This window comes from Capsicum annuum, chromosome 6 (genome assembly GCF_002878395.1).
Source record: "Capsicum annuum cultivar UCD-10X-F1 chromosome 6, UCD10Xv1.1, whole genome shotgun sequence".
In the NCBI taxonomy this organism is placed as follows: Eukaryota; Viridiplantae; Streptophyta; class Magnoliopsida; order Solanales; family Solanaceae; genus Capsicum; species Capsicum annuum.
The window spans coordinates 111,880,406-111,952,494 of NC_061116.1; positions in this window are offsets into that span (position 1 = coordinate 111,880,406).

Genomic DNA, 72,089 nt, shown 5'->3' on the forward strand with positions numbered 1-72,089 from the left:
CTAGTTACTGATGCTCGGCTTTCACCAGCTGACATTTAGGCAACGAGCTTAAGGGCTGCCATATTTCTCTTCATACCGCTCCACTAATAATGCTATCTTAAATATCTATACATCTTAGTTGTTCTGGGATGAATGGATTATCTAGAGATGTGAGCCTTATAAAAAATTAACTAAATCAAGTCATCAATACTCGAAACACAAATACGGCCATTAAATATCAAAACACCCACAGAATCAATGGTGTTACTCTCGGACTCACCACTCAACACTTGATCATGAAGGAAACAAAGCTTTCTATCCTCAAAATAAGGATCTCAAATCTACTCAAGTAATGAAGACCTTGCCTCAATACTAGCAAGAATCTTCCTAGGTTATGAAATATCAAGGTGAATCATCAAGATGGCTCAGTACTGAATGTGTCGTGCCGTCCTTTGATTAACTGAAATACAAAACAAGCTACCCAAACTCACTGCCTTCCTACTCAAGGTATCTGCTACCATATTTACCTTGCCCAGATAATGCAAGATGAAAATAGAATCCTTAAGCAACTCCATCTATCTATGCTGCCTAGCATTAAGCTCTCTCTAGGTCATAACACGCTGAAGACTGTGATTGTAACATCTTGGGTTTTTGGTCATTAAAATTTCTAAAATTTTATCCTCACTATCTTAAATAGGACTCCCCTGACGAGTCGTAGGGACTCGGTCGCAACTTAATTAGAATAAGTAGCTAGTATTCTGCTCTGAGTACGAGTGGCTCTGAACTAGTCATAAGATGTCTAGAAAGTTTAGTCTAAGACACTATCTTTATTACTACTTGAGGCCATGAGTCATAAAGACTGTCTTAATCATAGGGTGTCCAGTGTGTCATCCCAAATTGTTGTTGTCTTGAGTACGAGAAATTATTATGAGACATAAAGCATGGTTACAATTTGGTAGTATGAATTATAGCCAAACCAGTATAGTGACTTGGTGGTTCTGTTTTGACTATGACTTCTTGTGATGAGTCTTAATGTATCTATATGAGTCATTTGGTGACCCATAGTCAGGTTTTAAATTAAGGGTACTTTGGATGATTCTCTTCTTACCCAATTAAAACCCCACGGCCATAAAACACTTATGTTACAACCCAATTTTTGAGTTATTATGGCACCTACTATAACCCACCAGTAGGTAAGCCAACACTGTAACCTATACTTAATGCATTGGGTTACCTTCATAGGAACATCCAACATGGACCCTATATGGGAACATAATATAACAATGACATTCCACAATAAACAACTCACATTCGAATACCAATCCCATGAACTGATAGTATTAGTATAAGAGCATCTCTACATTCGACAATAGAAATTACAACTCAATGTGTAATAGCCTTAAAAAGGCTTATACATTCATCTCGAATACAAAAGACAAAATAAAGATAGAAGTGAAAAAGGTCAACTTAAACTCCAAGAGCATACCTTGTCTCCTGATGATCAAGACCACACAATCTCGACTCAACGGCGATAACTAGAACTCGGGTCTGCACCAAAAAAGTACAAAAGTATAGCATGAGTACCAAAACATGGGTACTCAGTAGGCATCATCAGCTGACTAAACTAAATTATAATATAAGGACAATATAGAGTAAAACAATAACTTAAAGCCAAGGTACAAAATCAAAACTGAATCTTCTCTGATATGACTATATAATATAACTAATCAACTAGAACAATAGTACGACATTCCATATCCACATATACCATAAATTTCATACAACAATAGTGATCATTTTGGAAGAATAAAGCCATATATACAATAACCATCATGTAATTACCATAATCTACATGACTACCATCATTAAAGTATAAAGAAAAAGAACATACCACGACGTCCCATACCGCCGGAAAGTACACTCAAGGAAAACAAACAGAGAACCCGTCATGGCATCCCATACCACTAGAGAGTACACTAAAATATCAATCCATCAACATATCAAGGCACAACTACACAAGCAACTCACAAAAGCCATGGGTTGTACATTCCCGCTATGGCCTCTTACCAAGGTCTAAAATCATCATCAATACCGCATGACTGATACTATTCTATAACTGACACTAGCTCTAGGTAAATAATTAAATTATCGGGTATAAAATACCCCCAGGACTTGATAGCATGAAAACTACAGCAAAGCATAATCTTGAATAATATAATGATGTTCACTTGGTCATAATTCATACATAGAGACATTTCATAAAACAAATGTAATGCATTAACTTGTACATGAACGGGATCACATAATAACATGTCATGCCTTCACTAGTCAACTCACATAAGCATTTTATCAAACACTCGTAGGGCATAAGCTTGTAGATGATTAAGATCTCATGATAACATCTCATGATTCCTTATCTACTTCACATAGGCATTTTACCAAATACTTGGGAAGCATGAGTATTTCACATAATAATGGTCATCACATAAACATCATGAATACAATACTTAATTTCAAATTCAAGGGTTTAGTATATAATTCATATAATTCCCCCTAAGTACTATTCTATTTTTCATGAATCTTATCATAATCATGGATGGAAAACCAAATCAACATCATAGATGCATTAATCACTTAATAAATTTAAGGGTTTGTTAAGATAATCACATATTTGTTATACATGCTATTTAATTTCATGAAACTTACATTTAAATCATGGATTAGAACCCAACTAATATTATAAACATGAATTCAATCTAATTTAAACATAGAAATCATAAATACATCATCTTTGTACTTTGAAAAAGGATTCTTGGACTTCATGGGTGAAAAGAACCCATGAATCAACATCTAACATACCTTGGAAGATTTTTTCTTGAAGGTTCTTAGAGAAAATCCTTAGGTTTGTTCTCGATTTCTTGAACTAGGGTTCAGCCCTTTTTGAGAGAGAATGTTTTAATTCTTAAGGAAAAGTGAGAAATAATAAGATAATGGGGTATTTAGGGTTTAAATTTCGTGTTTAGACTTACTAGGGCTGTGGAAAAATACCAAACTACCCCTGGGAAGTGTATTAAAAATCATTACTGGAAACCCAATTTTGCATGCCAGCACGATGCTGTGAAATTACGCCAGCTTACTGGAAACTAGAAAACTGGGAGCTGTTGGTTTGGCACGACTCCGTGCCATCATGCCGACTCACTGCATGAGAATTTAACCCTTGGCGCAATGTGCCATTATTGCAGAGTCACATTGAAAAGTGACAATTGGGAAAATGGCTGATAGCACGATGCAGTGGTATCGCATCAGCTCACTAGAGAATAATAATTTTTATTTGGACGGCCTCCATAATTCACTGAAGTGCCAGTTGGCACACTGTCTTACTAAAATGGCTCTAAATCTTTTCCTGGGTGTCGGATTTAGGGGACTTTGGTATCGATGGAAAACTTATTCAATTTTCCATGCCTTGAAAATTCCACATGTATAAAGGTGTATTCATCTTTAAATCAAGTGTTTGACTTTTTTGGACAAATTTAAGCTAGGTAAAAGTATGGGGTGTTACAATATCTCCCTCTTGGGAACATTCATCCTTGAATGAGACCGTTGAAGCTGAGAAACACTGGTAGATTATGTTTATGAATTGAACATACACGTTTGAAGCATGACTACATGACTGAAACTACTGATACACTGAGTTTACATACTGACCATGCATATTTGATGCATGAATTACATGGCTGAATGGATTAATGAATGCATGACTCAATGTGTAACGGTAAGGAATACCAAGTTTATAATTATATATTGGGCATGGAACTGGGTAAAGATAAGTAAGACTGTTATCCTAGGCTGAGAATACTGAAAAACCTAAGATTATTTGTTGAACATAAATGAACGGGGTGTGAGAACATGACTGAGTCAAAATCATGATACATGAACCGAATACATGAACTGAATAAATTTCTTAGATATGCATCATGACATGGGGATGGTCATACGACTGATATTTGAACAAAAAAGTCAACTTATGAGTATCCATTACTCCAACTGGTTTCATAATGTGAAGAAAGAATGGAAGGTTTAGATCATGATAGCTCGGAGTTATAGTGCATCTCCTCTTTGAGGCACTATGTCCGTAAAAAAATGTTGACTTGATTGAGATACTGAGGAAAAGTTGAGACGATGTATGGGGCACTTACAAAATGAATCGTAATTGAATATCTGGGATCTAAAACCGATACATGATACATGAACTAGGCTGAAATCATTACTACTAGGATGCTCTATCTTAGAATTGTCATATTCATGAAACTTTAAATAGTACAGCTAGATGGAAAGATGGGAAACCATACGAACTTGTCCGCCTAATTGCTAACCTGTAGTACTGGCTTTACAGACTAACTCATGTTAAAAAATTATACTCAACTGGAGCATTTCTTGATACTCTTTCTATAGAGTTCTACTGCCTTTAGGGAGCAACGAAATATTGGCATGGTCTGAATAAGACATCTGAATAAGAAATCATAACATGGCTCTAATTTTGTAACATAGAATAAGTCCTACAAAACACCTTATAAGATAGAGTTGCTAAGCCTTATGCGCTGCAGCTACAAATTTTAAAGTTTAGAAATATTTTTCGAATACTTTCTCAACTATACTCTCTACCTTAGTACATCACTTAACTTGAAACTACTGAAAATATTTACATGAGCACTGAGCAAGAATGCAAAAACATACTAGCTTACCTAATTAACTAAATAATTGATAGTTGAATATTGGTCATGTAAGATTGAACTATTTTTAGCCTAAATAAGTGGATTGAAACTGTAGAGTACTATGCATATGAGGTAAGGACTGACTGAGGAACGTAAGGTAACTAAACATAAATCTTGGAAATAGTTCTTATTTGAGAATGCAAGACTGAGTGCATAACCTGATTCTAAAATGGTCTCTAAGCCGAAGTATTAAAACGCTACTTATTGAATAACTGGTGACTGTACGCTAGGGTCAAACAAACCTAAAACTGAACTGAGCCATTGAGCTGATTGTTGAACTAAGACTGTGACTGAGATTCATACCGGAACTGAATACTGGGATATGATAAAACATGGATACTGTGTGAATATTGGGTCTGAAACTACGTGAGGGAGACTGACATAAATTGAGGATTTAAATATACAACCACACTCTGCCTTCTCTTATCTTCTCTTCTCCCTTCAACAACTAAATGCAACCTTCTGCTAGCCATTCACTTACACACCAACATCACATTCCAGTCTATTTTCATAACTACAGCCTCATTTAAAACAAGCATGCACTAATCTTACCTAACACAAAACATTTACCCTATTCTCTCCCTTTTAAGTAATCGCTCATCACTACATCATCTCATAAGAGGAGTTCACTAAAAGGCTAAAATGAGGACCTAAAGAATGAATGGACACTACCCAAAACTTGATACTTAACTGAGGCCTGATAAATAGAATATCAACATTATGGATTTATCGAGTTGTCAAACTGAGGGTATACATAACATAATCTGAATTTAGAAGATTATTAGGAGAGTGGCATGAGTACTGGAATTGAACATACTATAAAGCATGAGTACATGAGTCATGAGCGACATGACCTGAGTTTGGAGTTTATGTATTCATGGAACATGATTCGTAACACTAAGTTATCTGGAATTCCTTATACTAGGAATTGTAAGCATACATAATTTTCATTAATGTACAAGGATATGAAATATGATCATAGAGCTAACATGTAAGGCATGAGTACAGACATTACTGACATTTTTATTCGAATCTGAAGCCTGACTTGGTTACTTGTTCTACCATCTACCCCTTATCTTAAAGCCATCATTCTAAGTCTGTGAATAACTTAATAAACTCTAAATCAAACTGAAATCACTTTACTCTAGCGTCTGAGATACAAAAATACTCATAAATGCTGAACTCATCTTGAAGGGCTACACCTGATAATATAAGGTCAACCGCTAGTACTTTCTTCTGACACAAAATTCTTAGTTTTCTATTGCCCCAATAATCATTATATAGCAGCCTCAAAACTAACTGGACATAGGGTGTCCAGTGTGTCATCCTAAATTGTTGCTGTCTTGAGTACTAGAAGTGGTTAAGAGTCATTAAGTGTGGTTATGAGTCAGTGGTACGAATCATATCTAGACTAGTATGGGTTCTTTGTGGTTCTGTTTTAACTACGAATCCTTGTGATGAGTTGTAATGTATCTATAAGAGTCGTTTGGTGACCAATAGTCACTAGCGACTAAATTTTAGATTTTAAATTGAGGGAACTTTGGACAATTGTATCCTTACCCAGTTAAAACCCCACATCCATAAAGCACTTAAGGGGGTTATATTCCATCCTTAATGTACTAAAACACTTCAAAAATCTCTCTCAAATTTTCTCAAGCGGCCATACTTAGGGTTTCCAAGAAGTAGGTTATCCAAGGGCTCAAGGGTTGAATTCCTTCTGTGATACTTGGTATTCAGGCATGTTACTCTTCCCTTATTGTTAATGTGTTAAAAGCATAGAATGCTTGAGGTTGAAAAATGTTTTCCCACGGTTTACATATGATTATTCATGTTTTAACTATTATTTTGAACTTCTTGGTGAATGGGTACAAGAATGAACTAGAGAATTGTAATTTTCCCAAACTTGTGACTTTTGAAGTGGTTATGACCCCAACCCCATATTATGAAATTGGTTTTTAATTATGAGAAATGTACGAATTGAACTATTCTTGAACTATTGCATTATGATTTTGAATTGATACTTATATGGTTATGGAATTCCCAAAGCTAATGTAAAATTGAACCAAGGGGTTTGTGAATTCCCCAAGTGAAGATAATTAGTGTGGCATATTGATGTTACCTTGCAAGTGAAGTTGGCATAATGGTACCAACAATATATTCCTAAATGTGTATTGTGGTTTAATAAATGGATCGTTTGATAATTGCTTTAATTGGGATTTAATGAGGGTTGTGTAGATGAGTCATGAAATTGGACGTTCGAGAGACCAATTCTGGAAACCATGGTTTTCAATGCAGGGGTCGATATAACTGGATGGTTCTAGTCCCCCTTATTGTTATTACCATATTATTGGGAAGTTCCAGTCCCCTACATTATATTACATGATTTGGTGCTCATGTCAACTTGATATGCTGGGAGGTTTGAGTCCCCCATTGTACATATATGTACCCTCTAGTTTGTATGGACACATGCACTAGGTCCCTAACAGCTGGGGGAGAGCTAGGCCCATATAGCCCATGGGTGCCTTCTTATATTATGACAGTTAAGCTACACAATCTAGGCTAAATTTTAAATTTCATGATCAGACTTGTTCCCTATAACAGCATATGATCTCTCTCTCTCTCTCTCTCTCTATATATATATATATATATATATGTATATGTATTTTATTATGTGCATTGGTTTTAAATGATTTTGAACTGTTGAATGTGGCATTATGTTATCCTTATCCCTGAGTTACATGCTAGTTTTTGCCCCACTAACTGTCTCCGAATGTTGTATCCTCACACGATGCATGCACTTGAACAATACTTTTCCCGTGTAAAGTTAGGTCAGTCGGCTCGATTCGTCGGTTCATTGAGTTGTGATGAAGTGGTGAGCTACTATTCCCCGAAAGGCTTAGGCATTTCACCAGCTTTCTTTCATAGATTTGAGTTGATAGTTACATTCATTCTCATTGTCATCTGTCAGAGTTGGGGACATGTCTCGACCAAGACTGGTTTTTTGTTCTTATGTTAGCAGGCTTTGTTGGATTATTATGGATATTGGGTGATGTTGTTTTATAGTCATATTTTGAATTTCCTTAAGCTTATTGCATGCTATCTTTTTATATATTCGGAATTCATCCGACCTTGAGGGATATTGTGTTTGGTTTGGCTAGGTGCTGGGGTGATCTCCTGTCCACGTGGGACTTGAGATACCTGTCACAGCCAGACCCTGGTTTGGGTCGTGATAGTGATGATTGGTGAAAATATCAAATGCACACCATAAAGAAATGTCTCTAAATCCTAGGAGCGTAAACTACCATTGACAACTCAAAACCATGAGTGGGGTAGTTGTGCTCATGCACCTTAATCTATCTAGAAGCATAAGAAATGACACGACTCTACTGTATCAATATACAACACAAACCGACACCATAAGAATCACTAAAAATGGTGAATCCCTCACCCTCAACAAAAAGATCCAAAATAAGAGCAGAAGTGAGAAAATCCTTGAGCTTCCCAAAGCTCGACTCACACTTCTTGAACCATTGGAAACCTTCTGAGTCAATATGGTCCTACGAGCTAAAATAGTAGCAAAAACCTCGACAAAGAATCTATACTGGCCAAACTAGTAAAGGTGGGAACTTTCATCGGAGATGTAGGTCTATCCCAATCACGAATCGCCTCAATATTGGTTGGGTCTACCATAATCCCATTTTTAGACACCACATGTCCAAGAAATGTGACCCACTTAAGTCAAAACTCACACTTGTAGAACTTGGAAAAAAACACATGAACTCAAAATCTGGAGCACGATCCTCAATTATTGCGCATGCTCCTCACTACTCCTCGAATACACAAGGATGTCGCCGATGAACATAATCATGAAGGAATCCAAATAAGGTCTGAATACTTGGTTAATCAAATCTATGAATGTGGCTGGGGAATTACTCAACCCAAAAGACATCACAAGGAACTCATAATGACCATCACGGGTCTTAAAGGTTATCTTCGGGATATCCTTAGCTCAAATCCTCTACTGATGGTAACCAGATCTTAAGTGAATCTAAGAAAACATTGCCGCACCTTGAAGCTTATCAAACAAATCATCAATATGAGGCATAGGATAATGGTTCTTTACCGTCACTTTATTAAGTTTCCTATAATCAATACACATATGCATGGAGCCATCTTTATTCTTCATAAACAATATAGGAGCTCCCCATGGGGGCACACTTGGTCTAATAAAGACCTTACCAAGAAAATCATGAAGCTGAGAATTCAGATCCTTAAGCTTAGCAGGAGCCATAGAATTAGGTCGGGTGCTGGGCTCTAGATCAATAGAAAAATCAATCTCAAGAATAAAGGGAATACTAGACAAGTTGGTAGGGAACACATTAGAAAACTCAAAAACAATAGGAAATGATTCAAGCGATAGACTATCCACACTAGTATCACAAATATAAGCAAGGTAGGACACGCAACCCCATGAAATAAGACTCTTAGCACAAATATAAGAAATAATCCCTATCAGCTTGCTGATAACCACTCCCTTCCACACGATAGGGGGTACACCGGGCATGACTAAGGTAATAGTCTTGGCAAAATAATCCATGATCGTATGATAGTGGGATAATCAGTCTATGCCTAGAATCACATCAAAATCCACCATATCCAGAATAATAAGATCAACATAAGTATAAACATCTCTAATAGTCATAACACAGGATCTAAAAACTCAATCCACTACTAAAGAATCGCCTACCGGAGTAGATACGTGCAATGTCACAAATAATAAGTCATAAGACAACTCCAACTATGGCTCATAATAAACATATATATAAGAATACGTGGATCTTGGATCAAATAAAGCAAGGGCTGACTGGTGGAACACCAAAATCATACCTATAACTATAGCCTTGGGTCTAGCAGGTACTACATATAACTTACCACGTCCACTACCTGGCTGGCCACCTTATTGACCTCCTATCCTACCAGCCTACAAACCTCCTCGAGTATCTTGAAAACCATCTTGCAACCATGAGAACCACCTCTAGATGAGGGATGAACTTTTGTAATAGGGGAAACAGCTCGAGCTGAAACAAAAATCACCCCACGACTAGGGCAATCCTACAAATAGTGACCAAGAAGTCCACAAGTAAAATAAAAAACATGAGCTGAACCAGACTAATAGATCCAGCTAACCAAAAATAACCACCACAACTAGAACATTTGTGCTATGGTGTCTTATACCATAGGTTTAGAAGCCTAAGCTCTAGAGCACCAGTAGCATTCCAGATCAACAGTCAGAGATAGCTATGAGTACCATCCTTCGAGGATATGATGATTACATTACTATTCTAGTTTTCAATTTATTTCAGTAGTCAGATTTAGTTAGGGACATATCCCATCAACTCTTTATTTAGATAGTTTAGTTTAGAGGCTTTCAGACTACAGTATGTTCAGATAGTTATCTTAATTATTATTGGTACTGCTATGCTATTTTTCAGACATTATATTATGAGATATTTATTTAGTATTGAACCTTGTGGCCTTACAACTTATATTCCACATTCATACAGTGTATATATATAATACTGTATATTATGCAGTTTATAGGTATAGGTATTAGTCATGGGTTAGCTTATGGTACTTCGGGGTCATGAGCACCGTATAGTGTTTCGGGTACTAAATTTGGGGCATTACAATCTTATTATCACAGCCTAAGGTTCAATAGTGTCCTAGGAAATCTAAATTTTGCATCTAATAGAGTATTGTACAAGCGCGTATTATGCACCACACTTATGTGTAGGAGGATATGAGATGTTTTAGAAACAATTTCCCTTCTTTTATGTCTCAGATCATGCTATAGAAAGGTTCTTTAAGAAACTCTTGTAGATTCTCATCATGCTTCATGCATGTTAACTTTACCTTACTTTCAAGGTAACATAAGCAGTGAAGCTCGAGTCCTAGAGATCGGGCTTTCTCATATAGACCCTACAGTCAGTTATGGGATTACCCACAAGCCCAAATGTATCCCATCAGTTCATTTATCATCCAGAGTTGTACAGCACTTATTCATGATCATGAGAACTCATATGTCATCAGATCCCTTCTCCGAATTCTATGATAGCATATGACCTAGAGTTAAGAGCATGAACTCAAGATTTTAGCAGTAGTAGAGTTGGGATAACATGATCCAGGTTGAATAAAGTATGTATACATGGAGATAGTTGTATGAAAGTGTATCAGTAGGCTTCAACAGTGCGAGCAAGAATTTAAGTATATTGACATGACATTAGGCCTGAAGGTGTGGATGGAATATTAGTAGTATATGAAGAAATAGAACCAGATGATGCATTTAGTAAGGAAAGCATGTGTCGAACAGAGTGTAAGTATGTGATGATGATCGCAGTTCAGTTTAAAGTTTAGTAAAGTATTTATAGACTTATGATGATGGCTTAAAGCTAAGGTGAGATGATAGATCAAGTGACCCATTTCTGGATCCCAAATTCCAGTAGTAGTGCCAGTATGCATAGAAAGTAGTAATTAAAGATGACTCTCGACCCATCCTTATCTCAGTACAGAGTTTTGCACTTCAGCTATCATAAAATCTACTCAAGCCTTGCATGTTAACTCTATAGTCACGAATCATGCATATGCATTTTGCATAAATCATGTACGGTTTCCATTCCTAGTATAAGGGGTCCCAGTTCATGAACTTTCCATGTATTGTGTACGCTTTTAGTTCCCACCTTAAGGAGTTCAGTTCTAGATCCGTCAGTGTTACAAATCATGTCTCACAAATTTAAAAATTTCAAACTCAGGTCATGCATCTCGTGACCTGCATACTTATTTCATGCTTTATAGTATGCTCAGTCCACATGACTCATACTCCAATTCTAGTAAGAAGCCAAAATTAGATATGTCATGTATATCCTCAGTTCAAACCATTTTGTTTAATCTATGTTATTGATATTCTATTTCTCAGGTTTCAGTTTCAAGTTTCAAGTTTAGTTAGTATCCATTTATTCTTCAAGTCCTCCTGATTTAACCCTTCAATGAGCTCTCTATGTGAAAATAGTAAAGTAACTTGAAGTTGCTTAGAAGATAGAGAGTAAATGATTTATGTTAAGAGGATATTGTTGCATGCTTGATTTACATGAAAGTGCAGTTATGATGATAGGCTTGAATGCTTTAGTAGCATGCAAGTAAGTGGCTAGTAAGAGGTTGCATTTATATGTTGGGGAAAAGTATAGAGTGCAAGTATATGTTTAGATCCTTGATCTATATTAGTTCTCATCATTAATCTATCTAAATTCAGTTACCATCTCATTTATAGATTCAGTGTTCAGTTTCAGTAATTAACATTCAGTCCCTGAATCAAATACTTCAACACAAGTGTAAACATCAATTATTAGAAATTCAGTTTAGTTTCTGGATAGCTTTACAATGTTATAGTTTTTGATTACTCAGTCAGTAGTACCTCAATACCTTAGTTTACAGAATATTTCAAATCATATTAAATGCTTAGCCTAGCATTCTTGAGGTAATACAGTTTTCATAAATCCATGCCCAGTTACCTCATGTTACTCAGCCAGTCCTTATCTTCTATGTATAATTCTCTAAAGTTAAAGTCCATTTATTCAAGACTAAGTAAAGTTCTATCCTGTAGACTCAGTATTCAGGTATCATTCCTTCAGTTAATTGGATAAGTTAGTACGGTTATGTATTCGTGCTCAGCACCCATGTGAATCTTTTTAGTAGTCTTAGTTGCAGTGAGGGAGGCTTAGTCATTTCATCTTAAATGGTGTTACTAGTCCTCAACTCATATTACTATATCTCAATCAAGTTATGATCTTTTTATTTAGCTATCTTATACAGACAAATTCGTACAGTTTGATTTCTATATCCCCAGCTATGTGCTCTAGCCAAAATATCATGAAAGGATGTAATCATTCTAAGATGAACAAATTAGATAGGTGCAAGCTCAACTCAGTTTATGTATCATGCCTCAGTCTTATATCTCAAATAATTAGTTATGACAAATTTCCTATATGCATTGTGCATCGCCTCAGTTTATCTCAGCAGCTCAGTCGAGCCAGTATTCCTCAAGGAACCTAGTGTCCCAAGTGGAAGATCCCCCTAAACTTTCATGACAAAAACATCTCTTTCATTCTTCTTAAAAAGAACCCAGTTTAGTGTAAAGGGCAATCATAAGTTGACCCTTAAAGTCCTTACCTCATCTTTGGGCTAAGTATTCAGAGGCTCATGTTCCTATTCATGCATATTTCTAGTATAATCTTGGGTTCATCAGTATTTCTCACTTTACACAATAGTTTTTCTTAAACTTACGCAGTTCTATGTTCAACCTACCATTACAAACTTGCTATTCAATTCATGAAATCCCCATTACAAACTTGGTACTAAGTACTCTTGCATATTTAGTCATGCATTCATATCTAGTTCAGTTATGTAATCATGAATCAGACATGTATTCTCACTGCGAGAAATTTAGTTCATCAGAATAGTCAGTCATGTACTCATAATTCAATTATTAGTCATGCATTAGATATTCATGAATTCAGCTTATTAGTCATGCATCAGATGTGCATGTTCAGTATGTTATATTCAGCCATCAGTCATGTCAATCATGAAATCATGTTCCATCCAGTCATGTTTAGTATGTACGTCAGTTTGTATTCTTTCCCTCTCACTCTATCTCATTTAAGGACAAATGTTCTCAAGGGGGAGATATTGTAATACCCATACTTTTTCTATCTTGAAATTTTTCCTGAAGAATGTTAGAAGCTTTCTTGGAGACGGCTTAAGCGATTGTTCATTGCTAGTCTGACGGTCCATCGGCCTGGGCCATCGATCTAGGACAAAAGTTAGTAATACTTACTCATTGCAGAGGTCGTGGGCAATGGTCCATCGCTAGTCTAACGGTCCATCAGCCTCACTATTGCACTTGGGTGGTTTTAATGCCTTCTATATTTTGGCCAAAGCTTCTCTTACGATGTCAGATTTTAATGAAATTGGTATTGATGGAAAGGTTATTTAATTTTTTTTGGTGATAAAAAATGAAAATAAAAATACCATATGTACAAAAATGGATTCATCTTTTAAAGAAAGCTTCTAACATTCTTGGTATAATTTCATGCTAGGAAAAGTATGGGGTATTACACATTTAGTTCGTAACATTGAATTTATTAGGCTAGTATACTTCATTTGTGTAAATGAGATTCCATATGAATCTTGAGAGTTATGGAGGTTTGGAAAAATTTCAAGTCTCAGCTGGTGCTGGTGCATCACATACGAGACCAGTTGGTCGCTTAAGCGACTTGGATTGGCCGATAGGTATCGCATAATTGAAGCGTCACATAAGCAAATGCCTATTAAGGTATACTAAGGTTTCGTATGCAACATGTGGTAAGATATCAAGTGTTGCTTATGCGATACCTGGTCTCTTAACCGACCCAATGTCCACTTAAGTGACATCTAAAGGACTCGAAATGGTATAACTACCCCACATAGCTTGATTTCCCCATATAGGATTTTTTGTATAATTTTTAATCTGAAGAACAATAGCACAATATGGTCATTAGTGTTGTAATTTTGATGAGTACATTGTCATTTTGATAGTGTGGTACCTTGGAGAAGCTACTCAAAATGGAAAATTAGTGGTTTAGCAGCTTCTTTGTGCTTTTGTTTGACATCTAGATAGGCTAGGTTCACCTTCTTAATAAATTGAGCTATTTTATAGTCTGTTTATGATATTATTCTAGATATGGGATGGTATTTAGGTATTGGATGTATGACTAAAAATATTTTGGTTAGTTTGACTATTTAGGCTATCTAGACACTATAATTTTAGGCATAATTGACTTAGTAGCTCATGTTTTAGGATAAATTACTATCTTAGTGATTATTTAATATCCAAAAAAAAATTTAGATACCATAGACTAGTCTAGTGTGAAACCTCATTGATGAATTTATTTTGACCCTGTCACATGTATAATGTCAATTTTTGACAAGAAATACGTTTAGAAATGTGAAATGGGTGTTTTGGGAAGGTTGCTTTTTTAAAGTGGTTCAAGGAAATTTTGGGACCTTCAGCTAGTTAGGCTAGACTTTATTGGTGTGCCACGGAGGTTAGCCTCTATGATATTGGTGTGGCATGGAGGCTACCTACCTAAAAAAGTCATGCCACGCTGATGGGTTAATTTCGTCCAGTTTTATTTTTTCTTCTTAGGGTGTGGGACTTTTTGTCTTTTAACCCTTTCCATGACTTACAAACATAAAAGTGACACTTTTACTTAATTTTTCACAGATCAAAATCTACTTTATTAATCTTTAACTCTCTACCCAAGAAAGCTCAAGGTTTTTTCAAGAAATCATTACTCCGGGTGCCAAACATAAAATTGACCTCAATTTGTTGTGTGTTTTAGGCATGTTTCTCTTTCCTAAACTTTAATATTAAATTTTGGCATTAATTGAAGGTATTTTCATGCGATTAAAGTTGTGGGTTTTGAATTAGGTTAAGGGGTTTTGATTGGTACTGATTGAATTACTTGTCCTGGGTTTTAAATTGATCATTTATGATTAATATTAATGTTTTTTGGATTGAAATGGTACATTGGTTGGAATGAGAGACATGGGTTTCACTAAATTGGATGAATCATCACTTTTCATTGGTATTAACCTCGAGCCAATTTATAATTTTTTATGGACAAATTGCATGATTTAACTTGCTTTTGAACTCAATGCATTGCATTAATGGATAAATGGATATAAAAATTAATTTGGATGGACTTGGTGGATATGGTTTGTATTTTAAATGGAACTTAGGAGTTAATGTAGTTATGTGGATTAGTTGTTATATTTAATTTAGCTTGCAAGCATATTGGTATGATATACAAAGTGGTAAAGGCCATAATGAATTATTCCTAGGTTAATGGTTGGAATTACGTGCAAAGTGATTTAATTTAGGATTAAAGGGGATTCTGTATCTCTTTGTAAAGGTGTAAGTTCTGAGGGGACAAAAACTAAAAATGACATTTGCCTGTGTTGGGGGTTTATATGACCGTAAGCTTGATTGTAATACCCCAAAACTTTTGCCTTTTAAAATGTTTAGTTTCTAGCTTCTTTCCCAAGGTATGACTCTCCTAACAAGTAGTAGTGCCATAATAGTAGGGTGACCAGTGTAGCTACCAAAGTTTCTGCCCTGGGTATGATTAAGACCATACAAGTTATGGTAAGACATTCTGAGTCTTAATGTAGGACTCGTAGTCTCAGTATTGTAGTGGTCCTTTATTTTTGTTCTGATTCCGACTGGACCCTATGAGTTATAAGATAGAACTTCGAGTCATATAGTACGATTTATAAGGTCAATAGTGAGGATGCATTGGGACACTAATTATACTATGACTCTAGGGGATAACTCATAGTCAGTCATTATGAGACGTAAGATGACCCATAACAACTGGGCAACAACTTCTTAGAGTTTCATTAAGAGTACTTTTGAGATTTCCCCTTTTTCCCAGTTGTGATCCACGACCTTAAACTTTTGAGGGACCTCACTATCATCCAAAATTCATAATCAAATGAACTCTTAAATTCCCTAAAATCTCTATGTCAAGAACAAGTTAGGGTTTCTCAAGGTTGATCATTAAGAGATTTAAGGTGGCGATTTCTCACAATAATTTTTTTACTCTCAGCATGTACCTCTCCTCTAAAACTTATTTTTATAAGTCAAGAGTTTAAATTGTTATTCATGTGGTTAAAGGTTTAGCTTTGGAATTTGGGTTGATGGTTTTAGATTATTATTGTTTAAATGATAAACTCATGATTTTTTATATGCATTATTTATACTTTATTAATGGTTTTGAACTAATGGAGTGAATTGGCATGGTAAGTGGAATGGGGGTTTAGGTATTCCCCTAATTTGATGAGTTTGGTTTTGAATTTGGTTTTGGAAATTGTGTTTCCTTAACCCACTTGCATAATTAGATTTGAAATATGGTTAATCACATGATTTGACATACTTCCCAAAGCTAAGGCATTGAAAAATGGTTAAATAGATGAAAAGTGTTTTAAATTCCTTGTTGGACATGTTTTCAATGTTAAACTTGATTTAATGAACAAAGGGTGTTGAGGCATTCCCCCAAATTGATTTAAAGAACAAAAGAGGTCGAGGTATTTCCCTAAGTTGATGAAATTGGTATGGCATAATTATAAGATTGAAAGCATAATGATATAGTAATACCCATTGTTGATGCCTTAACCGATAATACGTTGGGTTAAATTGATGGGTTATGTGAAACTTGTTTTAATTGGGCTTAAAGGGAGTTGCATAGCTCGCCGTCAAAGCTGGAGGTCCTAAAGGGACCGATACTGGAAACCACATTTGTCGGCATGGTAGTTTTTTATGGTTATGTGCATAGTTAACACTTATGTATATAGGATTGGATAGGGTCAAAGTAGTTCCTAGGTCATCCATGGATTTTCCTAGTTCGTGCGTCTACCACGAGTTGGGCACCCTTTTAGTAGGAGGAGCTGACTCCACATATCCTGTGGGTGCTCTTAAGACTGTTAATGCTTAACAATATAGGTTAATAATTTTAAATATCATATTAGACCTTGTTGCCTATCCTGACATCTTATATGTATCTATGTGTAAATGTGTATTAACATGTACATTGCGTTTGGACTGTATTTTGAATTCGTATTGTTTTATCCTTATCTTGAGTTATATGCTACCGTTCACTTCTCTCACCATCTTTGGAAGTTGTATCCCCATGTGATATAGAGAACGACGACACTTCTACTTTTACTACACAATGATTAGGTGATTTTTGGACTTATCAAAAGTCATCTTAAAGTGGCGAGCTTCCATACTTTGTGTAATACCCCAATGTTTTCTAACTAATTTTATCCTAAGAATGTCTAGTATTATCTTCTAAATTGAATGAAGTTTATTCCATGGGAAATTTTTAAGGTTTTTACTTTTTGTCATATGGAAAACTCAATAAGATTTCCAGCGATATAAGATTCGCGTAAATCTAATAACTGGGTAAGAAGTTATGACAATTAAAGTTCCCATCATAAAACAACACCATATTAGTCAGTGGCGCGCCACGCTATTAGAGAAAATGGAATTTGTCAAATTCAAGTAGGGGTCTGTGATAGTGGCGCATCGCCAAACTTCCAGGTTGCAAATGATGTGGCAACATGATGGCTCCACGTCGTTCCATCCCTCAATTTCCCAGTTATCAAATTACAGTGACCCGGTGCGATAGCACCTTGTCGCGCCAGGGGTCTAGTTCAGGAAATTTTTACCAATTTAAAAGACACGTCCAAGGTTAAAAATGTCAATTTCCTACCCCTATTTAAGCCCATTAACATGAGATTCGACTATTTGGAACCAAAAATAAACTAGTTTCTCTTAATTTTCGCTCAAGAACAAGCTCGAATTTCAATTAGGGATTCAATTTAAAGAAAGTATCTCCATCAATCTTCGCTAAACTAAGAACTTACATATGAATTGTGTTGATTTATGGATTCCTTTTATCCATAAAGATCAAGAACCCTATTTTAAATAATGAATCATGATATTTATTTTTGGGTTGATTGTAACCATGTTTTTCATGAAACTACATTAGCAAGTGAGTATAATCCATAAATTGATTTATTTATAATCTGTCAATTTGATGATTAAGCCTATGCCCTATGGGTGCATGCAAGGTGTTTGATATAATGCCTAGGAAGATAGAAATTATTCACTATAGCTAAATTGTGATCCAAAATGACTTCTATGTTATTCTTATGTATTGAAATTTGTTTGTTAGATTTCTCATGAGTTAGCCATATGAAATTATGCTATGTATACATTCTATCTTATTCACGTACCAAGCTAAAATAATCAAATGCCCATGACATATGTCCAATTATTGTATTATGGATTGTGGATGATTGGTCATGTATTCAAGAATGTCATGCCTTGTCAGTTTCCTTCTATCGAGTCCTGTTGGTAGTAGTACCAAAAAAATATAGCTGTGTGCCTAAGCTCAGTAACATGTTTTACGATATCCTCAGTCAAGACATGATCTATAGAAATTAGTCAATCATGTGACTCAGGAAATCTCAGTAATTCAGTAATCTCCATACTATTCCTTTGGTCAACAAAATTCAGTTAATTTAGTTCAGTAATTCATGTTCAGTGTCCATTCAGATGGGAGTAGGAGTTAGCACCGAGTAAACCCAAGGATGGGAACTCACCTGTTATATGAGGGTTTAATTCTTAGAAGCTACCCTTGTATTCCAGAACTACGCAGCCAGCGTAGGTTGAGAAATCATAGCCTGCTACATAAGAGTAGATGAGTTAGCTTAACCTATTATATGAGGGTTCACACTGTTCTCAGTAGAGCTACCTATCATATGAGGGTTACTCACAGATTGTCCTTAACAGTGGTGCAGTATTGACATCCTTTCAATTGTGGTTTATAGATTGGACCCCAACTCAGCCATAATTCTATATTAGGGGCATGTCGATTGGATAACTACTTCCCACAGTTTCATTTAAAGAATTTAGGACTGTCAAATACATCCCACTTAGATTAGTACAAAACTCAGCTATTTCCATCAGATTTAGGACTGTCAGATACAGTCACTCATGTTATTAGCTATATCAGTCATCAGAACTCAGTTATCAGTCATGTTAGTTATCAGTAAACTCAAGTTATCACGATCATATATATAGTTACTATGTGTTCATGCATGTATTCTCTCATTCATTAGTCAGTTAGCCAGTATTATTCATGCATATGAACCCCATGCATTTAGCCTACCACACATGTATATTAGTACATTCAACGTTTTAATATATTTGCACTATGGTGTCTTATACCATAGGTTTAGAGACACGAGCTCTAGAGTATCAGTAGCATTCCAGTCTCAGTAGTTAGAGTTAGTAGCAAGTCCTTATCTATCGAGGACATGATCATTGTTTATTATCTCATTAAGTAATTTATTAGTTGGAGTTTGTTGGGCACATGTCCTATCAACTTCTCATTCAGAAAGTTTAGTCAGTTAGAGGCTTTCCAGACTATCATGTTCAGACTATCATGTTATTTTAGTTTTATTTTTGGTATTTCATACCCCGTTCAGATGTTATATCTTTATCAGTTATATTACAGTATTGAACCTTATGGCCTTTCATTTCATGTTTTCACAATTATACAGTATATTATCTAGTATACAGGTACAAATATAAGTCATAGGTTAGCTTGTGGTCCTTCGGGGTCATGAGTACTGTGTAGCACTACGAGTACCAGATTTGCGGTGTTACAAGCTTGGTATCAGAGCCTAAGGTTCTATAGAGTCCTAGGAAGTCTGAAAGCCGCATCTACTAGAGTCTTGTGCATTGGTGTGTTGCTGTTCACATTTATGTACAAGAGGCTATGAGATGTTTTAGGAGCAGTTCCTCTTCTTTCAGTATTTATGTCATGCCAGTGAGCATAATCTCAAGTCAATCTCTCAGTCTAATCAGTTTCTCTCTTTCTTCTACAGAACATGCCTCCTAAAAGACGAATTGGGAACCAGTCAGCCCCTCATCCTAAAGAACTTTTAGGCGAATATGTTTTTTATTTAGACTTTAAAACTACATTTACTACTCTTTCTCAGTCAGTTACTGTTCAGAATAAATGACCAGTCATCGTTCCGGCCAACCCAATGGCCAATTCAGCTGCAGCCAAGATTCAAGAGTTAACCTGAATGAATCCTTCATCTTTTCTCGAGTCTAAGTCAGATGAAGACCCTCAGGAATTCATCGATCAGGTTTAAAAGGTTATAGAAATCCTGGAGGTTAATCCAAGTGGGAGTGCTGAGCTAGATGCATACCAGTTGTTGGATATTGCTCACACTTAGTAAAAGTAGTAGAATTCAAAAAGGCCAGATGATGCATGGCCTAATTAGTGGGAGGAGTTTATCACCTCATTCGTAGATAGATTCTTTCCCCAAGAGCTCAGAGAAGCTAAGGTGTTAGAATTCATCAACCTCAGGCAGGGAAAAATGACGGTGAAAGAGTATTCTCTTAAGTTTACTTAATTAGCCAGATATGCTCCTCATACGGTTGTAGATAGTAGGGCCAAGATGAGTAAGTTTGTTTCTGGGGTGAATGATAGTATGGTTAATGAGTGTAGGTCTGCAATGTTGAATAGTGAAATAAACATAGCCATGGTTATGACTCATGCTCAACAGATAGAAGAGCAAAAGATTAAGATAGGGGAGAAGCAAAATAAGAGAGCAAGGACAGGTAGTTTCAACTTTGCTCATGCAAAATAAGGAGGAAATCATTCTCAGTTTTATCCTAAGTCATCAGTTCCACCTTTTTTTCATATAGTGCTCTAGCTCCTAAATTTAGGGATGGTAATAAAGATAGAGCGCCAGGCTCTAAGTCTGAGGGCAGTGTTAGCAGTGCCCGCACCTATCCTTTTTACCAGACTTGAGGTAAGCACCATTAGGGTATTTGCAGAGTGGGTTGTGGTATTTGTTTTGGGTGTTGCAAGCAAGGCCATAAATTTAAAGACTGTCTTCAGCCAGGTCCTTAAGGTCAGCAAAATCGTTTCTCAGCTCAGTCCAGTTGCCCAAATTAGTAGGTTTCCACTTTCAATGCTACTAGTAGGCAATGCCTTAATCAAATCTATGCTCTCCAGTCCCAGGAAGATCAAAAAAATTATCCTGATGTGGTTACTGTTACATTACAGATCATTTATGTGCATGTTTATGATTTGTTAGATCCAGGAGCTTCTTTGTTTTTTGTTACTCCTTATATATCAGTTCATTTTTGAGTCAGTCCAGAAATTTTAGCAGATCTTTCTCAGTATCTACCCTAGTGGGTAAAACCATCATAGCCCAACGGGTATAAAGGAACTGCCTGATTATGAAATTTTAGAAAGTCACTTCAGAAGACTTAGTCGAATTAGAGATGAATGATATTGATGTTACTCTCGACATGGATTGGCTTCATTCCTACTATGCCATAATCGACTGTAAAAATAGAATAGTCCAGTTCCAGTTTCCGAATGAACCAATTCTAAAGTAGAAGGGTAGTATATCCACTTTCATAGGTCATCTTGTTTCCTTCCTTCGGGCATGGGAAATGATATCTAAGGGATATGCCTATTATCTTGTTCAAGTAAAGGACACTCCTAGTCTTGAATCAGTCCCAGTAGTAAATGAATATTCAGATGTCTTCCCGAAAGATCTTCCAAGAATTCCTCCCGAAAGGAAAATAGACTTCAGCACTGATCTTCTTCTAGATACTCAGCCTATATCTTCCCCACCTTATAGAGTGGAACCGGGAGAACTTAGAGAGATAAAAGAATAGTTGAATGATCTCATATATGAGGGATTCATCAGACCCAGTGTGTCCCCATAGGGTGCACTAGTCTTACTCGTGCAAAAGAAAGATGGTTCTCTTCAAATGTGCATAGACTACCGTCAACTCAATAAAGTCATGATCAAGAACAAGTATCCACTTCCCAGAATCGATGACTTGTTTTACCAACTTTAGGGTGCTAGTTATTTCTCTAAGATAGACCTCAGATCTAGCTTTCATTAGTTAAAATTCAGAGAATGTGACATTCCAAAAATAGCCTTCCATACTCGGTATGGTCATTTCAAATTCCTAGTCATGTCCTTTGGTCTTACCAATACCCCAAAAGGTTTTATGGACTTGATGAACCATGTGTTCATGTAGTAATTGGACATATTTCTCATAGTCTTTATAAATGATATTCTAGTCTATTCCCGCAATAAGTGTGATTATGCATACCATCTCAGAATCATACTTCAAACCCTCAGAGATCATCAGTTGTTCGCCAAATTTAGTAAGTGTGAATTTGGCTAAGATTAGTATCATTCCTTGGTCATATCATTTTTTGTGAGGGAATTAGAGTAGATCCTCGAAAGACTGAAGCAGTAAGAAAATGGCCCAGACATGTCTCTCCATCAAATATCAGGATTTTCTTAGGTTTGGCTGGCTATTAGAGATGATTTGTTGAGGAATTTTCTCCTAATGCATTCCCTATATCCAAATTGATTTAGAAGAAAAAAAGTTTTAGTGGTCAGAACCTTGTGAGAAGAGTTTTCAAAAGTTGAAGACTCGACTCACCTTAGCTCCAGTTTTGGTGCTTCCAGATGGTTTAGGTGGTTTTGTAGTGTATTGTGATGCATCCAGAGTAGGTTTAGGTTCTATCCTCATACAGCATGGTAAGGTCATATCCTACTCCCCCAGAAAACTTAAACCTATGAGAAGAATTATCCTACTCATGTTCTTGAGTTAGCAGCCGTAGTCTTTGCCTAGAAAATTTAGAGGCATTATCTATACGGTGTTCATGTAGATGTGTTCACTGGTCATAAGTGCCTTTAGTATGTCATTTCTCGGATAGATCTTTATTTTCATTAGAGAAGGTGGTTAGAGCTCTTGAAAGATTATGATATAAGTGGCCTTTATCATCCAGATAAGGCCAATGTAGTGGCCGACGCTCTTAGTAGATTGTCTATGGGTAGTGTTGCTTATGTTGAGGACAGTAAGAAAAAGTTAGCTCAGGAATTCCATTAGCTTTCTAGACTAGGTATCCACTTAGTTGATACAGAGAGGGTGATGTATGGGTTTAGAGTAGTTCAAAATCATCTCTAGTTTGTGAGGTAAAAGAAAAGCAAGATAGAGATCCCAGTCTAGTTAAGTTGAAAGAGGCAGTCAAGGATCAAAAAGTAGAGGTTTTCTCCCAAGGAGAAGATAGTGTATTGCGTTGTCAGGGTCGCTTGTGTGTTCCAGGTGTAGATTACTTGAGGCAGCTAATTCTTGCAGTGCATTCTACTCTATTCTTCCAGGGGCCACAAAGATGTACCGTGACCTGCGGGAAATCTATTGGAGGAGTGGGATGAAGAGAGATATTGCAAAATTTTTGGCTAAGTGCTCTACATATCAACAGGTTAAGATATAGCATCAGAAGCCTAGTGGGTCTATGCAGGAGTTCAGTATTCCTACTTGGAAGTGGGAAGAAGTGAACATAGTCTTTATGATGGGTTTGCCTCGAACTCTTCATCATCATGATTCAGTTTTGGTCATTGTAGATAGGATGACCAAATAAGCTTATTTTCTTCCAGTCCATACCTCTTATTCATCCAACGATTATGCCAAACTCTGCATCAGAGAGTTGGTCAGATTGCACGGTGTTCCATTATCTATTGTCTCAAATAGAGGTACCCAGTTCACCTTTCATTTCTGGAAAGCATTCCAAAAGGGTCTTGGTACCCAAGTTCATCTCAGTACAACCTTTCATCCTCAGGCAGATGGTCAAGTACAAAGGAGCATTCAGACTCTAGAAGATATACTACGAGTGTGTGCATTTAATTTCAAGGGTAGTTGGGATGACCATTTTCATTTGATTCAGTTTGCATAAAATAACAACTGCTATTCTAGTATTAATATGGCTCTGTTTGAAGCTCTCTATGGTAGGAGATGTAGATATCCAGTCGGTTGGTTCGAACTTAGTTAGGCCACAGTCATAGGGCTTGACTTAGTATTCAATGCTTTAGACAAAATCCAGTTGATCATGCAAAGACTCTGGGCTGCTCAGAGCCGACAAAAGTCTTATGCAAATGTGCATAGAAAGGATCTCGAGTTCGATATTGGTAACTATGTCTATCTAAAGATCTCTTCCATGAAAGAAGTGAAGAGGTTTGTTAAGAAGGGAAAGCTCAGTCCCCGATATGTCAGTCACTTTAAAATTCTCAATTGCTTTGGCAAGGTAGGTTATGAGCTCGAATTGCCTTTAGATCTAGCCTCAGTTCATCAATTCTTCCATGTCTCATTTGTCAAGAAATGCATAGGTGACCCAGCGGTTGTAGGCCCTATTCTGAGCATAGATATTCAGAACAACCTCTCTTATGAAGAGATTCCGGTAAAAATTCTAGACTACCAGACTCATAGACTGAGGAACAAAGAAGTCCCTCTAGTCAAAGTTCTTCGGTTGAATCGGCCAGTTGAGGGAGATAATTAGTAATCAGAAGCAGATATACACACCAAGTATCCTCACCTCTTTTCCCTAACTCAAATCTAGCTAAAGGTAACAGTTTTCGTTAAGCTTTTCAGTTTTCATGTCCAGATTTTAGTTATGACTTGGTATCAGTCCCATGTTCAGAGTTTCATTGAAAACTTGGCACTAAGTTCCATTTCATATCTAGTCATATGCTCATAAATCATATTAGTCATATGTTCATGCATCATACATGCATTCTCCGAGTGAGAAACTCAGTTACCAAAAATCTCAGTCACGTGTTCATGAGTCAGTTAAGTCATGAAATCATGCATCAGATATGCATGCTCAGTATAAATATCAGACATGTCAGTAATGCTTCAGTTATTAATCTTTGGTATGTAAGTCAGCTTATCTTCTCCCCTCTCACTCAGTCTCATTTGAGGAGGAATGTTCCCAAGGGGGAGATATTGTAATACCCTAAAGTTTTCAAACTAATTTCATCCCAAGAATGTCTAATAGTATTCTCTAAATTGAATGATGTTTATTCAATGGGGAATTTTTAAGATTTTCACCTTTTTTCATGTGGGAAACTCAATAAACTTTCCATCTATATAAGATTTGCCTAAATCCGATAACCTGGTAAGAAGTTATGACTATTTCAAGTTTCCATGGTAAAAAAACACTATATTAGTCAATGGCGCACCACACCACAAGAGAAAATGACATTTGTCAAATTCCAGTAGGGTTCCGCAATACTGGCGTATCACGTCAAACTTCCAGGTCATAAATGAATTGGGAATGAGATGGCTCCACGTCATGCCATCCCTCTATTTCCCAATTGTCAAAATCCAGTGACACGACCCAATAGCAGCGTCGCGTCAGAGGTCCAGTTCGGGAATTCTTTACCAATTTAAAAGACACATCCAGGGTTAAAAGGGTAAGTTTCCCACCCCTGTTTAAACCCTTTAACATGAGATTCAGCTATTTGGAACCCAAAATAAACTAGTTTTTCTCTATTTTCTCTCAAGAACAAGCTAGGGTTTCAGTTGGAATATTTATTTGTTTTTCATGAAACTACATTAGCAAGTAAGTGAAAGCCATAAATTTAGTTAATTATAATGTGTCAATTTGATGATTAAGCCTATTCCCTATAGGTGCAGGCAATGTTTTTGATAAAATGCCTAGGAAGATAGAAATTATGCACTATAGCTAAATTGTGATCCAAAATGACTTCCATGTTATTATTATGTATTGAAATTTGTTTTTTGGATTGCTCATGAGTTAGCCTTATGAAATTATGCTATGTATACATGCTATCTTATACACGTACCAAGGTATGATAGTAAAATGCCCAAGAAATATCTCCAATTATTGTATTATTGATTGTTGATGATTGGTCCTGCATTCAAGAATGTCATGCCATGTCAGTTTTCTTCCATAGAGTCCTGGGGGTACTTGTACCAAAAATTATAGCTGTGTGCCTAGATTTAGTTACATGTTTCAGAATATCCTCAGTCAAGCCATGATCTATAGAACTCAGTCAGTCGTGTGACTCAGGAAATCTCAGTAATTTAGTAATCTCAGTACTATTCCATCAGTCAACAAAATTCAGTTAATTTAGTTCAGTAATTCATGTTCAGTGTCCATTCAAATGGAAGTAGGAGTTAGCGCCGAGTGAACCCAAGGATTGGAACTCATCTGTTATATGAGGGTGTTATTCTTAGAAGTAATCCTTGTACTCCAGAACTATGTAGCCAGTGCAGGTTGAGACATCATAGCCTGCTATATGAGGGTAGATGAGGTGGCTTAACCTGTTATACGAGGGTTCCCACCATTCTTACTAGATTTACCTGTTATATGAGGGTTCCCACCATCCTTACCAGTGGCGCAGTACTGATATCCTTCCAATTGGGTTACAGATTGGACCCCAACTCAGCCATAATGATGTATTAGGGGCATGTCATTTAGATAACTATATCCACAATTTCAGTTACAGAATTTAGGACTGTCAGATACAACCAACTAAGAACAGTACAAAACTCATCTAGTTCAGTCAGATTTAGGACTTTCAGATACAGTCACTCATGTTATCAGTTAAATCATTCATCAGAACTTAGTTATCAGTCATGTTAGTTATCAGTAAACTCATGTTAGTTATCAGTAAACTCACGATCTAAGATATAGTTACCAGGTGTTCATGCATGTATTCTCACATTTATATTAGTCAGTTAGCCAGTATTGTTCATGCATATGAACCCAATGCATTTACCCTACCTCACATGAATACTAGTACATTAAAAGTACTAACGTATTTATGCTATGGTTTGTTATACCGTAGGTTCAGAGACACGAGTTCCAGAGCATCAGTATCATTCTAGTCTCAGCAGTTAGAGTTAGTAGTGAGTCCTCATCTCTCGTAGACATGATCATTATTTATTATCTCATTAAGGAATTTATTAGTTGGAGTTAATTGGGGATATGTCCCATCAACTCCTCAATCAGACACTTCAGTTAGTTTGAGGCTTTCTAGAATATTATGTTCAGACTATCATGTTATTTCAGTTTTGTTTTGGGTAATTCATACCCCATTCAGATGTTATATCTTTATCTGTTATGTTACTATCCTGAACCTTATGGCCTTTCAATTTATGTTTCTGTAATAATATAGTATATTATGCAGTATACAGGTACAAGTATCATTCATGATTTAGCTTTTGGTGCTTCGGGATCATAAGCACCGTATAGCATTCCGAGTACCAGATCAGGGTTGTTACACTTTGAAAGACCCTAATTTCATGTTCTTGTTTCATGTTGCCTTAGACTATACCTTTTGGACTCCTTTTGGCTATGGTCGAGGGCACGTCCCGAGTTAGGTGGTTCTTGGATTTTAGAGGCTTTGTGGATTACTGTTTAACTCATTAATTTCTTTATGAGTTAGTTAAGTTGACTATCTTGTTATGTGTTTAGAATTCATTCGCTGCTAGTTGTATTGTGTTCTATTTGGCTAGGAAAATGAGGTAGAAGCATAAGAAACTACCTTTCCTTGCTGCATCAACACACAACCTAGCCCTACATGGGATGCATCACAATAAACAAAATAATAATCAGTACCCTCAGCCAGGGTCAAAATCAAATCCGAAGTTAACTTATCTTTCATCTCCTCAAAATTACCTTCACAAGCATCGAACCATAAAAACTTCACCTTATTGTAAGTCAACCTAGTCAAAAGGGAAGCAATAGAAGTGAAACTTTCCACTAACCTCATATAGTAACTGGATAAACACAAGAATCTTCAAATATCAATTGGAGTCATGGGTCTAGACCACTTTTTAGCCACTACAACTTTCATTGGATCCACCATGATCCCTTCACTAGAAAAAATATGACCGAGAGAGGTTACAACATTTAACCAGAACTCACATTTGTAGAACTTTACACACAACTGCTGATCCTTCATTGTTTGCAACACTAGGTGGAGGTGATCACATGATCTGCCTCACTCTTAGAATACACCAAAATATCATCCATAAACAAAACGACAAAAAAATCTAAGAACTGACGAAATACCTAGTTCATATGATCAATGAATATTGTTGGGGCATTAGACAAACCTAGAGACATCACCAAAAACTGAAAATGACCATACCATGTTTATAAAGCAGTCTTAGGAATAACCACTTCCCTAATCCTTAACTTATGATAACTAAACCAATGATCAATAGTAGGAAAGTACTTAGCTCCCTAAAGCTGGTCAAATAGATCATTATTTTTAGGAATTGGATACTTATTCTTCACAGTCATCCTATTCAACTAGTGGTAGTCTATATAAATCCAAAGAGATTCATTTCTCTTATGCTCGAAAGTAGCTGGAGAACCACATGGAGAAATACTAAGGTAGATAAAACCCTTATTTGGAAAATCTTTCAACTTAGTTGGAGCCATTATATAAGGAGGGATGGAGATAGGATAAGTGTTCAAAAAAGATCAATCCCAAAATCAATTTCTCTATCCGGAGAAACACCAAAAAGATCATTAGGAAACACCCTGGGAATCTCATAGACTACAAGGACCAATTGCAAAGAAGAACCTTTGGATCTAGAATCCGTAATATGCACAAACTAGTAGAGACACCCCATGGAAACCAATTTTTAGGCTATAAGATAAGAAATAAACCTTTCCTTGGTCAGTAGGGAACTACGTTCCCACTCAACCACTGGCTTATTTGAGAATAAAAAACTGACCCTTAGGTTTTGACAGTCAAGAGACGTATAGCACGAGCGCAACCAATCCATCAAAAAAATCATTCCAATGTCTGACATGTCTTATAAAATCAGGTCTACAAATATCTCCCTACCACAAATAGATGTCGTACAACCCCTATAGAATCTTTTAGCTATAATAGAGTCGCCAACTAATGTATAAATAGAAAGAAGATCAGGAATACACTGACAATCAAAAAGCGAGATGACTATCCACATAAGGGGTTACATAAGAAAAAGTAATCACGGGATCAAGTAGGCAATATACATCACGAGAGAAGATTTTTAGCGTAAAAGTAACAATATCAGGAGATGCCTCAAAATTCTAATGAGTAGCAAGATAATATAGATAATTTTGACTAGGGTTGAAGCGAAAAGTAGCACCTTTTGGTCCAAAAGTAGATGAAATAGCAACCGAGACCTTATTAAACCCCATAGCAACATTGCCTGAAGGATAGTTCCTCTAAATATGGCTAAGATAAACATATCTAAAACACTTATTCCTCTCATCATCACAAAATCCATGATGCACCTGACCATAAAAATGACAAGGGGGATAAGATGGAGCTAATTGAGCCTCATTGGCCTGAGATTGGACACCCTGTTCCTTAAATACACTATTTCTCTAAGAATGAAAACCATCAGAGGGCTTAAAATATAGAGTACCAGTCATAGAATAGGAACCAGAATTTCTTCACTTCTTGTTAGACCATTTTCCACCATCTCTACTATTATGTTGCTAACCTCAACGTTAATCTGAATATGAAAATTTCTTATCTTCCTTTCACTAACCTCTACATGTGTCTTTTTTCACCCTCTATTTATTGCATATACACCACAAGCATAGTGATATCCATTTCACTATTTAATAAGGAGACCTTAAACTCAAACACTAAGTCTCAAGACAAACCCAAAGAAAATTTCCTCATCGTATCCCTCATATTCGATATTAGCTTAGAGAGATAATGGGACAGTGGTTAAAACTTCAAGGAATACTCCTATGTAGTCATCTTGCCTTGCTTCAAATTTATGAAATCCTCATCTTTCTCCTCCCTTAACTCCTGAGGAAAAAAGTGATCAAGAAAGGCACCTAATAAATCATCCTATATAGATGACTCAACATCATCACTCCTAGACTAATTACACTCCTCATACCACTGATACACCACATCCTTCAACTAGTATATAATGAACTTTACGCCTTTAGAGTCAAAAGCATGCATCACATGCAGAATCTTCTCTATCTTATCTATAAACCTTTGAGTTTCAACCTTAGAACTAATAAAGGTTCGAGGATAGATCCTTATATACTGGAAAACTCTCATGGCCCCAGAAGAACTCACAGTACCACCAATAGAACCCAACCGACATGACTGAGATGTCCCAAACTAAGTTAACAAATGAGTGGAATGACAAATTTCAGCATTGGTAATATCTCCTGGAGATGACTGAGTAGAAGTGTTTCAAGTAAGAGAAGAATCAAAAGGAACTGATGGAACTCCACTAGGGGAATCAAAAGTTGTGATCATATTATCTGAACTTCTTTTGTAGGATAAGCCTCATCTATATTGTCCTTAAATGGGATAGAAGAGTTCCCACGAGCATTAGATCTTCTTGGATATATGACCTAAAAAGAAAACATATGGGAATTAGGGGAGATTTTAAGATCTTAGACTCTATAGATGAAATTGAATAGTAAGAAAGCAAAATATTCCTAAATGCCTCATTGACCCCCCCTTATAAGTGTGGTATGCTACACACTAATAAAAGAGATTCTACTTGACATGACTTTGTGTAAACCAAATGACACCAAACCTAGCTCTAATACAAACTTTAACACAAATAGAACTAGGGCTTGGCCATGAAGGGTATCTCAAGTCTAATAAGGAACAGATACCACCATCTTCAGCTAACCAAACAGAGCACAATACCCCAAAAAATGGATAAATTCCAAAGGTGTAACAAGATAGCATAAGATAAGCTCAAGGCATTTAAGACACGTCTATAACTCACAACTGGTAATCAACCAAAACAACCAACCACCATCACCTAAGTCTACATAAATCAACAAAGCCTTCTAATAAAATCAAAATAAATAAATTATTGGTACATGCCCTCGATATCATAAAAAATCACCAATGGTTATATGGGTTCAGCTCTCCCGCTGAAAGGCCCCCAATGTGTGTTAGCCGCAGGAACAAAAGGTATGATGGAATAATAGATAATGCCCTGATCATATGTCTGTCAAAGAAATAAATATATTAATAGTGTAAATTATGCACACAAATCATCAAGAACAAACCTCATGTCGGCAAACACGAGTTTGTAGTACAAGTCATCTAAGACCCACACCTTCACGACTTCACTACACAACCCCCATTAAGACTAATTTAAAAAAAGTTTAACATGAATCATTTATTAACCAATGAACCAACCCTTAAGTTACACTATAGGTAATGTCATACCCTTACACTTGCAACCTTATCAATATGCCATAATAATCATATTAACTTAGTGCAATGCCTAGACCCTCTTTTTTAATAAAATAAAATCATATCCAACAAGGCTTTCAAAATCTATGTTCATTTTTAATCGTTAATGCAATGTGATATCATAGGTGATTAAGTCAAACCAACTGGCAATTTCACAATCCAAATTCATTTACATAAGTGGGATGAGGAAACACAATTATTCAAATCTAAATCTAATTTCAAAATATCAATTTTGGTGGAAATCATGACCCCTTAGTTTATAAAATATTTCCATGCACTCTGTAAGTTTAAAACCACCAATAAAGCATTAATAATGCATAATAAATCATGGAAAAATAATTTAAGAATCAACCATATCAAAACCCTTAACCACACAAAAACCACATTCAAATCCTGCCAATTAAACTAATTAATTACATGCTTTTAATCAAGTAAGAATGCCTAAAATATAAAGAGTTATGGGAAGAAATTTTCCCTCAAAAGCTGGAATTGAGGAACTTCTAAAGAGTTTGAGAGTATTTTTTATTGCGTTATGAATGAGAAATAACCACTTAAAGGTGATTTATAGTCATGGGGTCTAATTAAGAGAAATTGACATTGACTAGATTCCCTTAATAAAAGGACTAAAAAATCAGCGCCAGTCATTATGGGTGTTCTTATGACTTTTAGGGTCACCCTAGGACTTTTATCGTTTAGTCGTAGGATAGATAGTGTCTAGGACCCCCAACACTAACTTGGACATGAGTCATACCTTATGAACCATATGTAGTTATTATAACTTTCTTGGCCTAGTCATTGTCAAAGTAGAAACAATTTAGGCATCAGACTGGTTTAGTTATGAAAGACAACTTGTAAGGTCTAAGTTATATTCAGGAAAGAAACACCATTCCAACAAACTGGTCAGGCTACAATTGGGTCCATAAGACCCGTCAAGACTCCCTATGACTCATAAAGGGAGTCATAGTTGGGTAGTGAGGATAAAATTTTAGAAAGCTTTAAGGAACAAAAATTCAGGGTGTTAAACTATCGGTCCTCCTCAATCTTCTCAAGCTAATAATGTTCTTGCCTCGCTGCCCCAATAAGATATTTCTAATGCTGAATTTTGTCAATCTATTTATATGCAGACTCTCTTGGTGAATTTTAATTCTCATCATCATGAACATGTTAGTTTTATTTCTCTATCTTCTGAGGTTCCTAGATTTGGCCAGTTTATGAGGTTAAATATTTTGACCTTTATTGGTTTTAAGGTTTGAAAGGATCCTCAAGGGTTCATTAATGAGATGGAAAGGATATTTAGGGTAATGCATGCTACTGATGTGAAGGGCATAGAGTTTGTTGCATATCAGTAGAAGGATGTGGAATACCAGTGGTACAAAGAATACGAGTAGTCAATAGGTGATGATGTTGTGAAAGCTATATGGGAGGAATTTTCTGGTACTTTCCTTGATCATTTCTTTCCTTAAGAGTTGAGGGAGGGTAAATCTAAGGAATTTGTGAGCTTGAAGTACAGAAGAATGATTATAAAGAAGTATGCTTTGAAGTTTCATCAATAGTCTCATTATACTCCAAAGTTGGTTTCTAGCGTGAGGGTTAGGATGAGAAAGCTTGTTTTACATTTTTCTTGGGACCTGATACTAGAGAGTAAGGCAGTGATGTTGAATAATTACATAGAAATCTCTAGGATGATGGTATATTTGTAGCAAGTTTAGGATGAGAAGAAAAATCAAGCTGAAATAGGGGAAAGATAGAATAAGAAGTCTAGAGATTTGGAGTAGGGTATAGGCTAAAAGAATAGTGGTAGAGATGGTATGCCATGGGGCAAGAAGAAGGCTTGAGGAAATTTTAGATCCTATTCTATGGCTAGTGCTATGTATCCTAATCCTCTTGGAAATCAGTGCTTTCAGGTGCCCAATCTAAGGAAAGTAGAGCTTAGTTAGCTATATCATACCCTTCTTGCAGTTTTTGTAGGTAGTTGCACCATGGTTGTTTTGATGAGGGAAGGAATAAATATTTTGAATATTGCTTGGTTATTTTCATAGGAACTATCCAGCATCAAATGTTACTACTAGAGCTAATAAGGTTCTGAATTATACTTTTCAGCTCCTACGCTAAAGGATGCTACTTCTATTACCAGCACTAGTCAAAATCATCTTTACAATTTGAGGCATCTCCTAATGTTGTCACTAGTACATTAAAATTTTTCTCTCATGATGTGTACTTCTTACTTGATTTGGGGTCTACCCTTTCTTATATGACCCCTTATGTGACTGTTCATTTTGGTTTTAGTCCTAAGTGCATTCCTAATCCCTTTCCTTTGTCTATTAAATTGGTGATTTGTTGTGGCTAGAATGGTCTATAGGGGCTGTATGGTATCTATCTATGGTCGGGAGACATTATTGGATCTGATAGAGTTTGACATGTTAGATTTTAATGTGATATTTGGGGATGGATTAGCTTCACTCGTGCTAGTTTTCTCTAGATTATTTGACCCGAAGGGTCAATTTCCAATTCCCAAATGAACCATAATTGAGTGGAAAAAAGTTCCTTAGTTTCTATGGGAATATTTATTTCATACCTTAGAGCTCAAAAGTTGATTTCTAAAGGATGTCTATACCATCTATTTTGGGTTAAAGATTTTAATTTCAAGGTTCTATTTTTACAGTCTTTCCTTGTGGTTAATGAGTTTTTTGCAGTTTTTCTTTATGATCTTCCTAATATTCCTCCTAATAGGGAAATAGAATTTTGGATTGATCTTCTACCAGATAATAATTATATCTCTATTTCTCCTTATAGACTGGCTTCAACTGAGTCAAAAAATTAAGGAAAAGCTAAAGGATCTTCTTGATAAGTATTTCATATGTCCATGTATTTCTTTGTTGGGTGCCCCTAATCTCTAAATATGTAAGAAGGATGGTTTCATTAGAACGTGTATAGATTATTGCCAGCTAAATAAGGTGATGATGAAGAATAAGTACCCTTTTTCTAGGATGGATAATCTCTTTTAGCAACTTTAGGGTGCTAGATATTTTGTAATATTTATCTTTGATCGGGTTATCATCAGTTCAAGATTAGGGAGGTGAATATTTTTAAGACTACCTTCCAAATTCGATATGGTCATTATGAGTTTCTGATGATGTCATTCGGGTTGATTAATATTCTATGTTTATGCACTTGATGAACCAGGTGCTTAGGCAGTTCTTGGATTTATTTGTCATCTTATATAAATGTGACATCTTAGTATATTTTAAGAGTGAGAAGGATTATGCCAATCATATCTATATATGTTGTAGACTCTTAAGGATCAGTGTTTCTATGCCAAATTTTCAAAGTGTGAATTTTGGTTGAATGTGGTGGCATTTCTTGCTCATATTATTTTAGTAAGGGGATCATAGTGCATCCAAATAAAGTTGATGCATTAAGAAGTGGCCTAAAACCTAGACTACAACTGATATTCAGAGCTTCTTTGGTTTAGTTGGGTATTATAGGAGATTCATGGAAAGCTTTTTATGTATTTTTTCTTCATTGACTAAGTTAACTCAGAAAAAGGTAATGTTTTTGTGGTCTAATGCTTGGAAAGGTAGTTTTCAGTAGTTGATGGACAAGTTGACTTTTGCACCAGTTTTGACCCTACCGATAGTACCAATGCTTGTGTTGTGTATTGTGTGTGCCTCATATGGTACTGGGTTATTTGTTAATGTAGCATGGTAAGTAGTGGCTTATGATTCTATGCAGCTAAAAGTTCATGAAAGGAATTATTAGACTAATGATTTGGAGTTGGCAGTTGTTCTATTTTCTTTGAAAATTTGGTAGCATTATTTGTATGGGGTTCATATAGATATCTTCTAAATAATAAAATCTTGCAGTATGTTTTAACCCAAAAGATTTGAATATTAGGGTGGTTGAGGACTATGACATGAGTCTTCACTACTATATAGTTAAAGCAAATATGGTTTCTGATGCTCTTAGCAGGTTGTCCAATGGAATCTTATATTTTATGGATGATGATAAGAGGGGATTAGTGGAGGATATTCACTGGTTGGCTAAACTTTGAGCTCGTCTTTTGGATTTTGAAAGAGGTGGTGTGATTGTACAAAAGGTGGTGAAGTCAACTCTTTGTCCAGAGATGATGGAGAAGTAGGTTGTAGACCTCATCTTGACGCAGATTATGGATGGTATGAGTCACCAGAAGGTCCTGACATTGGAGATTAGTGGTGATTATATCTTGAGATACCAAGACATACTATTTGTTCCTAATGTTAAATGGGTTATGAGAAAAGGTTTTTACTAAGGCTCATGAGTCATGATATATAGTTTATCCTAGTTCGACACAGATACATCACAACTTGATGGAGATTTATTGGTAGAATAATATGAAGAAGAATGTGGCTAACTTCACGGGTAAGTGTATGGTATGTCAATAATTGAAGTTTTAGCACTTGAGGCCTAGCGGTATGTCTTAAAAGGTTGAGTTGCCTATGTGGAAGTAGGAGGTGATCAACATGGATTGCATTTCTGGTCTTCTACAATCTCGCCATTAGTTTGAGTCAGTTTAGTTTATTATGTATAGGATGACGATCTCTGCTCACTTCTTGCATGTGAGGACTACTTACACTGGAGAAGACTATGTAAAGTTGTATATTTGAGAGATAGTTAAACTTCATGGTGATCTCGTTTCCATTATTTTAGATATAGGTATGTAGTTTTTTTCTACTTTTGGCATTTATTTTAGCATGGCTTGGGCACATGAGCAAACTTTAGCACTAGATTCTACCCTCATGTGGATGGAAAAGTGGAGAGGACTATTAAGACTTTGGAAAGTATGCTAAGCTCTTCTTTGATCACTTTTTAAAGAAGGTGAGTAGATTTTTTTGCCTCTTATTAAGTTCAATTATAACAATACTTATCACTTAAGTATTGGGATGGCTTCTTTTAAGGCTCTTTATGATAGAAGGTGTAGATTTCCTATTAGATGGTTTGAGGTTGCTGAGACCAAATTGTTAGGGCCAAAGATGGTTCATCAATACATGAACAAGGTGAAAGGTATTAGGGAAAGATTCAAGATTGTTCAGAGTCACAAAATGTCCTATACTGATGTAAGAGGAAGGGACTTTCAATTTGATGTTTATGATTGGGTGTTTTTTCAAGGTGTCTCCCAAGAAGAAAGTGATGAGGTTTGGAAAGAAAGGGAAGTTCAACCACCATTAGGTTGGTCCATAACTAATTTTGAGAAGGGCAGGGAAGGTTGCTTATTAGTTGGAATTTCCTTTAATTTTGGGTTTCATTCATCTAGTTTTTCATGTTTCAATGTTGAAGAAGTCCGTGGGTGATCCTTCTTTGGTTGTGCCTATTGAGAGTGTTGGTATTTTAGGCTCCTTGTCTTATAAGAAAGTCTCGGTGGAGATTTTGGATTGACAAGATCGTTTAAGGACTAACGATATAGCTTTGGTAAAGGTTCTATGGAGAAACCAAAAGGTTGAATAGGATACTTGGGAAGCTGAAGAGGACATGGAGTCAAGATATCTATTCTTGTTTCATGGAATAGACAATCGTGCCTATGGTGTGTGTTTTCCTTATCATGTTTTTTCTGACATTCTTAAAGGTAATTTTGGTAGTGTTTTGATCTTAGAATCATGCTAAGAGATGACTTAACTCATCATTCATGGACATATGATCCTAGGGGGAAGAATGTAACACCATAGAATTTTAGTCTTTCAAAATTTGAAGATTTGAGCTTACTACTCAAACTACGACTCACCTAACGAGTCGTGAAGACTCTATATGAGTCGTAGTATCGCAATGGTATGGGGACCAATGTAGTTACAAAATTTTTTATCCTGGGTACAATTGGTACCATACGAGTAGTGGTGAGACAATATAAGTCATAACGTGTGACTCGTAGTCTCACTAATGTAGTGGTCCCTTCTTTTGTTGTGACTATGATTGGACCTTATGAGTCATAATGTGGGACTATGATTCGTATGGTATAACTTGTAAGGTCAATAGTGAAGATGCCTTCGGGCACTACCCAGACTATGAGTCTAGGGTATTACTCGACGTTAATTATTATGAGTCATAAGGTGATCCATTATGACTGGGGTGGAAAATTCTTATAGTTTTATTAATTGTATTTTGGACATTTCCTCTTTTTCCTAATTGTGACCTAGGACCTTAAACCCTTTTGGTACCTCATTATGATATAAAAGACATAATTAAACCCACTCTTAAACTCTCTTAAATCCCTAAGTCAAAAACAAGCTAGGGTTTATCAAGGTCGATCATTTTGAGCTTCCATGTGTTGATCTCTCCATAATTTTTATACTATCAGGCACGCATCTCTCCTCTAAAATTTATTTTTATAAGGGAAGAGTTCAAATTGTTATTCATATGGTTAAAAGTTTTTCTTTGGAATTTGGGTTAAGCGTTTTGGATGATTGTTGTTTAAATAATGATCCCATGATTTTCTTATGTGTATTATTTATACTTCATTAATGATTTTGAATTAATGGGCTGCATGGGCATGGTAACTGGAATGAGGGTTGAGGTATTCCCCTAATTTGATGATTTTGGTTAGGAATTTATTTTTCAAAATTGTATTTCCTCAACCCACTTGCATAATTGGATTTGAAATATAGTTAATCATATGTTTCACTGATTCCCCAAATTATTGCATTAAATAAATGGTTAAATGGATGAAAAGGGTTCTTAAGGCCTTGTTTTCAATGTTTTTGATCTTACACTTTATTTAATAAACTATGGGGGTCAAGGAATTCTCCCAAATTAATTTAATGAACAAAGAGGGTCGTGGTATTCGCCTAGGTTGGTGAAATTGGTATGACATAATTGTAAGCTTGGAAACGAAATGGTATGAAGATACCTGTGGTTGATGTCTTAACAAATAATTCCTAAGTTAAATGGTTGAGTTATGTGAAATTTGTTTTAAGTGGGCGTAAAGGGGGTTATGTAGCTCGTCGTAGAAGGTGGAGGTCATGAGGGACCAATACTAGAAACCATATTTACCGTCATGAGGGACTTTATGATCGTGTCCATAGTTCACACTTATATATATTTATATATATGATGAATTGGTTGGTGTCGAGGTATTCCCTGTACTATCCTTGGATTTTCTTGGTTGGTATGGCTAACACATGTTGGGACTCTTTCAGTAGGAAGAGTTTGTATCCATATAGTCCCTGGGTGCCCTTAGGATGGTTAGAGCTATATAGTCTCGTTTAGTGATTTTAAATCTTATGTTAAACCTTGTTTCCTATCTAAGCATCTTATATTTATGTATATATTCATGTTTGTGAATATTAACATTGAGTTTCGATTGGATTTTTAATTGGCATTATTTTATCCTTATCCTGAATTATATGCTAGCGCTTGCCCCACTAACTATTTCGGATATTGTATTCCCATGAGATGTTGGAAGAGAGATACTTTTTCTTTTCTTGTGTAGTGATTAGGTGATTTTGTAGCAACCATGATTCAACTCAAAGTGGTGAGCTTCCATATTTCGGAAGACCTTTATTTCATGTTCTTGTTTCATTTTGTTTTTGAATATCTCTTTTGTACTCCTTTTTGCTATGATCGCGGGCATGTCCTAACTTAGGTGGTTCTTGGATTTTAGAGTCTTTGTGGATAACTGTGGATTAGGATGGATGTAATAGTTTGTCAATTTCTTTATGAGTTAGTTCAGTTGTTGTAACACCCTGAATTTTTGGTCTTAGAGAATTTTTAAAATATTTTCCTTGCTGCCCAGACTATGACTCCTCCTTACGATTCATAAGAGTCTTAATGAGTCATAATTCCCTAAATGTAGCCTGATCAATATGTATGGCTGAGTTTTTTGTCATGATTATGAGTGGCTCCCAATGAGTGGTAGAGAAACTTTATGAATCACATAGTAAAAATCATAGGGTGACCAGTGTGAAGTCTAAATAGCTCTGTCTTGGATATGAATTTGACCCTACGAGTAGTAGTGCCACGATACGAGTCATCTAGTGTGAGTGTTTGGGTCAATAGTATGTGTGCCCCATGACACTGTTCTTACTACGAATCGTTATGAGACTCGTAACAATTGGCGGCAATTTTTTGATTTTGAGGGAACTTTGGACATTTCCCTCTTTACCCACTTAGACCTCACATCCATAAAACATCTTTGAGGTATTATTTTAACAATTTAAGAAATCAAAAACCCTCTTTATACTCTCAAATTCTTTTAAGCAAAGCAAGCTAGGATTTTCTAAAGGTTAGGCATCTAGGGGTCAATTCAAGGTTTCTTCTCTATAATTGAGAATCCTTTGGGCATGTTACTCTTCCCCATATATTATTTTGTGAAAGAATATGTTTTAAATAGTTATTCATGAGTTTTTGATGTTGGTTTTTGAACATAGGTTGAGGGTTTTGAATATTTGTTTTTGAGCAATGTTTTCCTATAGATTACATATGATTGTTGATGCCTTATTTATGATTTCGAACTAGTGGGGTGCACGGGTATGGTGAATAAATTGGGGGATTGTGATTTTCCCTAATTTGTGAATATTTATCCTCAAAATGATATTGACCTCAAACACATATTGCGTAATTAATTTTGAAAATTAAAAGTATGCACATTGAACTACTTTTGAAATATTTCATCATGTGGAAAGCTAATGAAGCATAATGATTTTAAATTAAACCTTATGGAATTATATAATTCCCCAAGCTAATGTATAATTAAACCAAGGGGGTTGTGAATTACCCTAAGTAATGATAATTGGTCTGGCATGTTGATATTACCTTCCAAGTGTAGTTGGTATGACAATACCAATAGTGTATTCCTAAATGTGAATTAGGGTTCAATTAATATGATTTTGTGATAAATATTGTAATGGGGCTTAAAAGGGGTTGTGTAGTTGAGCCGTGAAAGTGGGGGTCTCGAGGGACCAATACCAAAAATCATGCTTTGGAGGTTTGAGTCCTCCTTAATATTATAATATGATTGGGAGGTTTGAGTTGCCCATGTTATTTAAATTTGGGCTTATGTCACCTTTGATTTATGCCAGGAGGTTCGAGTCCCTTACAAGGCATATGACATATAATTATCCTCTGGTTCGTAAAACTAAATGAACTAGGTCCCTTCCATCTAGTGAAATAACTTGAGTTATGACGCTTAGAAATTCCCTAAGTTTGAGCTTCTGGACATCATACGAATTGAGGGTACTTGTCATATGATGTGGGTATGATTTAGGGGTCTTTTGATATATTTTTCAATGTAGTTTTTGTTGGAATTTGTTCAAGGTATGAATGGATATCATAACAGTTGTATAGAGATGGTACGAGTGGTATAGTCCAATTTGTATGTTGTAAAATATCCAATCGCTTCAATTATGTCATTGATATGGTTTAAGGATACTACTAATATGGTATAGATATGACTTAGGTAAGGGGAGCCATATGGTGAACAGGGTGTGATGTCCAACATTCTTCTATCTAGGATACAAGTGATGGGCACCATTCGTATATTGTGTGTACGAGTTAAGAGGAGAGGAGTCATACCCTCCAGCTGTGATTTTAATAGTTTAAGTTATGGGCATTCTTGAAATTTTCCCCTTTAACCTCTCTTAACCCTATGACAAAAAACACTACTGGTAGTTCATTCATCCTATTCTTCTTTACAAAAAATACTTTGAACAGTCCCAAATCTCACTGAAGTCTCTTGGTTAAAGAATGGCTAGGGTTTTCTTCAAGCTGGTCAATTAGGGCTTCCAAGGGTGGTTTCTCTCTGTACTTCTTGGTATCTAAGGCATGTTACTCCTCCCTCATTGTTAGTTAAACGAAATTCATGTTTTAATGAATGGTTTTCATTCTTGAAATGAGGGGTATTGTTTGTTTATGAAATATAGGTTGGCGGTTTTTGGTTATCAATGTTTGGATAATGTTTTCCCATGTTTTACATATGGTTTCTCATACTATAATATTAGTTTGAACATTATGGAATGTGTGGTAATGGAAAATGGGTTTAGGGGTACTTTGGATTCCCCAAATTGCTTGGTTTTGATTTTGGTTTTGGAATCTATACGCCCTCAACATATTTGTTAAAATGTCTATGAGAATGTTTTTGTCACATAGTTTGACTTTTATTAAAAACTTTGCATTGCATATGATGGTAATGAAACCAAGATTGATTTTAATGGTTTTAAATGATTTGGAAAGGCCTTGATGGACATGACTTTGGTTAAGTTAAAATCTTGTGGAGTACATGGGAATCCCCTAAGTATTGGCTAATGACATTTCTTGTAAGCTATAGTCGGTATGACGGTACTGCTTCATAATGCCTTTGTAATAAACTCTTGAATTGGTGATTTTGTTGTGTGCTAAAGGTTTTAATTAGGCAATAATGGCAGGTTGTGATAGCTTATCAGGAAGGTGTGAGTCTAATGGACAGACACTGGAAACTCATATTTGCCAAGATAAGGGTTGGTCATGGTAACCATATACTTGTGGGTTACAAAGGAATCCCCTAAGTGTGTACTTGTATTTATGTGTCATGGAGGGTGAAAGGTACACGAGAATCCATGACCTCTGTGATATCTCTGGTTTGTATGGCCACAGGTACTAGGGCCTGTTCAACAGGTAATACTGGACCCCTATAGCCCGTGGGTCGATTATGATGTTAAAGCTACAGAAACCCAAGTTGAATTTTTAAATGTATGTTATACTCGGTTCCCTTTCCCAACATAGATTTTATATATATATATATATATACAGATGGATGGATGGAAAGACAGATGTGATTGCATATGGTTATTTACTTAATTTTAAATGTTTGCATTATTTTATCCTTACTCATGAGTAAATGCTAGCGTTTGAACGCTAACCCATCTTCGAGCCCTGTATCCTTACACGATAAAGGAACTGGCCATACTATTCCTCCAGCTCAGTGAGTTGGATTTGAGGACAACTTTGTGTCAGATTTAAGTGGTGAGCTTTCATACTTTGGAAGGCTCCATTTCGTGTTATGGTATTCTCTACATACTTTTGTTATTTCTTAGACTTTGGTTTTTGTCTATGATCACAGGCATATCCCAACTAGAGGTTGTTTTGGTTTTTGATTAAGGCTTTGTGAGACTACTTTAGGTTAGCATAGGCAGTACAATATTGGTGTCAGCCTTACTATTTGTATTGGTATTGGGGATGACACTGCTTGATTTTATTTGATATATGATTGTTCCATTTTGTTATTTTATATAATTAGAATTTATCTGGCATAGGGTGTAGGGTTGTTATGGTTGGGTATAAAGGGTGGTCTCCGATCCCAATCAGACCTGAGGATCCCAATATGACTAGGCCCTTGTTTGAGTCATGTCGGATTTGTATCAGAGCCCTAGGTTCATGGTAACGTAGGATTCTACAAATCTGTGTCGAGTTGAATCTCTTTTAAGGGTATATAGTGAGCCATACATATAAGGGAGAGGCCACAAGGCCTTTAGGAATGTTTCTTTTTCTTTTGTTCTAATTTTAAGGTATAGAGTCTAAGGTACTGAACTCTCCTCTGATTCTTGTTTGTTTGCTTTTCAGATCGTACCTCCTCGACGATCTAAAATTTACTGAAACTCCTCTATCCTAACTTGGGACAATCTTGATAGGACATGCTCTACTGATGGGATCCATACCCAATCTAAGTGTCTAGTTTCAAATTATTCTAGAGTTCTACTAGTTCCATCTACACCTTCTTAGACTTCTCAAGATGAAGTGATGAATGTCATTCCATTCATATGCTGGCATAATTGGTATCTACTCAGTCTAAGCATGGTGTTCCTGTTGCTCTATCTTCAGAGATACCACAAGGTTTGGCCAGTTTATGAGGTTTAATCCTTTGACTTTTATGGGTGTTAATGTTGCGGAGGATCCTCAAGGTTTTTTGGAAGATATGGAAAAGATCTATCATGTTATGCATGCCATGAATGTGGAGAGGGTGAAGTTTACCACCTACCAGCTTAAATATATGGCATACTAATGGTATGGGGAATAGGATCAAGCAAGGGTAACGATGTTGAGTCATCTCTGTGGGAGGATGTTTCTAATGCTTTCCTAGACTGCTTCTTTCCTTAGGAATTAAGGGAAGCTAAGGCAGAAAAGTTTGTTAATCTGAAGTAAGGTAAGATGTCTTTCAAGTAGTATTCCTTGAAGTTTCTCCAGTTGTCTCGGTATGCTCCGAAGATGGTTTCTAGCATGAAGGCTTGAATAAGGATGTTTTCTTTTGGGTTTTCCATATACTTTATATTTAAAAGAAAGGCTACATTATTAATCAAGGATATGGACATGTCTTGTAATACCCCAAAAATGCAAATCAATATTAGCGCCATATTTAAAGCTTATGCATAGTACATCATGGTTCTGTAGTAGTTTCATGATCAAGTTTGATTTAAATTAAGGTCTCAAATACGTCCTAGCTATTAGGCGAATCAAAACATTCCTTACCTATTCAATTCTTGGAAAAGATATTGGTATATTCTACTTCAAACTAGAATATATCTCCTTATACTATTAATTTTTGAGGCCATGACCTACCAACAGATGGATAATTGAATTAGCTTTCGAATGATACTAATTTCGCCCAAATCCGATATCGTAGCAAGAAGTTCTATCCATTTTACTCCAGCATGTTAGCCTGGAAACTAAGTGACGACATTAGCTGATAACTTATCACATATCGAATGACTTATTAGCTAATGTCATCAGCCTTAGGCAGAAAGTTATAAATTCCAGCATCAAGTGACGACATAAGCTAACGTCTTATCACATATGTGACGACATCAGCCCAATGTCGTCAGCCGTAGAATTCAGCATTTTCCAAAGGGTTTTGGAGCGGTATTTTGGTATCTTCCCTTCACCCCAAAGCTCCATAAACACTAAATTCATCCTCCATTTCACCAAAATACATTCTTTGCACTCAAACTCTCTCAAGAACAAGAAGAGGGATTTCCAATTCAAGATCCAAATCTCAAGTATTCTTCCATCAATCTTCCCAAATCAAGTATCAAGGTATATCATGTGTTGATTCATGGGTCCCTTTCAACCATGATCTTTTTCCAAAATACAAGAAATGTGTATTTATAAACGTTCATGATTTAAATAGAATGAAAATTCATGTTCATAATGTTGTGTGGTTTTGATTCATGTTTTAAATTACATATTCCAATGATTGACCCTAGTATATGAAGATTTGCTTAATAATCATGATAAACCCCCTTAAATTTACAAAGTTGATTGATGTATCCATGATTATTAGATGTGTTGATGATGGTATAACCAAAGCATGCTCCCCATGTGTTTGACTAAATGCCTATGTGAAGGAAAAGTGTCATACTAGTATAATAATATGAAATCTCTATTCATGTACAAGTTTATGCATGTCAACTGTTTGATGAAATGTCTTAGTCAATGAAGAATAGATATATGTGTAGCCATTGTGGTGCTTTAGAACTTGTACTTCATGAAAGCTCCAACTCATTGTATTATGGATTGTGATGTTGGTCATGTATTAAAGAACGTCATGCTTTGTAAGTTTCTTCCCATTGAGTCTTAGGGGTACTTGTATCCAAAAAATATAGTTGTGTGCCTATAGTTAGTGTCATGTTTTCACGATATCCTTAGTCAAGCCACGATCCATAGAACTCAGTCAGTCTGCAACTCAGCAAAGCTCAGTAATACAGTAATCTCAGTACTATTCTATCAGTCAACAAAAACTCAGTTAATTCAATCCAGTTCAATTTAGTAATCCATGTTCAGTGTCTATTCAGATGGGAGTAGGAATTAGAACCGAGTAAACCCAAAGATTGGGACACACACTGTCACAAGAGGGTGTGATTCTTAGAAGTCATCCTTGTATTCCAGAAATATGTAGCCAACATAGGTTAAGACATCTACATTGTCAGATGAGGGTTGTTGAGGTGGATAAATACTATCAAATCAGGGTCCCACCATTCTCTTTTGGGGACACTGTCAGATGAGGGTCACCGATAGCTTGTCCTCACCAGTGGTGTGGTAGTGACACACTTCCAATTGGGGCTGTAGATTAGATCCCAACATAGCTATATTATGTTATTTACGGTATGTTGGTTAGATGATTACTTCCCATAGTTTCAATTATAGATCAGGACTGTCATATATAGTTATTCAGTCATAGTAATAGAACTCAGATATTTCTAAATAATTTAGGACTGTTAGATACAGTCACCTCAGAACAGAATAAAACTTAGCTATTTTTATCACAAACTAGACTATTAGATATAGTTTATCAGTATTAGTTATTTTATTTATATGGTTATCGGTATCTCATGTTATCAGTACTCAGATTCTGTAATCCTGTTATCATGAACTCAGTTACAGCTATTAGGTATTCAAGCATGTATTCTCATAGTTATGTTGTTCAATCAGTTAGTATAGTTCTTGCATGTGGACCCTTTGCATTCAACCTACCTCACATGCATACCAGTATATTCAATGGTACTGACGCATTTGTACTATGGTGTTTTATACCATAGGTTCAGAAGCGCGATCTCCAGAGTATCAGTAGCATTCCAATACTCATCAGTCAGAGTGAGTAGTGAGTCCTCATCCTTCGAGGACATGAGCATTATCTTATCATTTTAGTACTTAGTTTATTTCAAAGGTTGGAGTTAGTTGGGGACATGTCCTATGAACTCCTTATTCAGACAGTTAGAGGCTTTTCAGACTATCATGTTCAGTCAGTTTATTAGTTTGTTTTATGTATTTTATGCCCCATACAAATGTTATATTTTATTAGATATTGTGTCTCAGTTTTGAACCTTACAGCCTTATGACCTTTATCCCATATTTACATAATATATTATGTAGTGTTTAGGTATAGATATCAATCATGGGTTAGCTTATGGTCATGAGCACCATGTAGCATTTTGGGTACCAGATTCAAAGTGTTACATCTCCAGGTTGATTGTGTATACGTAATAAGTTGAGGAAGAAATAAAGAAGTAGGTTGAAATAGAGGAGATATAGGGCAAGAAGTTCAGGTTTCTAAGTAGTGTAGTGGCCAAAAGCAGAGTGGCAGGATTGGTGGTAAATAGCCCAAGAAGAAGTGGGGCAGTTCTGGGTCTTACTCAATGAATAGTGCCAATTACCTGAAGCCGAAGAGTGATAGGAATTTTGATGGTGGCTACAACTTCAGGGTAAAAGGTGCCAACTCTCAATCTAGTGGGGCCCAGTCAACTCCATCATATCCTCCCTGTAGGTTTTATGGTACATTGGATCAAGATTTCTATGATGAGGGAAGGGATGGGTGCTTCAACTATGGTTAGCCAAGGCATATGCTAAGAAACTGTCCAGTTAGGAAGGTTGCTTCAGGGGAGAACAAGGTTCTAGTTGGTTCATCATCAGCTACGGCACAAAACGGTGTACGATCTTGTTTTGACACTAGTCAAAACTATCTTTATGCTCTCACTACCCAACAGGAGTTTGAAGTATCGCCTAATGTCGTGACTGGTACGTTGAAACTCTTTTCCTAATATGTATAGTTTACTTTATCTAGGGTCCACTCTCTCTTATGTGATCCTATTTGTGGTTGTGTAATTTGGTTTTAGTTTGAAGTGTGTTTTGGATTCCTTTTCCACTATTTACTTGGTAGGTGACTCTATTATTGTTAGAAGAGTCTATAGGAGGTGTGTGGTATCTATTATTAGTAAAGAAAGTTTTGTGGATCTATTTGAATTAGATATGGTGGATTTTGATTTTATATTTGGGATGGATTAGTTGCACTCGTGCTATGCTTCCCTAGCCTATCCGACCTTTAAGGTCGTCCTTAAATTCCATAATGAGCCAGTTATTAAGTAGGACGGTGGTCCCTTAGCTCCTAAGGGAAAGTTTATATCTTATCATATAGCTCAAAGATTAATCTCTAAGGGATGTCTCTATCATCTAGTTTGAGTTAAAGATTCTAAATAAGATAGTCTTTCTTTTCCTTTTATCCCGATAGTAAATGAATTTCCGGAGGTCTTCTGTGATGAACTTGCTAGTGTTCCTCCTTATAGGGAGATTGAGTTTGGGATTCATATTGTTTTGGATGCTCATCCAATCTCTATTCCTCCGTATAAAATGGCTCCGGTTGTGCCAAAAGAGCTTAAGGAACAACCAAAGGTTCTTTTAGATAAGGGTTTTATCCATCCTAGTGTGTCCCCATAGGGTATACCGGTGTTTTTCGTGCATAAGAAGATGGTTTCATTTTGATGTGTATTAATTACCGATAGTTAAATAAAGTGATGGTAAAGAATAAGTATCCTCTTGCAAGGATAAATGATTTGTTTAACCAATTATAGGGTAGTAAATTTTTTTCTAAGATTTATCTTTAATCAGAGTATTATTGGTTAAATATTAGGGATAAGGATATCTCTAAGACTATCTTCCGTACTCGGTATGGGCATTTTGAGCTTATGGTGATATCTTTTGGGTTGACCAGTTCCCTGGCAGCATTCAAGTATTTGATGAATAGGGTCTTTCATCAGTTTCTAAATTTGTTTGTCATTGTTGTATAGATGATATTTTATTGTATTCTAAGATTGATATAGATCATGCCAATTGCCTCCGTGTGGTAATGTAGACCTTGAAGTAGCATCCGTTATATGCCAAGTTTTCAAAATATTAATTCTGATATAACATTGTCACTTTTCTGGTTCATATCATTTCAAGGTAAGGGATCATATTAGATCAACATAAAGTTACATCTGTTATAAAGTGGCTTAGACCCACGACTCTAACCCATATTTAGAGCTTTTTGTGTTTAGAGGGTTACTATAGGATGTTTGTGGAGTATTTTTCGACTATAGCTACCCCATTGACCAAGTTGACTTAGAAGAAGGTAAAGTTCTTATGGTCTGATGCGTGTGAAGGAAGTTTTAAGAAGTTGAAGGAAAATTTAACTTCGACTCTAGTCTTGACTTTGCCTGAAGGAACTAATGGGTTTGTGGTCTACTGTGATGCATCTCATGTGGGACTTTGTTGTGTCTTTATGCAGCATGTAAAGGTAGTAGCTTATGCCTCAAGACAGTTGAAGGTTCATCAGAAGAATTATCAATCTTATGACTTGGAGTTATTAGTGTTGTTGTTTGCATTGAAGATCTGGCGTCATTATTTGTTTTGAGTGCATGTGGATATCTTTTATGATCAAAAGAGCCTACAGTATATGTTTTCTCAGAATAATCTTAACCTCAGGCAAAGAATATGGCTTGAGCTCTTCAAACATTATGAGATGAGTCTTCACTACCATTTAGGTAAATCTAATATAGTTATTGATGCTCTTAGCAGGTTGTTCATGGGGAATTTAGCTTATGTGTATAAGGAGAACTGGTAGATGGGGAAGGATATTCACTGTTTAGCTAATCTTGGAGTTCATCTATTAGACTAATAGGATGGTGGTCTGATATTGCAGGAATTGGCGCATTCATCCATTAACGTTGAAATCAAGGAGAAGCATACGTTAGATCCTATCTTGATGAGAATCAAGGGTGATCTAGGTTAGAAGAAGGTGATGTCCTTCGAAATTAGTGTTGATGGTACTTTGCAATACTAAGAGAGGTTATGTGTTCTTGATGTAGATGGTTTGCGAGAGAGGATCTTGGATGAGGCGCATGAGTTGAGCTATGATGTTCATCCTAGTTTGACAAAAATGTATCATGATCTCAAGGAGGTCTATTGGTGTAATAATAGGAAGAGGGATATGGAAATTTTTATGGCTAAGTACATGATGTGTCAACAGGTAAAAGTTGAGCACATGAAACACAAAATATTATATCAAAAAATTTAGTTTCCATAATAGAAGTGGGAAGTAATCAATATGGATTTCATTACCTGTCTTTCTCGGTCTTAAAATGATTTTGATTCAGTTTGTGTCGTTATGTATTAGATGAAAAAGTCGGCTCACCTTTTTCCAGTGAGAACTAACTTCTTGGCTGAGGATTATGCAAGGTTGTATCTTCAGGAGATTATAAATTTTCATGGGGTTTTTGTCTGTATTATCTCTGATCGTGGTATGCAGTTTTCATCTAACTTTTGACAGTGAATTTAGAAAAGGTTGGGGACTATGGTTAGTTTGAAAATTGCTTTCCACCAGCAATAGGATGGGAAAGTGGAAAGGACTATTATGACATTGGAGGACATGCTTCGTGCTTGCATGATGGATTATGGTTGTCTTCTGATTACATATTTACCTCTTGTAGAGTTTGCTTATAATAATAGCTACCACTCTAGCATTGGGATGGCTCTATTTTAAGCATTGTATGGTAGGAGGTATAGGTCCCACATTGGGTTGTTCGAGCTTGGTGATGCTGATATGCTTGGCCCTTTTTTGGTTCGCCAAGTTATGGAGAAACTGAAGGTGATTCGAAAGATAATTAAGATTGCCCAAATTTACCAAAAGTCCTATATAGATGCAAGGTAAAGGGATTAGAGTTTGAGGTTGGGGATAAGGTGCTCTACCATGAAGGAAGCTATGTAGTTTGGAAGAAGGGAAAGCTCTATCTATAATACGTGGGTCCTTATGTGGTTTTGAGGAGTATTGGTAAAAAAAATCATGAAAAAGAGAACAAGTAATGAAATAGAGAGATCAAATGAGAAAAAAATACTTGAAGGTTGAGGATAGGAGCATAAGAGTTTATGCGAGAGGGTAGAGCCCTTGATCCTTTCAAGAATATAATTATCCTGAATATTATAAGGAGCCAATTTAGAACCTTTTTTTATGGCATCATCCGGGTAATTTGTCCCGGCTGGAAAGTTGGAAAACATTCAAATTAGGATATTCCAAGCACATATTGCATATGAGTTTGAATTTCCTTATATTTTAAGCTCTATTTATCCAGTGTTCCATGTCTCTATGTTGAGAAAGTGTATTGGTGATCCATCTTTAATCATGAATATCAAGAATATTGGTATTTTGGGTTCCCTATTGTATGAGGATATTCTAGTATAGATCTTGTATCATCAAGTTTGTTGGATATGGAGCAAAGATGTGGCCTCGATCAAGGTTCTTTGGAGAAACCATAAGGTAGAAGAGGCTACATAGGAAGCAAAAAAGGACATGAAGTCCAACTATCCATTTTTATTTTCTGATCTAGAAATTCATGCGGAAGGTATATGTTCTTCATAAGATCTTTGTTTTAAAAATTTATCAAGAAAACATTAATTCCTTGGTATTCTGTTTTTAGTCTTCTATGTAAGGGTAGAGACATTTACCAATTTAAATCATGCTAGTAATGCCTTGTTCTATTATTAGAGGATGAATGATCAAAGTAGGGGATAATTGAAACATCTTGAGTTAGAGCTTCTAGACATCATATTATTTGAGGGTACTTTTAATATGATGTTGGTATGATTTAAGGGTCTTGGCCGTATGTTGCTTAGTTTGGTTTTGGTTGGTTTCTATCGAAGGTATGAATGGACATCATAAGGGTCATATAGAGATGGTATGAGTGGTATAGAACAATTCGTATGTTGTCCAGTGTCCAATCACTTTGATTCTGTCTTGGATAAGGTTTGAGGAAACTAGTTGTATGGCATGGCTATGACTTAAAATACTATTGGTACTTTATTTACCCTATTCATTTCAATCAAAAACACTTTAAACACACCTAAATCTGTCTCAAGACTCTTGGTTCAAGAAAGCCTAGGGTTTTCTTTAAGGTGGTTAATTAGGGCTTTCAAGGGTGGTTTATCTCCTACTCTTTTGTATCTATGGTATGTTACTCCTCACTCATTGTTAGTTAAACAAAATTCCTATATTAATAAATGGTTTTCATGGATTAAACTATGGGTATTGTTTGGTTTTGAAATATATGTTGGGGGGTTTTCGTTATCAATGGTTGGATAATGTTTTCCCATGTTTTACTTATGGTTTCTTGTATTATAATATTGGTTTGAGCATTGTGGAATGTGTGGTAATGGTAAATGGGTTTAGGGATACTTTGGATAACCCAAATTGTTTGGTTTTTGTTTTGGAATCTATCTGCCCTCAATATGTTTGATAAAATTCCAATGAGAATGTTTCTGTCACATTATTTGACTTTTATTGAAAACTTTCCTTTGCATAAGATGATAATGGAACCTAAATTAGTTTAAATTGTCTTAAATGATTTGGAAAGCCCTTGATGTCCATGGCTTTGGTTAATTGGAAATCTTGTAGGGTACATGGGAATCCCCTAAGTATTGGCTAATGAAATTTCTTGCAAGCTATAGTCATTATAACGATACCACTACATAATGTCTTGGAAATAAACTTGGGAATTGGTGGTTTGGTTGTGTGCTAAAGGTTTTAATTAGGCAATAAAGGCTGGTTGTGATATATTACTGTGAAGGTCTTAGTCAAATGGATAGACTCTGGAAACTCAAGTTTTTCTACATGAGGGTTGGTCATGGTGACCATATATTTGTGAGGTATGTGGGAATTCCCTAATTTTACACTTGAATATATGTGTCATTGAGGGTGAAGGGTTCATGGGAATCTCTAGCCCCTATGATATCTCTGATTCGTGTGTCTACATACACCAGGACCTATTTAGTGGGTAAAACCAAACCCATATTGCCCATAGGTGGATTATAACGGCAAAGCTATGCATACCCAGGTTTAAGTTTTAAATGCATGTTAAACCTGTTTTCTTTTCCCGACATGAATTTTATATATATATATATGTATGTATAAATGTGATTGCTTATAGTTAGTTACGTGCTATTAAATGTTGGCATTATTTTATCTGTACTCCTGAGTACGTGCTAGCATTCACCAGTTAACTCACCATCAGGATTTGTATCCCCATGCGATGCAGGAATCGACCATACTACTCCTCTTTCTTAGTGGCTTGGATTTGGGAAAAACTTTGTGTTGGATTAAAGTGGTGAGCTTCCATACTCCAAAAGGCTCTATTTCATCTTATGATCTTCTCTACATACTTATGTTATTTTTTAGGCTTTGGTTTTTTCCTATTGTCGGGGGCATGCCCTGACTGGAGGTTATTTTGATTTCATATAGAGGCTTTGTGAGACTCCTTTGGATTAGCATAAATGATATTGATATTGGTGCCATCCTTGGCATTTGTATTGGTATGGGGCTGACACCGCTGGACGTCATTTGATTTATGATTGTTCCATCTAGTTATGTTATATGATTAGAATTCATCCAGCATAGGGTGTAGGGTGGTTATGGTTGGGTATTGGGAGTTGTCTCCCATCCAGACTAGACTTGAGAATCTCGACATGACTAGGCCATGGTTTGGGTCGTGTTAACTACAGGAGAGTTGTACCCATATAGCCCGTGGGTGCGCTGATTATGACGGTTATGCTACATAATCCAAGTTAATATTTTCAAAGTTCTTGATAAGCCTTGTTCCCTATCCTAATATGTGATATATTTATATGTATATGCAATTGCATTTGATGATGTGCATTAGATTGAATGGATTAAATAATTACTCATGGCAATGTTTGATCCTTAATCCCCGAGTTATATGCTAGTGCTGAACTGCTAATTGTCTATGGATGTTGTATCCCTACGCGATGCAGGCACCACAGATACTTTTACTTTTTCTATGCAGATTTATGTGGATCATCTTGGTTCGATGATCATTGGTGGTGAAGTGTTCGGCTTCTATTCTCCAAGAGACTTGATTTTTTCATTAGTTTCACTTTTATAAACTAGAACTGAGGAGTTCACGATATCATTATCATTAATATTTTCAGTGTCATTATCAAGGTTGGGGGCATATCCCGACATACTTAGGCTTCTAATTTTGTTATAGTCCTTATGGATATTATTGTGGTTGGGTATTATCGTCTGACATTTCATAGACCTGGATTTCTATCTATTTTATCTTGTTATATGTTCAAAATTTAGTCGTTTCTAGGTGTATTATGTTTTTGTTGTCCAGGCAAAAAGGGGGGAGTCTAATATCCTTAGTTGACTTGAGTTACCCATTACGGCCTAGACCTTGTTTGGATCGTGACAATGTTGGTATGAGAGCCAAAGTTTGGTTTCTTTGGGTATCCACAAAGATGTGTTAAGTAGAGTCTCTTTTTGGGTGTGTAACGTGCCACACTTATAAGGTAGAGGCTATAAGGTATTTAGGAATGTTTCCATTTCTGATAATCTACTATTTGACTGTAGAGTCTATGTTCTTGAAATCTTCTCTAATTTTCATTTTTTTCTTTTTAGATCATGCCTCCCAGAAGATCTGATTCTCGTGGAAACTCCTCTGTCCCGATTGAGGATAATGTGGACAAGGCTCGTCCTACTCCTGGAGTTTAGACCGTCTCGCGGGTCGCGTCTTTTGGTTTCCCTAGTGGAGTTCCACTTGTTCCCACTTATCCTTCTCTTACTAGTAACACTCCTTCTCGAATACATAAAAAAGATATTACCAATGATGAGTTCCGCTCAATTCATCTGTTGACCCAGTTGATAACATCTCAATCACGACAATCAGGTCCTGTTGGTATTGCCTTGAGGTCTACTGAGGCCAAAAGATTTGGACAGCTTATAATGTTGAATCCTCCAACCTTAACTAGCTCTAACGTTAAGGAAGATCCTCAAGGGTTTATAGATGAAATAGAGAAGATTCTCCATGTGATGCATGCTTCTAACTCTAAGGGTGTGGAATTCGCTGTGTACTAGTAGATGGATATGACATTCTAGTGGTATGAGGGGTGGGATTAGTATCGGTGTAACGATGTAGAGCTGGCATTATGGGAGGATTTCTCGGTTGCTTTTCTTGATTGCTTCTTCCCTCAGGATTTGAGGGAGGAGAAGCATATAGAGTTCATGAACCTAAAGCAAGACAAGCTGATTGTGTAGGAGTATGCCATGAAATTTCACTAGTTGTTTCATTATGCTCCAGAGTTGGTAACTTTGATGAGGGTTAGGATGAGAAAATTTTCTTTCTGTTTGTCCTGTTGGTAAACATGAGTTTCTCGTGTTCATTCATTGTACCCCCAACTTTACGGATATTTATTACACCCCGTCATTATTTCCTAATTAAAATCATTTCCAACCAACCAATCCATTATTCCATTTATTATTAACCAAGGCTATTACAAGTGGTATTGTCATACCGACTATAGCTTGCAACCAATGTTCTTAGCCAACCTTAGGGGAGTCCCGTGTACCCCATAGGTTACATTAATTTGTTTGCTTGGGGGATTCCCATGTACCCCGCAAGTACATCATCATTAAGTTTACTTGCAGGATTCCCATGTACCCTACAAGTATTTTATCATTAAGCTTTGCTTGGGGGATTCCCTAGAAACCCACCAGACATTCATTATATGTTTACTTTGGGGATTCTTTTGTACCCCACAAGGATGTTTAATTAATACATAACTGTTACTTAAACCAATTTCATTATGTCATTCACTTAGGGGATTCCTATGTACCCCTTCAGGTTTTCATTCAAATCAATTTCATAACCACTAAGGTTTCACTATTTAACCATTTCAAACAATTCATACGATTCATACCTTTTAAATCCTCCTAAAACCTTTAAACCATTTACACCATTTAAACTATTCAAAACTATCCAAATCTATTTTGGGTTCCATAACTAAACCATACCATGCAATAGTTCCAATGAAAGGTCGCCAATAGAGTAAAAACATCTTCTTAGATATTTTACGAAACATGTTAAGGACATACTATTTCCAAGACCAAAACCAAAACATAAAGCATCAAGATAAGGGTTTCCCATTACCCATTTGTTAAATCACAACCAACAAGCACCCAGATGTTCAAACCATCAAAAAAGTCTATGAAAACAGGATTTAAACCAACATTTAACGATATGCATCAAATCCCTCAACATATGTATCCAAAGCCACTTTCAAGATTCATAATCAGTATTTAAATCATGTTAAAACACAACTTTAGTTTGAACTAACAATGAGAGAAGGAGTACATGACTTATAAAAGAAGATTCATGGAAGAAAACCTTACTATTCATCCCTTTGAAGAACGCTTGTAAAGGCCCTAGCCTCCAATCTGTAAGAGTGAGTTTTGAAAGAGTATTTGAAGTATTTTAATCCTTAACAATTGTTCTGAGAGGCCACCAAGGTTTATATAATATGGGGACATAAGGTTTTGAGGCGGGAAATGTATGAATTACCCTATTCTTAAAAACTTAAAACCAAGTCCCGAGTGGGTAAGACTCACCCCCCTTTGTCGTACCCTACGATACCCAATACTTCACCTTAGTCCCTTATACTTACCAACATAAAAGAACACAACCCAAACTCATACCTTGGGGTACAAATGGTACCCATAAACTGTAACTTGGGTAGTTTCCAACTAGGTCAATCAATAAGTACCATACAATTAGGCTTGATACACAGTGTATTCCACTATACAACCGTATAATGTTGAGTTCTATCCCGGACAACCAAAAAGACAAAACTACTACTCAAAATATGAGTGAGATATCCCCAAACCATATCAAAGGGTCTGATTGGTACCCTTGAGTCGTACCTTGCCTTGAGTGTCCAAAATTCATGAAATTTTACAAAGGTCCAAATCTTGAGGTGTTACAGTCTCCCCTACTAGGATCATTCATCCTCGAATAAAGGTTAACGATAAGAAAAGGCACGAGTTAACACATTAACACCCACCAAATGATTACACCCCAACACCTCCATTCGAACCTCTAAGTAAGTTGGAAAATAGTGATGCAAGGGAAACCATTCGTTTCCTTTAACCGAGTTAGAAAACTAAGATGTGACAAAGAACACGTACCTTAGACATGAGTTTCTAGAAGTAAGAACTAACACGGATACGTGGACTCCATGTCTTATTTCACATCCAAAATGGCTTCCTTGGACTCCTGGTTTCACCATCGAACCTTCATCGAAGCAACACCTATTGTCCATAACAGGACAACTTGCCAACCCAAGGTTCTTACCGGGACCTCATAATAAGGAAAATAATCAGAAATACGAAGGACCATCCATAATTTACCTCCACACAACCATATGGAATATCGGGTGAATGGAACTCATGCCAGAGAGCAAGTCCAATTCAACATACAACTTTCCGATGAGAGATTGATTTTAGATATACACTAATTTCATGTTCAAGCGTATTCAAAGCTAGAAGTAGTTAACTCAGGCCACCGGGCTCTACTCTTTATATCTATCAAAATACAGTACTCCATTTCCATCACCAATATAGTATGAAAACCATAAGTAAAGTACAATGGAAAATCCATAACCAACCATTATAACCACAAACCCCAACATATCATTGAAAACCCCAAATCCATAACACAACTATGCCATGAAAACAATTCTTTAATCATGCCTCCCAAGGACTTTTATGAACCCATCACAATGATTGGTATATCTATCAATCACAAAATTCAAGCCTACCTCTTCTATATTAGTAGTATAATCTATCTTTATAAAGATATAGATCCCTCTATCTTTTTCACAAAGGTTTTCACCACCTATTCCTTTCCTATCCATTTCTTACGACGATAACCTTACCTTACTTTCAAAAACCTTTGTTTTAGTTGACAGCGTAGAATCTCCCCCACTTAAAGACTTCTATATTCCCCATTTCAAAACATCACCACACCTCCAAAGACACTACCATCTTATCATAAGAAGAGGTTTTTAAGGAACCAAATTAAAAAAATTGTCAATGCCACCCTAGGAAAGACCCCCAAAATAAGACACGACACTATAGGCACGAAGTAGATAATAACAACCACCTAGGTCATAAATGAATATCCCAACCAAATCGTACCATAAAAGGTGTCATTAGGTCTAGATACCGAAAGAAACACAACTGCATATACCACAGGTAAGAAAATGTGAAGTCAATCCTGATATCGAAGAAACAAGGTTAATAAAAAATGCAAACCTTAAGCTTAGCGGTACAACAATGTATGTAACACTAGTACAGTACTCTCTTAACCAAGATACGAGAGAAACACTAGAATGTACAACCTGACCTTCCCTTAGAGTCCACAAATTAGTGAAAATTTAAGATTAATCCTTGTCCTTCATTCCATTACCCCTATAAGTATAACACTCCGCTTTAATGCGTATCACCAAGGATGTACACCAATCATACTTTGTTTTCCTGTACCAAGAACCTTATTCATCTATATGCTACCTAGATCCCAGTATACTCAATACTCTAACACATCCAATTACTAGACCACCAATCCCTTCATTCAACCTAAAATTCAAACCTATATGTCATAACTTTCCCATTATTGTATTCCCTAATCCATTAACCTTACACCTTTTTAACATAATCCATCCTACTCATTTACCTCTGCAATTCTCACATTGTTATTCCCGTGCTAACATATACCCTTTACTAAGATCAAGCATTTATGTTCAAGCCTAGTATCTATTAACCACCATGTACTAACACCAAAGTACCCCATATAGAATATACATACATGGTCCAACCCACAAGGAGGACACCCTAAAATTCCTTATCCACCTACCTACAACTTTTTCATTTTCGGGGGATACCATTCCCCTTATGCAGGAAGAAATGAAAACACTACATGGAGGACACTTGGACAGATAAAATCTTTATCTAAAAGATCGCTTAATTTTTTCCTTAAGCTCTTATATCTCTGTAGGAACTATTCTATAAAATAAACTTTAAATTGGACAATCAACCAAAATGAGACCAACCCCATACTCAACCTTCCCTTTAGAAAGACACCAAGAGGGTCATTAGAAGGGACCCCAAGAAATTCACTCACCACCAAAACAAAAGACAAGGAAGATTGTTCGAGTTATATCCTTTAACTTAGAACAAACAATGATCGAGACACCATTTAAGATTAATCTCTGATTTCTAATATACAATATAAACTTTCCCATTAATAGTTAGGGAACAAAACCATTCTGTCATTCTATAGCTAACTCACCATGGAGCCTAAAGACAACCTGTACGGACCCAATAATTTAATAATGCTTAGCACTAGTATAACCAGTCCATCCCCTGAATGATATCGAAGTCCACCATATCTGAGTCAAACTAATTCACAAAGACCAACAAATACCACATACCCCTATAGACTCCTTTAGTAATTTTGATGTCACCTATCGGGGTACAAATAGGAAGAAAAGAATCCAAAATAACCATGGGACCAAAACTAAAACACACAACAATAAATGAGGTTACAAATAGAGAAGGAACCCTGGACGAAGATACCCATAATCATAATGAGAAAAGAGTATTCAACATTCCTGTGTCAGCATCAGAAAATATATCAGACTCCTAAGGGGTAGTGGAGTTATTAAGATGATCCCGACTAGTGTTGGAACTAGAAGCAACACTCTTTGGCGCAGATCTAGAGAAATGGTAACTAATTTCCTATTTTCCCAAGCGACACTCATTATGGGACACTCCCGTTGCATATGACCCAACCGACCACAACTAAAACAATGATTCCTTTCTTCCCCGTAACAACCACGGGGCAACCGACCACAAAATCTACAAAGAGGTTAGGATGATGTGGATTGGAGCCCAATAAGCCAAGATTGGGGACCTAGTTCCCTAGAAACATTACCCTCTTAAAAATGTTTGCCTTTTAAAGGATTTAGGTAGCGAACAGGAGTATTATCAATAGACTAGGAGTTAGGACCCACCCAAATCTTTCCTTTAGACCATTTACCACAAAACCATTGGCATCCAAATTGGGACCATTTCCTTACCTATTTCCCGAGTTTTCCTCATTTCTTCCTATACTAATAGGGATGGACTGGCATGACAAAGTTGTCACTATCTGGGTCAACAAATTAATAGAATGACAAAACTCGACATTGATAACCTCTTCTTAGGATAATCGAGAATGAGAGGTAACTTTCAAAATAGTATTAGTGGAGACCAACGGGACTCCACCATGAAATCTAGAAGCAGCGACCCTTGACCAGGTCTATACCCTAGGACCTGGATTAGATCTATCCATGTCATCCTCGAGTAGGACATGTGAGTTTTCATGAGCTTTAAGTAATTGGGAGGACATAATTTTAAAGATGAACCAAAAGAAGATTTAGGAAAGCTTTCAATACCTTTGACACCATAGTCCAAAAGTAGAACAACAAGATAGTGGAACATTCCAAAATACCTCATAGCCTCTTGATTAGCAGTGTGGTGCATGACACACCCATAAGAAAGACTATACTCCACATGGCTTCATCGACATAACATGACATCAAAACCTAAAGCTCTGATACCAACTTGACATGACCTGAATTGGGTTCTTCTCATAATGAGCAACCTTAAGTCCAATCGACACTAGAGACATAATCTGATACACACCCCAACCAACCATCACATATAACTTTAGTTGGATGAAGTCTGAACATATATCAAGATAACATAATTTTAATATAATGACTTTAGGATAGGCCTATATATGAGGCCAACCCAACCAAGTCAATCCCACCAATAGCCAACCAATCCAACCCAAATCAAAACCATAAACCAAAACTAAGAAAATAACACAATATATATATATATATAAACATATAACTGCAACCAATCCTTACCCTAATCCAAACAATTCATACAAAGCCTAAATATAAAATAAAAAAGTACCTAATTGGGATATTTCCCCGACCATAGCCAAAAAACAATTCTATGAAAAGACTAAAGTATATAAAGTAATACATGACATGAAATAGATGTAGTCCATACTATGGAAGCTCACTAATTTAATATAATATTGATTGTTACCCAATTCGATAAATGTGTAGGAGGAGGAGTATGGTTGATTTTTACATCGCGTATGGATACAGCCACCTAGAGATGGGTTAGAGAGTGAACACTAGCATGCACTCAGGATAAGGATAAAACAACACCAACCTTTAAAACCAAGTAAACCAACCATATGCAAACAAACTATACATATTTATACATATAACCATGACAGGAAAGGGAATCGGGTTTAGCATGCCTTTAAAACTATTAACATGGGTATGTCTATCTTAACCATCATAATCCATCCATGGGCCATATAGGTCCAGTGTAACCTCCTGAATGAGCCTCGATGCGTGTAGCTGCACAAATTGGAGACATCATAGGAGTAAGGAATTCTCGTGTACCCTTCACTCTCGACGATGCATATGTATAAGTATACTTAGGGATTCTCGTGTACCCTATAGTATCATATATGGTCACCATGACAAAACCCATATGGTTGCAAAGATGAGTTTCCAATGTTCATTTATTAAACTTCCAAATTCACGGTTAGCTATCATACCCTGCCATTTTTGCCTAATTAAAACCATTTCGTACCAACCAATCCGTTATTCAAATTATTATTAACTAAGGCTATTACAAGTGGTATCTTCATACCGACTATAGCTTACAAGAAATGTCCTTGGCCAACCTTAGGGGTGTCCCGTGTACCCTATAGGTTTCATTAGTTTACTTACTTGGGGGATTCTCATGTACCCCATAAGTACATCATTATTAAGTTTACTTGGGGGATTCCTATGTACCCCATAAGTATTTCACTATTAAGGTTTGCTTAAGGGATTCCATTCTACCCACAAGACATTCATTAATATGTTTATTTGTGGGATTCCTTTGTACCCTACAAGTATGTTTAATTAATCCGTAACTATTAATCAAACCAATTTCATTATTTCATTCTCTTGGGGGAGTCTTATGTACCCCATAAGTATTTTTTTCAAATTAATTTCATAACCACCAAGATATCACTACTTAACCATTCCAAACTATTCATACCATTTTAAACTCTCCTAAAACAATTAAACCATTTATACTATTTAAACCAAGCAAACCCATCTAAATCCACCCTAGGCAAGGCCCCTGAAAAAAGATGTGGCACTATGGGCGTGAAGTACTTCATAGCAGCCACCTAGGTCATAAATGAAGGACCATCCCAACCAAATCGTACCATAAAAAGTGTCCTTAGGGATGGACACCAAAATAAACACAACCGTATATACCATAGGTAGGGTAATGTGAAGTCAAGACTCATATCCAAAGAGTAAGGTGAATGCAAAATGCGAACCTTAAGCATAGCTGTATAAGAATATATGTAACACTAGTAGAGTGCTCCCTTAACCGAGATAGGAGATAATCACTAGAATATGCAACCCGATTCTCTTAGAGTCCACTGATAAATGAAAATTTTAGATTAATTCTCGACATTCATTCCATGCGCCTATAAGCACAACACTTTTCTTTTTATCACCAAGGATGTACACCAAGGATAATTCATTTTCCTATACCCCAAACCTTATTCATCCATATGCTACCTAGAGCCCAGTACAATCAATACGCTAACACATCCAATGACTATATCTCCAATCCCTTCGTTCAACCTGAACATTCGATCATAACTTTCCCAATATTGTATTCCCCAAGCCATTAACCTTATCCCTTCCTCACCTTATCCATCCTACTCATTTACCTTTGCAATTCACATAGTATTATTCCCCAGCTAACATAGTCCCTTTACCAAGATCAAGCATTTATGTTCAAGCCTAGTATCTATCAACCACCATGTACTACCACAAAAGTACCCCGTATAGAAAACACATATATGGTCCAACCCACAAGGAGGAAACCCTTAAATTCCTTATAAACCCACCAACAACCTATTTATTTCTAACGAAAACCATTCCCCTTTTGCAAGCAGGAATGAAAACACTCCATGGAGAATACTAGGACAGATGAAACCTTTATCTAACAGATCATTTAATTTTCTCCATCAGCTCTTTTAACTTAGCTAGAACACTTCTATAAAAAAAGAATAGAAATTGGACAAGTATCCAAAATGAGACCAACCCCATACTCAACTTTCCATTTAGAAAGATACCTTGAAGAATATCAGAAGGACCCCAAAAATCCAGTCACCACTAAAACTGAAGTTAAAGGAAGACATTTTGAGTTATAACCTTTAACTCAGACTAAACAAATAATAGAGACACTGCTTTGGAGATCAATCTCTAATTTTTAAGATATAATGTAACCTTTTCTTTAATAATTAGGGAACAAAACCATCCTCCCATTCTATAGCCAACCACCAGTAGAGACTAAAGAAAACCTTTACAAACCCAACAATTTAATAATGCATACTGTGAATATAACCAATCCATCCCCTAAATGACATTGAAGTCCATCATATCTTTGTTAAACCAATCTACCAATACCAATAGATAGGACACAGCCCTATAGACTTCTTTAGTAATTTTGATGTCACCTCTTGGGGTAGAAATAAGAAGAAAGAATCCAAAACAACCATGGGACAAAAACTAAAATACACAACAATAAATGAGGTCATAAAGATAGAGGGAACCCAGGACCAAGAAACCCATACTTATAACGAGAAAAGAGTTTTCAACATTCTAGTGTTAGCATCAGAAAATGTCTTAGACTCTCGAGGAGTAGTAGAGGCATTGAGATAATCCTAACCAGTGTCAAAACTAGAAGCAACACCTTGTTGTGCAAGATCTAGAGAAGTGGTAACCAGTGTTCTATTTACCCAAGCAACACTCATCATGGGATACTCCCATTGCTTATGACCCTACAGACTATAACTAAAATAATGATTCCTCCCTTTCTCGAAACATCGCTATACGACCAACCAATAAATCTACAATAAGGGAAGGATAATGTGGATTGGGCCCTAATAGACCAAGATCGGGCACCTTTTTCCCTAGAAACATTACCACCCTGAAAATGTTTGCCTCCTAACAGATTAAGGTAGGGAGGAGAAGCATTATCCATAGAACAGGAGTTAGGACCTACCCAACTCCTCCCCTTATACAACTTACCATGATATTTTTGGCCTCCACTTTGTCCTAAAAATTGAGATCCTTTACCTTGCCTATTTCCTTATCTTTTCTTATTCCTTTCCATACTAATAGGACTGGACTAGCGTGATAGAGTTATCACTATTTGGGTCAATAAATTAATAAAATAACAAAACACAGAATTGGTAACTTCTCCTTGGGATTATCGAGAATGACTGTCAACTACTAAAATAGGATCAGCGGAGACCAATAGGGCTCCATGGTGAAAACCAGAAGAAGCAACCCTTCACCGAATCTACGCCTCATGAGATGAACTAGATCCATCCATGTCATCTTCGAATGGGACAAGTTAGTTTCCATGAGCTTTAGGTTGCTGGGATGACATGATCTGAAAGATGAACCAAAAGAAGATTTAGGAAAGAATTTAAGACCTTTTGACTCCATAGTTCGAATGTACAACAACAAGAAAGTGAAAGATTCCTAATTGCCTCATAGCCTCTTGATTAGCAGTGTGGTGCATGACACAGCCATAAGAAAGACTCTACTCGACACGGCTTTATGGACACCCAATGACATAGAAACCTAATGTTTTGATACAAACTTAACACGACCCAAACTGGGTCTTGTCATAAAGGGAAATCTCAAGTCCAACCGAGACTAGTGACCTACCCCGATACACAACCCAACAAAAAAACATATATACCTTAAGTTGGCTGAAGTTTGAACATAAAATCAAGATAGCATAATTGCTATGTAATGACTTCGGGATAATCCTATATCCGAGGTCAATCCAACCAAGTCAATCCCACCAATAGCCAACAAATCCAACCCAAACCAAAACCATAAACCAAAACTAAGACAATAACCTAATTTATATATATATACATATAATTGTAACCAATCCATACCCAAGTCCACAGTTGTTCATACAAAGCCTCTAAACCAAATGAAAGAGTACCTAGTCAGGACATTCCCCCGACCATAGCCAAAAACCAAGACTATGAAAAGACAAAAGTGTATAAAGTAATCCATGACATGAAATAGATGTCTTCAGTACTATGGAAGCTCACTAATTTTATAAAATACCAATTGTTCCCAAATTTGATCAATGTGCAGGAGGAGAAGTATTGTTGGTTCTTACATCGCATATGGATACGGCCGCCCAAAGATAGGTTAGCTGGTGAACACTAGCATGCACTCAGGATAAGGATAAAATAATGTCAACCTTTAAAACCAAGTAAATCAACCATATTCATACAAACTATACATATGTATATATATAACCATTATGGGAAAGGGAATCGGGCTTAGCATACCCTTAAAATATTAACATGGGCATATCTATCTTTACTATCATAATGCACCCACTGGCCATATGTGTCTAGTTTAACAACCTGAACAAGCCCCCACTCGTGTAGCCACAAAAATAGGAGATTCCATAGGAGTAAGGGATTCCCAAGTACCCTTCACTCTCTATGAAACATATTTACAAGTGTACTTAAGGGATTCTCGTGTACCCTATAGTATCATATATGGCCGCCATGACCAACCCCTCTTGTCGGCAAATATAAGTTTCTAGTGTTTGTTCATTGAAATTCCTCCTTCACGGTTATCTATCACACCCCGACATTATTGACTAATTAAAACTATTTCCTACCAACCAATCCATTTTTCCAATTATTATTAACCAAGGCTATTACAAGTGGTATCATCATACCGACTATAGGTTGCAAGCAATGTCCTTAGCCAACCTTAGGAGAGTCTTGTGTACCCTATAGGTTACATTAATTTGCTTACTTGGGGGATTTCTATGAACCCTAGAAGTACATCATCATTATGTTTCTTTATTAAGCTTTGCTTGGGGGATTCCCTTGTACCCCACAAGATATTCATTAATATGTTTACTTGGGGGATTCCTTTGTACCACACAAGGATGTTCAGTTAATCCATAACTATTATTCAAGCCAATTTTATTATTTCATTCTCTTAGGAGATTCCTATGTACCCTACAAGTTATTTATTCAAATCAATTTCATAACCACCAGGGTTTCACTATTTAACTATTCCAATGAAAGTTCAATAATTAAGTGAAAACATTCTCTTAGGAATTTTACCAAATATGTTGAGGGCATACCTCCTTGAAGACCTAAACCATAAACTATCTAGATAAGGGATAATCATGACCCATTTGTTTAACCACAACAAAAAACATCCCATATGTGAAAACCATCACCAAAAATATGTGAAAACATAATTGAAACAAACATTCAATAATATGCATAAAACCCCTCAAAATATGTTTCCAAAACCACCATTCAGGATTCATAATCACTGTATAAAACACATTAAAACATGCTTTTAGGAGGAACTAACAATAAGGGAAGGAGCACATGCCTTATATAAGAACATGCACGGAACGAAACTTAACTCTTGAGCCCTTTGAAGAACACTTGTAGAAACCCTAGCCTCCAATCTTCAAGAGTGTGTTTTGAGAGAGTATTTGAAGAGTTTTCATCCTTTAACAAGTGTTACAAAAGGCCACCAAGGGTTATATAATATGGGGACATCAGGTTTTAAGGTGGTAAATATCCATACTACCCTTAGCTTAAGAGCAGAAAACCAAGTACCTGGCGGGTAAAGTGCACCCCCTTTTGTCGTACCTTAGGGTACAAATGTTACCATAACTCATACATAACCCTTCACAACGGTCCCCTATACTAAGAAACATACTATAACACAACCCCCAATGTACCTTAGGCCATGAATGGTACCCACAAATTGTACCTTGGACAGTTTCCAACTAGGTTAATTAATAAGCACCATACGACTAGGCTTTATACAACTAGTATTCGACTATTTAACTCGTATAATGTTGATTCATATCTTGGGCAGTAACCAAGCCAAACCTACTTTTCAACATATGAGTGAGACATTCACAAACCATTTCCAAGGATACACTGGTACCTATTAGTTCTACCTTGCCCAGAGTTTCCAAAACTCATAAAATTTTATGAGGGTCCAAATCTCTAGTTGTTATATAAGATCTTAATCGGGATCTCCTCATAAGATAGGCAATCCAAATTACCAGTATCCTTGATCGGCACAATTTTTGATGGATCACCAATACACTTTCCTAACATAGTGACATGGAATACTGCGTGAATGGAGTTTAAACTAGAAGGCAATTCCAACTCATAGTCAACATTGCCAACCCTTCTCAAAATCACATAAAGGACCCACATATCAGGACAGAGCGTCCCCTTCTTCCCGAACCGTATTGATCTATTTATGGGAGATACCTTTAGGAACACCCTATCTCCAACCTCAAATTTCGAGTCCCTTTACCTCATATCTGCATATAAATTTGTTTGACTTTGGGAAACTTTAAGATTATTCGTAATCACCTTCACCTTTTCCATAGCTTGGTGGACCAAATTTGGTAAAAAAATATTCTTGTCACCAAGCTCGAACAATCCAATAGGAGACCAATACCTCATACCATACAAGTCTTCAAATGGAGCCATCCCAAAGCTAGAGTGGTAGCTATTATTATAAATCTAACTATTTAAGAGGTAAGTGCTTAACCCAACTACCACATAGTCAATCATGCACGCTCAAAGCATATCCTTCAATTCCTGAATAGTCCTTTCTACTAGTCCATCTGACTATAGGGTAAAAGTAATACTCAAACATACTTTAGTCCTCAACCTTTCCTGGAATGACTACCAAGAGTGATATGAAATCTGTGTCCCATGATCAGAGATGATACAAAAAGTTACCCCATGCAATTTCACAATCTCATGAGAATACAACCTCACATAATCCTCAGTTGAGAAGTTAGTCCTCACTAGCAAAAAGTTAGCCGACTTTATTATCCTATCCACGATGACCCAAATTAAATAAAATTGGTTTTAAGACCGAGGAAGATAGGTAACCAAATCCATGTTTATCACTTCCCACTTCCAGTCAGGCAGCTCAATTTCTTAATACAATCCTCAGGGCCTCATACTCTCGACATTCACTTTTTGGCACACCATTCATTGGCTAAAAAATTAGCCATACCTCCCTTTATATTGTACCACCAATAAATTTCCTTGATATCATGATACATTTTTATTGAACCAGGATGAACAACATAGCATGACCCATGCTCCTCAGCCAAGATCCTCTCATGCAAACCATTTACATTAGGAACACATAACATCTCTTGGTACTGTAAAGTACCATCACCACTGATTTTAAAAGCCATTACCTTCTGCCCACCTATATCACCCTTGATCCTCATCAAAATAGGATCTAACATTTGCTTCTCCATGATTTCAGCACCAAGAGATGACCGCACCACTTCCTTTACCAACAAACAACCATCCTCATAGTCCAATAGACAAACTCCAAGTTTAGCCAAATAGTGAATATCATTTATGAACTACTATTTCTCCTTATGTATATCGGATAGAATTCCCATGGATAACTTACTAAGTGCATCAACTACTATGTTAGCCTTACCTAGGTGGTAGTGAAGACTCATATCGTAATCCTTAAGAAGCTCAAGCCATATCCTTTGCCTGAGGTTAATCTCTTCTCAAGTAAACATAAACTGCAGGCTCTTATTATGAGACTAGATATCCTTATGCTCTCCATACAAATAGTGCCGTTAGTTTTTCAACACGAACACCACAGCCATAATTCCATGTCATGAGTCGGATAGTTCCTCTTATACACCTTTAATTTCCTAGAGGCATAAGCTATCACCTTTCCATGCTGCATCAAAATATAAATAACTCCCATATGGGATGCATCAAAATAGACCAAAGATCCATCAGTGCCTTTAGGAAAGGTCAAAAATGGAGAAGAAGTTATCTTATTCATTAGCTACTCAAAACATCCCTGACACGCATCAGACCACAAGAACATTACCTTTTTCTAAGTCAACTTAGTCAACAGGGAAGCTATAGTTGAAAAAACTTTCACAAACCTTCTGTAGTAACCTGCTAAACCTAGGAAACTGTGAATATCAATTGGAATCATAGTTCTAGGACACTTCCTCTCTACTACAACTTTCACTAGAAATGATATGACCTAAAAAATGACATCGTTCAACCAGAATTCATATTTTGAGAATTTGGCATACAACTACTGCTCCTTATAGTTTGCAACATTGATTAGCATGATCCAACTTAATCTTCGAATACACCAAAATGTCATCGATAAAAATAATGACAAATAGATCCAAAAACTAACATAAAACCCTATTCATCGGATCCATGAAAGCTATAGGGGCACTGGTCAGCACAAAGACATAACCAAAAACACAAAATTCCCATACGAGGTACAAAAGGCAGTCTTAGGGATGTCCATATCCCTAATCTTAGCTGATTATACCCAGATCAAAGATCAATTATGGAGAGAAACTTAGCACTCTAAAGCTAATTGAACAAATCATCCATCCTTATAAGAGGGTAGTTATTCTTTATAATTAACTTTTTCAGCTATCGATAATCAATGTCCATCCAAAGGGAATCATCCTTCTTTTGCATGAATAACACTGGTACACCTTATGAGGACACACTAGGATGGATGAAACCCTTATGTAAAAGATCCTTGAGTTGCTCTTTAAGCTCCTTCAACTCAGCTAGAGCCAATCTATATAGGGAAATAGAAATTGGACGAGTGTCCCAAACAAGATCAATCCCAAATTTAATCTCCCTATTAGGAGGAACACCAGTAAGGTCATCAGGGAAGACCTCAGAAAATTAATTTACCACTAAAACATAATGCAAAGAAGGACCATCTATGTTGGAATCTTTAAACTAGACAAGACAGTAGAGATACCTCTCGGAGATCAATCTCTAAGCTATAATAAATGATATAAACATCTCCTTAGGAGCTAGGGGAATACCGGCCCACATAATACCCAGTTTATTAGGGAAGTTTAAGACAACATTACGAGTCTGATAGACTAGAGAAACATAGCACAAGTTCAACAAATCTATCCCAATATGATATCAAAATCAACCATATTTAATTCAAATAGATCCATCAATGTTTTTTTACTACCAAAAGATACCACACACCCCTTATATATCCTTATAGAAATCACAGAGTCACCTATCAGTGCTAAAACAAAAAAAGGCCAAAGCATACTCTAGACCAAACCCAAAATATACAGCCTTGAATAGGGTCACATAAGAGAGAGAGGACCCCCAATCAAGTGTACAGTACACATTAAAAAAAAGAGTTTCAATATACCAGTCATGATATCAGGTAATATCTAAGACTTCTGTCAAGTAGGGAGAGCATAAAGATGGTTTTGACAATGTCAAAACTAGATTATGCACCCTTTGGTGGGGAAGCAGATGATAAGGAAATTGGAACCTTGGTCACCCCCAAAGCAACATTACTAACTGGAATATTCCAAAGCATATACCCTGGATGACCACAGTTTAAACACTTGTCCTTCTTTTCATCACAGAAATTTTGATAAAACCTACCATAAAATTTGTAGAAAAGATATAATGGAGCTGACTGGTCTATCCTAGCCTAAAATTGTGCACCTTATGCCCTAAATTTTTTGCCAACATAGAAACTCCTATCACCAGACCACTTTGAGTAAGGAGCATTAGCGGTTGAGTAAAACCTAGAGTCAACCCACTTCTTCTAGGTCCATTTACTACCATCCCTGCCACTCTATTGTTGGGCACCACCTTGCTCAGAGAACCTAAACTTGTTTCCATGCCTCTTCCCTATTTCATCCTGCCTCTTTTTCTCTTTCTCAACCTATTGCATGTACACAACTAACCTAGATATATCTATGTCCTTGATCAACAAGGCAGCCTTACTCTCTAATATTAAATCTCTAGACAAACCGGAAGCAAACTTTCTCATTCTAGCCCTTATGCTAGAAACCATCTCGGGACCATATTGAGATAACTGGTGAAACTTCAAGGCATACTTCTTGAATAACATATTTCCTTACTTAAGATTAACAAAATCTTCCACTTTATATTTCACCAACTCTTCAGGAAAGAAGAGGTCCAAAAATCCACTAGAAAAATCCTCTCACAAAGATGATTCAACATGATCACCTCTTTCCTAATCCTACTTCTTGTACTATTGGTATGATATATCCTTCATCTGGTAGGAGCAAAACACCACACCTTTTACATTTGTGTCATGCATAACATAAAAGAACTTTTCCATCTCATCCAAAAAACCTTAAGCATTCTCCTCGACCTTAATATCAGAAAAGGTCTGAAGGTTCAACATCATAAATTTGCCAACCTTTGTGGCTTCAGAAGATGGAATAATAAGAACACCACACTCAACTTGAGAAGCTACAAACTATACCAATGTATTGATTGACTGACAAAACTCAGCATTTGTCATATTATCCAGAGGAGCTCGATGAGGATAAGAACGAAACAATAGAAATCCAAAACAATCTACAATTGGACCCCTAGATCGGGTTTGGACGCCATAAGTGGAATGGGTGCCACCTATATTATCCTAAGGTAGGACAGAAGAGTTTTTGTGAGCTTCAGATTATAGAGAAGGCATAATCGGAAAAGTCAACAAACAATGATTAGAGGAGAATTTAGAACCTTACACTCTACGACTAAAAAATAGAACATAAGAGAGAAAAACATTCCTAAATAACTTGTAGCCTATCCCTTATGGATATGGGGAACTACACACCCTTAAAAGAGACTCTACTAAACACAGCTTTGTGGACTCCTAAGTGACCATAAACCTAGAGATCTTATACCAATATTACCTAAACAAAATTAGGGCCATGTTATGTTGAGCTCCTCAGGTCCAATTGGGACTAGAGACCACTCCTAAAACCCAACCATAATAGCCTTTCACCCTATGTCACATGTATTTCAAACATATAACAAGATAGAATAATCATAAATCAAATAGATTAGTTAAAGTCTATAGACCTATCTAAATGATGCCATCCTACTACCAATTCCAATGCCAATGCTAAGGCTGACACAATACTGACACTGCTCATGCAAAAAGTAGTCACACAAAGCCTCCTCTAATCGAAAACAAAGAATATTCAATCGTGACATATCCTCGACCATTGCAAAAGCCAAAGTCCTAGAAATAAATAAAAGTATGAAAAGATATCCATAGCATGAAATGGATTTTTCCAAAATATGAGAGCTCACCACTATAATCTAACACCAAGTCATCCTAAAATCCTAAATCAATGAGTATGAGAAGTAATATAGTCGGTTCCTTCATCACATTGGCATATAATACCCGATAACAGGTTACCGGGTGAATACTATCATTACTCAAGAGTAAGGATAAAGTAATATCATTATTCATAACCAAAGTAAATAAATATATACAACCACACACATACATATATAGGATGTCGGGAAAGGGAACCATGTTTAGCATGAATTTAAATCATTAACATTGGTTATGTAGCTTGACCATCCTAAATCCACCCATGGGCTAAGGGGTTTAGTGTTACCCCTGAACGAGCCTTAGTACATTTAGTTGCACAAATCGAAGCTATCATATGGGCGGGGATTCCTTTCTACCCTTTGCTCTCAATGATATATATATAAATGTATAACTTAGTGGATTCTCTTGTACCCTATAAGTATATGGTCACTATGACAACCCTTATCTCGGAAGACATAAGTTTTCAGTATTTGTCCATTGGACTCACACCTTCATGGTTAGCTACCACAACCTGCCATTATTTCCCAATTAAAACCTTTAACACATAACCAA